We start from the raw sequence: 72089 nt of genomic DNA, 5'->3' as shown, positions 1-72089 counted from the left end.
TCTTAAAGACGATTTTTCTTTGTGGCTTTGAAGAACTGACACTTATTTAGTGATATTCTGTGTCTGTCAGAGAGAGAGAGAGAGTTCATAAACTGATGCACAAAGATGTTATTTCATATTACTGAAACTTGACTCTGGAATGGTTAAGCTTCTAGTTCTTAATCATATGCTGGCAATTCTTCTTCTCCTCCTCTTCTTCTTCTCCCTCCCCTCCACTTCATCCCCTTCCATTCCTCTCTCCTCCCTTTCCTCCTCCTCCTCTTCTTCTTCCTCCTCCTTCTCCTCCTCCTTTGTCTTCTTCATCTTCTTCTTCATTCTAGGATTTGAACTGAGGGCCTTGAGCCTGCATTCTTGACCCACACCTCCAGCCACACTTTTGTTAGTTAATTAGCGATGATGTGTTTTGGAGTTTTCTGTCCTGGATGGCTTTGAACTTCAGTGGTTTAGATCTTGGCTTCTGAATAGCTGGAATTATGGATAAGAGACAGTGGTGCCTGGTTGAGTTTTCTTTAAAAAATTGTTGAGATTGCTCTCTTACTTAAGTGCACTAAATGTACATGGGACATAGAGGCTTACAGTGAGATGGAAAGAGACTGTCGCCTAGAAAAAAGCTTCATGGCTTGTCTCACCATAATGATGTCAGTTCTCAAATGGTTATAACTAAGGCAATTTCTCAAACTTTACAATTTAGGGCAGGGAGAGCGGGGTAGTGGTGGAGGTGGGAGGGAAGGGATGGTAGGGGAAAAACAAAGGAGAAGGTAAATAATGCTTGATAGGAAATGTACTCATTACCTTGCTCATGTAACTGTAACCCCTCTGACAGTATTTTTACAATAAAAAACAGTTTTAAAAAAGAAAGGATTTATCAGTATTTGGTTTTACCATGGGGACACAGGAATAACTTAGGAGAAAAGGGTAAATTTCCCTAGATCTGGCTCTCATGGAACCAAAGTTTAATCAGTCTTTCTTGGGATAATGTCATCTATAAGCTCATTCTCTACATAAAGACTTTAAGTAATGACCTTATTAATTATAAAAATAATTGTAGAACAATACTAAAGACATTTGTTAGACTAAACAGAACGAATATGAGCCAATAAACTGAGGCGAGTTGATAAAGTAAAGGCTTTTAGGCCAAAAATAACAAATAAAAATGAAGCAGTTATTCAGTGCTAGATAGCTAGATAGAGGGCAAAGAAAATAACAGGGATAGAGGGATGAAAATTTGGTTACAAAATGAGCAAAGTATACATAAGACTTAAAATGGCTCCTCTGATACTTCACTAGGCAGCAAGTTTATGCATGCTAAAATCAGGAGAGGTGCCCTACATTCTTCAGTGTAAACTCCGTTGTTCACATCTCCCCAAATATGCAACAAACCTTGAAAATGACAGACTAAAGTTGGTCGAAAGAAATTTCTCAGGAAGTCACTGCTCCATTTTAGTGAGAAACAGGAGCAGTTGGGTGTGTGACCATATATCCTTCTGATACTTCTTTTCCTTTCTTTTTTCCTGATAGTATGGGTGTTTGAACTCAGAGACTCGTACTTATCAGGCAAGTGCTCTACCACTTCAATCACTAGCCCTTTCTGCTTTAGCTATTTGTTAGATAGGGTCTCACACTTTTGCCCTGGGTCAGTCTTGGATTGGGATTCTCTTATCTCTACTTCCCAAGAAGTTGGGATTATGGGTTAGAGTCACTAGGCCTTGCCAACTTTTGTGTATTTATGAGAAGTCATCAACAATTTTTAAAGACACTTGCATTATCTTTAAACAAGTCCTTTGATCTGGTATTAAGAAAACTTGCCACTGAGATTTCTGTGGGAAATTTTATTATTTAGGGGAAAGCATTATTTGTGAAATGGAGAACTTCCTTCTATTCTTTAGTGTTGATCTTAGAACAAACTATGAGAATATATATCAGGCATTTTAAGGAATTAGAGTCATTTGAAGTCAGTATAATGTGAATGTTGTGAACTCAGTATTGTGAACTGCAAATTTTACAGTTCCAGGAAAATTAAAAAGGAAAGTATAGCTACAACTTTTCATCTCATATACCATAAAGAAAAGAACTGTTTTTAATTAACTATTCATTTCCTTTGCAGCATGTGGCTTCAGACAATTAGAGGGATTATTTATAACAATGACTACGGCTTTCCAGTTTATTTCATGAAAGCATCTTGCTAATGAGTCCAAGATCCAGCTCCATCATCAAGTGAACCAGTAAATTGATTCTGGCTTGGAACAAATGATCCCACCCAAATTTAGCCAACCATCTTACAAAGTTGTTTTTGGAGAATCACTGAGCCATAGGCAGAGGGACCAGTGGGAATCCATTCCCATATCCCCTAGTAAAGCCTTGTTACATTCAAGAGTGCTTCCTGGATAAAGTAACAATAACTTCTTGGTACAAATGTTACAGGACCAGTGTGTAAGCACATAAAATCCCCAGATAGTCTGAGTTTATAGCCTGGTTCTAGAGTCTTTAATTTGTAACTCTATGCAAATTATTTTAACACTTCTGTTTCAATTTCTCCATCTTAGAAGCAGATAAAGTAATGGGATGTAATTTATACAGCATTTGTAAGCAGTTGTGAGATGATAGTTTCAAGCTCTTACTTGCAACTGGGACATCAGTTAGTGTTTAGTTAGTAATATTTCATTAGTTCTCTTGATTTAGAATGCAGCACTTCAACCATCATGAAGACTAGAGTACTCACAATCATGCATATTTTTGCTGTGACCCTGTTTGTGTTCAACACAAAGGCTGATTACTATATATTCAACAGGGACAGAGTTTTCTGGTAGTCTGGCTATCAATTCTTTATGGAATGTATAAAGTTGGATGGACTTGCTACCAGAGACATTTTTTTTTCCCTCTTGGCAGTATTGTAGTTGCTAATTTTAATTTAAATGAATGCAAATGGAAGTCCAGACTTCTATCCCACAGCTGAGTGAGTCAGGGATTCCAACACAGCAAACTGCCTGTTTATGGAATAAATCATTGAAAGTACTCTCTGTGTGGTTTTTTCCAATTTCACCTGAAATCTGTTATTGCAACCAGCAGTGCTCTGAGAGAGGGTGTGTGAGTAAGGAATTTAACTGAAAAATCTTATCTTAATCTTTTTCACAAGTATCCTGTGTCCTGACAATCTCAGGAATTTTATTAGAGGGTTGTCATAAGTTTTCTGTTGCACAGATTGGAATGTACTATTGGATGAGACAAACAGATGGTGTGGATCAGAGATTTTCCACTTTCCACTGAAAAATATGAAAAAATGCGGGAAAATAGAATCACCATAAAAGGAGAGTGAATGCTCAGGTTCCTTATCAGTTAATACCATTCCTAAGTTACTCTGTACCTGCAGGATTGTTTTATGTATGAGTTCTAGTACTTCTCCTAAGGATAAAAATGGAAAAAATACAGAATATGAAACAGCTGCAGTTTTATGATAAAAACTATTTTTAGAATACTCATTTTTCATCATCAGGTTTATTTTTAAGTAGTTTATCTCTGTAAGATCTCTGCATGTAAATAGTGTAGAACTGACTGTGATATATGTTATTATATCGGTAAGCATTTCTAATAGCACAAAGTAAAAAGACATCCTCCAGACTTCTTCCGGAACCACTTGAGTCTTGTAATTGCAGGACCTTTCGCCCTCTCATTCAGTATCATGGTACATTTGGTGAAAATTGAAAATGTTGCATCAGCCTTACAGTCATTTACAGCTAAATTTTTGTGAGAAGTCTGGTGTCATTGTTCTTCACAATCCTGTCTTTTACTATTATGAAAGGGCATAGCGCTGAGTGTCATATTGTAAAAAATGATTAAATGATCAAATGAGCACTGATAAAGGGTATGGTAGGCAAAATAATGTCCCCATCATCAATGCAGGAATCTACGTGTTCCTCTCATGGCAAAAAGGACTTTGCAGATGCCATTCGGTTAAGCATCTTGGGATGGGAAAATACCCAATGAATTAGTAGGGTTTTCCAACTGGATGTGTACGCGTATTTATGTGTGAGTGTGCATGCATTTGCACATATAGATGAAGATTTACAGAATTGACACATATGACTGTGTAGGGTTAAGTCCAAAATCTGGGAGTAAAGCAATAAGTTAGAGAATCAGGCACAGCTGTTCTTCAAGTCCAAGTGTGGTCATGAAATAAGGAGTCAGGTCTGGCTGCCGCCATATTGTCCACATGGTGGATGGTAGAGTCTGGCATCTTGTCTCTATGCTGGGGGAAGGAATCTCCCACGCCCATCATCTGCCTCCTAGGTGATGGGCCTGCCCAGATCCCTGGAAGCAAGGGCAGGCACCTGGCTGATAGGTTACTGAACCTGTCAATCTGGTGCCTGGGACTGGGAATTTTCTGTGGATCTGCCCCCTGCTCAGACGCTATTGAGGCCCAAACCAGCATGGGAGCCATTTGCTCCATGCCATGTGTATCTCTGTGATCGTGTCCTGTGTCCTGTCTCCTGGCTTATCTTCAGTCATCATAGAGTCTCAATTCAGCAGAGCTGAATTGATTTGTTGGTATTGTTTTTGGTCTTTCTTTCCTCTTTGGCCTGTTTCCTAACCATGTTAAGTATATTTGGGGGCTGCGGGCCTTTGTAACAACTGGCTGCCTGCAGCCAGTTGTTTGTATAATAAAGACTCCAAGATCCCATCTTCCAAAATGTGGCTTCTGGGATAATTCACCTTCCAACAGTTGCAGGTTCTTGCTGGTCTGAAACCTTATAGAAATATCTAGAATAAAAATACTTGACCAAATATCTGGACACTGTGGTCCAGCCAAATTGATAGGCAAATCTCTAATTATTGAACTCAATAGTTGGAGATTATGAGACAGAGACAGAGAGACAGAGAGGAACCACAACCCTCACCTTGTGCTAAGTAAGCACAAGTTGAGCCACTGGCATCAAGTGGTAGTTCAGGGGTTTTCAATCAAGTTCTTCTGCTTGTTAGAGGGGCACTTGGCTACTCAAGACATTGTCAATCATTTTTGTATGGATGATTTTTGAGATAGGGTCTTTATTCTCAGGGTGGTCTGGACCAGAATCAGACTATTTGTGCTTCCTCATGTAGCTGAGATGGCAGGTACAGTCCACTGTACCCAATCGATTGTTGAGATAGACTCTTCCCCATTTTTTGTGCAGGATAACCTCCAACCACAATCTTCCATAGTTCTGCTAACCAAGTAACTAGGATACAGTCTTAACGCACAGTGCCCAGCCCAAAAGTTTTTGCTTTTGGTTTGTATAGATGAAAGAGTGAGAGGGGTGAGTGAGAAAGAGTCAGGGTCAAGGAAGGAGATATGACTAACAAAAGCAGATGTTTTCAGAACTGATTGCTTGGTGAAGGTGAAGAGGGATACTGGCTAAAGAATAAATTTAGCCTCTGGAAAGTATATTGCTCTGCTGTCTCCTTAATTTTTGTTCTATAAAAATTTGTTTTGGACTTCTGACTTCCAGAACTGCAAGATAATGAATTTGAGTGGGAATTTTTCAATAGTAGCAGTAGACTTGTAGTAACTAATGCACACATTGTAGTATTGATAGCTCAGAGTGGGAAAACTTGCTTAGACTAGTGATTACAGCGGTATCTGGCCTCTATTTTTGCTCAGTGGCTATCACTTTCCTCAAACAAATGAGCCTATTCCCGGTTTCACTTGTGTTCTCTAATCCTTCCTACCTCTAATGAGGACACTTTTATTATCCCCTTTTTGTGAGTGTCCTTTTGTTATTCTGTTAAGATTCTTTATTTTCCTTCTTCTTTTCTCCTTTTTCTTTCTTTTCTTCTTTTAATTGTGATGGTGAATTTATCTATGAATCCAACAAATTTATTCTGAGTGACAGTTATTTGTTGGACATTGTTTAAAGTTCTAGGCACATATTTATGAAAAGAACCAAATCACTAGATTTCATGTATTGTATCTTATATTGTATCAGGAAGAGACAATATTTGAGTACACAAACAAACATAGTACCAGTTATGAAGATATTCGGCATATTTTTTAAAAGTAATATATGTAGTATGCCTTGGATAACAAGGGAGAAGTCGACGAACTATATCATCATCATCGTTTCACAATCCTACTGCTTGTTCTAACCATAAAGTTCCTATATTTCAAGAAAAGGATTCTATCTCTTGGATTTTAAAGAGTTGACAGCCATAGAATTTGGAGTAAAAAGGGAAAGCAGAGAAGGGCCTGGAAGCCGAGGGAAGCAGAGATACTTAGATATCAGGGAAGCAAAGATATCTAGACATCAAGATCCTAAAGCAAAGTGTAGATAACTAAAATGCCTTATTTCTCACATTTATTGCACATTATGACTGGGTTCCATTGTTGGACCAGGACCTTGTTAATGTCACTTGGAACTTTGGTTTAAAGATGGGGAGCATTCTCTCTTCCAGTGAGTTAGCAGATTGCCTCTGTAGCTATTTACCCTTTAGCCCGAAATGTTTGGGCCAATTGCTTGATCCAGGAAACTGGACCACCAAGCAGGCTCTTAGTAGTCAAGCTTTATCTCTATTTCATCTGAAGGTTTTTTTTTTTTTTTTTTTTTTTAAGAAATCTGGCTATTATTTGCAGAAGAATGAATCCCTTCTGGATTGACAGTGATATTTGTCTAGCTTGTTTTGATTATCTTAATTTGCTAGGCTAGAATTTCAAAGATAAATTCAGCTTGAGGAAAGAGAGAAAGGGAGACAAAAGAGAGAGGGAAAAAGATGCAGAGGGGGGCGGGCAAAGTGGGTTGAGGGGTAGGATAAGGAGGGAGGAAGCAAGAGAGGATTGGAGAGGGAAGGAAGGCATTCCTTTGGTTTACCGCAGGATATGTAAACTCTAACAAAAGGCAAAGCAAACAAACAAGCCTGCTGCTTGAATCCAGGGTTCAAAGCCAGGAAGGACTGTTTTAAACCAGGGAGTTCCTAACCACTGACTGGTGTGGCTACCATACATGATTGTCTAAATAAGCCTCACCCTTGATTTTGAGTTCCTTGGAATTTTCATTTTTCTTATTTCTTTTTTGTTGTTTCATTTTCTAGACCACAAAGGGCAGATTTGCCTTATCCCTAACTTTTATCTCTGTGTCATTTTTCTATTATCGGAGCTCTCCTTTTGTAACAGCAAGAAAGACAAAGTCCCCCAGCTTTCTCCCACCAAACTTTTGCCTCTCACTTTCCCTGCGATTCTGCAATTCCTGTTATAATAGGATTAACTTCTATTTCCATCTCTGCCTTCCCACTTTCTCTTTTGCAATCCAGTTCTTCTGGCAGTCTGGCAACCCTCATTAGTCTACTAAAAATGTCTTGTCAAATATCAAAGCATTACGAATTTGACACTTTTTAATTACCTGCTCAGAGATTTTTGTTTTGTCTCTTATTAAACCCCTGCATCATCTGAGTTCAACTTATTATATTCTTTCCATTTTTCTTTTTATCTGGATATGCATCCAATAAAATTATTTTTTTCTTGTCTTTTTCTCTTCTAAATACAGACATTCTTCTTAACTTTTTTTATTCAGTTTTTAAACTATTTTTTCTTCTTTGGCATTTTCCCCATCTTAGTAACTGAACTTTCTAGAGAACTCTAGGTCCAAATCTTTACCTAGAAGACATTTTCATCTGTGTTGTCTCATCAGCCCCTGTGCTTTTAGCACCTCAAAGATGTAGTTCATTGTCTTCTTCAATGACTCCAAGTAGGTTTCATCATTACCATATTGCTCTTAAGCAATATAGATGAAGTGATACGTAAAAATGAAATCTTCAAGGCATTCTTCAATTGCATTCATTGTTGATGTTTTTCCATTTTAATTATTTCTGGGTCTACATTTTAAGGGTGAGTTGAGATTCAATTGAGTCCTCTGTAACTGAATGCACAAGTATTCAAAAACCCATTTTTAGCAAGTCTTTTGCAAGAGCTAATACATTTAAATATATTTAACTGTTCTGTTTCAGAGCCTAGCAATACTACTTTACATACAAATTTTCTATCAAGTTGTCTTAGCCTAAGAGATATTTTTTGTTGTTGTTGTTGTTTGCAAGTTCTCCTGTGAAAAATCACAATTCCTTCTACAACTTAGGTAAGGCGATGGTGATAATAAATATTGTCTAGAGTTCTTCATTAGCTTTCACATCTCAGCATCACCTGATACTTTATTGCACAAACAGCAGGTTCCGAAGTTGTTTTTCTTCTCTGGTCTCCAGCTTCTACTCCACCAGACACTGCTGTGAAGCTTTGGGGGTAGGGTTTCCTGTCAATAGCAGAGAGGAAGCTGTGCTTTTGGATGAACCCTCATTGTCCTGGGATTGGAACAAAGATCAGCAGGCAGTGATAAGAACCTTTTTCAAGCTAGGGAGCTGCACAAATCTGACGGCCATTGTTTGGAAGAAGAGGCAGTAACAGAAGGTTGGGAACATAACTGTGTGGCTTCATATCACTGCAACCAAAAGAATATAAAACACACTGAACGGTCAGCATGCTCATCTTACCAAGGACTTAGACTTTGTTTCTATGCAAATGAATATAAAATTATACTATGCTATCATTTACATACAGAAAATGAAACTGACTCATTTTAATGAAAAATCAGGCATTTGAGTGTGTTCTAGACAGTGTTTACTTTTATTATTTTATTTTGGATTAATTTACCAGCTTAGTATCTTCCACATACACCAGGCTAGGATTAAGCGGTTTGTTGTTGTTGTTTGTTAACCTTTGGATACTTATTATGTATCTCAGTCTTGTTTTCATATAAGGCCTTAAAAGTTGAAATGTGCTTCTTGAATATTCATTGAATAAATGCTTGGAATAATGAAAGACAGGCCATCAGCTTGATTTTTCTTCATCATCATTTAGCAAGATTATGCTTTCTAAGTTATTTCAAAATTTGCTTTCATGAATTGAAACAAAATATTATTTCTTTTGTCAGATAAAAAAGCTAAATGACTCTGTGCAGGAGGGGAGAAGGGGGGGTTAGGTGTGTGATGGTATGTTATTTGGCTTGTATATGCACATCAATAGAAGTAGTCTTTGAATTTTTCTGTTGTTTTCACTAGTCTATGATACCAAACTAGAATGGAAAGGTTTCCCCAGGTAAGACAGCTTCCTTGGTAAGGAACATGAAATTAGTGATAAGGCTGAGAAAATTGAAGAGGCAAATAAAAAAGAGAATCTAGTGTGCCCAAAGTTGACAATAATACAGTTCCAACAATTCAGCCTCTGTTTGCATTGGTAATTTCCTTTTTATTTTTCTCTTCTTTTTTTGTTAATTTTTCTTTTCATTCATGTTCTGAGACTTGAACTCAGGGTCTGTGCTTCTTTTGCTTAAGGCTACCACTCTACCACTTGAGCCACAGCTCCATTTCTGGCTTTTTTTGGTAGTTTATTGGAGATAAGAGTTTCATAAACTTTTCTGCTCAGGCTGACTTCAAACCATGATCCTCAGATCTCACCCTTCTCAGTAACTAAGATTTCAGGCATGAGCCAACAGTGTCCAGCTTGCATTGGTAATTTTCAAGAGTGTGTCTTGATTTATGCCAGGTTAGCCTGGACTATAATCCTCCTATTTGTGTCATTGGGATGAGAAATGTGTCCCACAACATCCAGCCACTAGTACAGATTGAAAACTCTCTCCACTCCTTCCCTGTTCCTTCTGGCCTTGAACTCTGATATCCCTATTTCTGCCTTCTAAGTACCTAAAATGACAGGCCTAAGCCACCTTACCCAGCACACTATACTATCTCATTTTATCAAAACTACAACTCTATGAGACATGTACTTTTGTATAAGGAGAAATTCAAATGCAGTTGAAGAACACCATCGCCCATTATTATACAGCTGATGAGGTTATAAGTCAGATTGTCTGGTTGCAAATTCAATTCTCTATCCTAGACATAGACAAGCCATTTTTCTTTCTGAAACCATTTATCTTTTTGAAGGTCACCATATCTACCTTTCAGGGCTGTTGTAAATACTATGAATGCTAAATGATTGGTATCTAGGATCTTGCTTTAATTATAAATTGCATGTGAAGTTTGGTTGATGGTGTAAAGCTAATCACTCAGTTGTACATTTTTATTTCAGTAGTAGAAAGAGAACTGTCAAGAAAGTGAACAACGGTTGTTTTTTTAAAAATAAGTCTAAGAAGTGACACATACCAAATGCATGCTGTACAAATAACATGCAGTTACCACTAAATTCTCCATAGTAACTACACCACCATCATTTGAAAGACTAGAAAACCAGAACTGCATTAGATATCTTTAGAACTATTCAGAATGAGTGATCATGTGACATGGTAATACCCAATGACCGCCAGAAGAAGGAAATGAACAGGCATGTCTGCAGTGGGCCTTTCATAATGCTGTCTGGGCTGGGTTGATGAGTCAGTCTTGTCTTCATAAAGTGTCTGGTGCATTGCTTCTATGTCTTCTCATGTCCTTGATGTGTGATCACCTGCAGAAGATGTCGAACCCAACCCTAAGAGTGCAGGAGGTACTCAGTAAGTATTATATACTTGAGTGATTGTCAAGGGAAGGCAGCATTTGTGTCTGGGCCTCTCCTACTAGGGGACATCATCTAATAAATTCTTACCTACTACGTTGGTGGTCCAGGTCTTTTGAAAGGTTGCTAAAATTGTGGTATAAATATAGACATATTTAAGTATATAATCTTAATATATACCGTGTGTGTGTGTGTGTGTGTGTGTGTGTGTGTGTGTGTGTGTGTGTGTGTGTGTGTGTGTGTGTGTGTGGCGGGTCTGATACTTGGGAAAATGGTTAATTCACCCATAATTTTACCATTAATCCATCATGTTACAAGGACTGCCCTGCTGTGGGCTTGAGAGTGGTTCATACAAGGTTTGAACAATGGGAACCTAGACAGAGGAGCTGATGTATAGAAGGTTGGACATGACATTGTACATCCTATAGAAACTAGCAATAAAGTGAGACTATGTAGTCTTTTTTCCCCATTATTAGGTTTAGTCACTGAATATGGATTCCTTTCTGGTGGAAAGGAATAGACTTTAGAAAGGAAAAACTTTGAATCACTGGTGCATCATTTCTGTTTAAACCAGAAGAGACTGACAAGGGAGCAGCAGGTATACTGTCAGCAGAAACATTCAGATGCCTCAGAAATGGGATCCATAGAGGAGAATAGGGTTATTTCTAGATTTATAAACCAGTAGTTTGTCTCTGTGAGTCTAAGTATGGTGACTTTATGTTTCTATGAAAAAAATTGACCTAAAATCTTTATTTAGAATGTTATGAGAAGTTGACCCCAAAAGAAAATCTCATGAGAATTAGAATGCTGTTACTCACATTCTATTTTTAAAAAGCCTTGTTAAGATGGGAATATAGAAGAATGAATGTTTGCAACGGGGTACAGGCCAATGCTACTTCTTTTAGTGATGGTGCTAAAGTCTCAGAGATTTAATTCTAATTCATGTGGCTGAGGAGGGAGGCTGTCACAAAGGAAGCTTTTGGGAGTGTCTTTCTTTACTTCTCATCTAGTAAATATCATAAGATGAACTTTTTTTGGAGAAGACACTATGAAACGAGTTAGATTTTCAGTTTATATTTAGGGCTGCAATTGATTTTAGAAATTGTACCAGTAAATGAACAATTCTAACTTGCCAGAAAGTTGAAATCATTTTTTTAAAAAGTATTATTTGATTTGACATTGTAAAGTATAAAAATTTCATCCACAGAACTACATATTAAAGAAGAAATAAAAAGTAAAACAGTAATGTCGATTGAACCAAAGTACATGTTGCATACAATATGACAATATTAAAGTTCTTTCATTGGTTTTCATCTATTGTCATCTATTTTATTCATGGAAGACCTCATTTTGGAGCTCCAAAAGAAATCAAAGTAGTTGCCTTTTGATCTTTTGAATGACTTGAAAGTAAGATTACAGAGATTCATTTCAAGTTAGTTCAAATTAATCTGATAGTAAAAGATACATTGCCACATGCCAGTGGCTCATATCTGTAATCCTACATTCTCAAAAAGCCAAGATGTGAGAGTTGTGGTTCAAAGCCAGCCCAGGCAGGAGAGGCCTTGAGACCCTTGTCTCCAATTAGCCACCAAATAAGTCAGAAGGGGAGCTGTGGCTCAAGTGGTAGAGGACTAACCTTGAGGTAATAGCTCAAGGACAGTGCCCAGGGTTTGAGTTTAAGTTCCAGGACTAACACACACACACACACACACACACACACACACACACACACACACACACACACTCACACACACACACAGAGTAAATATTTAGGGGATAGGGATTTTTGTTTTCCTTGTAACTTCTAAAATATTTATTGTACACCTGCATTGTGCCAAACACTGGTCTGAGTACTTTATAAATATAAACCAATAGATGGTGTAACAACCTCATGAAGTGGACATCACATCCCCATATTACAGATAAGAAACAGAGGAAGTGTGAGGTTAGGTAGCTTACCTCTGGTCACACTGCATTGGAGTAGAAAAGCTGAAAGCCAATCCAATCTGACTCCAGAGATTATAAGATTAACCAGTGAGCAACACTGGGTAATTGAGTCCTATGTCATTACACATGTATTTCATTGAAAATACTAGTACTACTAAGATCAAAATTGCTTTTGAATTTTAGGTGGATGGAGTCACTTAAAAAGTCTTAAATAATGAAACACACCAAATGTGTATCTGGTAATACTGGAAGACATTTGGGAAACAAGAAAGAGCAGAGAGCTCAATTAAGACATTTACTTTATTGTAAGTAAATACATGATCTAGATGGATGATGAAACAAATAAATAAAAAATATATAACAATTGTTACATTTTAATAAGTGTCATATAGAAGTTATAGACCAAGAACTAAATGAAATACAAATCATTCATAGCATCATCAAATGCTGTTTTAACAGTAGAAAGACAATTTACTTGATTTTAAATAATACCTTTTGTAAAATGGAAAAACCACCATGTCACTTTATGAAGGAAAGGTTGACTCCACAGTCCTGCCTGGAGAGGTTAGTTCACTGTGCTTAAGTTGCAACACAATGTGTTCATGCTAAACCTCTGCTTTCCTCCTATGACTGAATTTTGATACACAGTATGTAGGGTGTGCCTGCATAATAAGTCCTAGCCCACAGTATCACCAAAGAACATCTTGGGATTGAGTGACTATTGGGCTTTTCTGGATAGACAGACTGCTGATGTGACTGTGCCTTTTGTTTCCTGTGAAGAGTTTGCTTAATGTGGTTTGTCCTAGGAGGAGATCACATAAGGAATCCAAATGCATTAATTCTTGAGGGCTCTGTCTTGTGACTTTTTCCACTGTAAACCACTGTATGTCTTGACCATGCTGAATCCCATGAGTCTTTAAATGAACCTCAAAATGTGGTGATCTGGAGGACCCTGACACATTTTTGCAGTATTTTAGAATTTTTACGAGAAATAACAAATGATCTGAAAATGAAAGGGTGGAATGTGCCATTACTGTGGACTTACAGGACTTTTTTTCATGACAAAAGATTAAGATTGGTTGTATTTTTATCTCTCGGTCTAATAAGCAGACAGATTGATCTCAAATTCTTTCTTCAGGGATACAATGGCAGCATTTCACGGTCAGAAAAAAAAAAGCAGGAATCAGGGGTATTTGGTTTCCATATCACTGTGGAATTAGGAAAATGGACACATCAAAATGTAAGAGAGGTCCTGTTTTGTGAATAGTATAAATGTTAATCCAAATAAGGTTAAGATCAGCCCTTTATAACTATTGGGCCCAGAGGGAGGAAAATGTAGCTGGGCTGGTAAATGTACAACAGCTGGCAAACTTCTGTTGCCAGTTCTTATTTTGGTTTACTACAGTCCTCGCTCTGTGAAATGCATCTTAGAGACTCAAAAGAACTGTCAGAAGGGCCTTTGGAGACTTCATTTATTTTTTTCATTTTCTTGGATTCATTTGATTAGTAAATGTGAAGGGAAGTGTGACTTACAAGAACCTGTAGTATGGATGATGGTGAACAAATTGGAAACTCAGACAGCCATGACTCCTCTCGGGGTAATGAGTTTTAAGTGAATGCCTTCACATTGTCAGTTAATCTATTGTGAAACTTTGCTTTTGACTAGTTGAATGTTGGCTTATTTAGAAGGAAAGCCAATTAAATAATCCAAAGTGGTTATAGTCCTGGAGCTCTTTCAAAGTACCTATTTATAAGTATCCTGGAGCTTGGGATACATATTTTTAATGTTAGTAACAGATTTCAAAATTCTAGGATTTTGTTATTATTTTGTCAAAAGAAATAAGATGCATTATAGAAATACAGATGGAAAATAGAAATAAACAATAGAAACTGAGTTTGTGTGATGGAAAAGGCCATCTCTGGTCACAATATGCCTTCTCAGATTTCATGTGGCCTGTCTCCATTATGAACTGTGTGGATATGTACTTATTACAGTATCAAAGAACTTTAGTCACAGAGCTTAACTAATGAAACCTGACATGAGTATAAGCAAGAATATTATGGTCATGTGATAACACACACATTATCCCCCTTAGTGTTGTGAAGTTATTTTATTTAAGAACCTATCTATCACTCTTTTGCATAATTAATTCTATAAGCTACAATGCATGCAGTAATTATTATAGGAAAAGGCAACATGGCTCTGTTATGGTACCCCAGAGAAGAAATTTTTACTCCTCTGACTTTTGAAGCTGTTTAATGAATAGAACATTAGTGTTTTTCTCACTCTCTCTCTAAAGACATTCTATAACACAATCACTAGAAGATCCAATCTGCACACACAATTTTTGCCTATAGGATTTGAGCTCACATTCCCAATTAAAATTTTGTATAGGATGGTACAAGTGTCAATGAGAAAATATACACGTAAAAATATGACAATAATGGATAAAAAAACCCTTCAGGATAAGCAGAACTTACTCATGCCAAATTGTAATAGCATAATATATAAAATAAAAATGATTTCACTGAAAAATGCTTTTTACAATTTATACTTTTATTTTTCCTTTAAACTTTATATTCCCTCATTATTCAGATAAAGCATTTGTGTTATCCAGTGTTTAACCCTGAAATGACATGACTGGTTTCTAGACAGGGATGAGAAAATTAGGCTTCAACAGAAGATGGAAATCACTGGGTATAATCATTCTTCCTCTCCTTCTCTCTATTCTTTCCAGAAGCCTTAGAAGAAATTTGCCTAATCATTTATGGCCAATAATTTCCCCACCAATGCAAATAATTTCACACATTCTATTTCTGACTCATGAAAAAAAATCTCACTTTATTTTCATTCTGCATTGGTGAATTTTATGGGTCAACTTAGCTGGGTTTCCCTAATAATTGGTAAAACACTATTTCTGGGTGTGTCTGTGAGGGCATCTCCACATGAGATCAGCATTCAAATTAGCAGCCTGTGTTAAGTGTCTCTAAAATATTTTATTATATTTCAATAGTTGTATGAAGGGCTTTCAATTCAACCTGCCAGCATATGAGTACAAAGCAGCCTGATCGGTGTCATCTCTTACATCATCCCCCATCTTTCCCCACTCCATTTATCCCCTCAAGTCACCTAATTCTATTTCCACCCATCTACATTGAGTATTACAATTCTATTTGCCCACTGTTCTTTCTGCATCCATTCACTCTACCTTTCCTTAAATCTTAGCCACTTCAGACAAGATATGCTTCAGCTTCCTGCTATTCATTTTGTTAAATTATCTGTTAATTGTTCAAAGGAGTTACACAATGGGGATCTGCCTCTATGTAAATGACACTTCAGCCAAATTGATTGTATATAGGACAGGGTTATCTGTTTCAACCAGGCTTAGAGTACAGCATTATTGCCAAAATGAAAACAGAACCAAATAAATCAGACTGTCCTTGTTCTGAGCCCTTAAAAATCATCTGGCCTTGTCTTTCAAATGAACAGCACATATAAGTTCTTTTGTAAGAAACTGAGGCTGGGCATCAGTGGCTCACATCTGTAATCCTAGCTACTCAGAGGTTGAAATCTGAGGATTGTGGTTTGAAGTCAGCCCAAACAGGAAAATTCATGAGACTCTGAGCATCAATTAACCAGAAAACCAGAAATGACACTGTAGCTCAAAGTGGTAGTGCACTAGCTTTGAGCCCAAAAGCTGAGAGACAGCATCTAGACCCTGAGTTCAAGCCCCATGACTAACAAAAAGAAAAAGAAAAAAGAAACTAAAAGACACTACTATTAGAAAATGGATCTAAGCTCATAGAGATTGTTCCCACCATCTCAAACTATTCAGGTAATCAGGGAGATATATCTTTATTAGAAATTTTGTTGTACCCGGAAGAAATATGGTAAAATATCTCAGAGAAAGCCTAATATTACAAAAAGGGAAATTCTATTTTTAAAATTTTACTATTGCAGAATTACAATCATGAACATAATACTGAAGAACAAAATAGAATGGATATTAGAAACTGAGTTCTTCAGAAAGAAAATTTGTTATTTGCCAAAGATGAAGATAGATTGATTAAAAAACAATCAACATAGTCGAGATTGTCTTTCAAAGAAACATTTATTTGGTAAGTACATTAAAAATGTTCTGTTTCAAGATTTATTATGCCATTATTATTAACTAAATTTACCCTACTGTGCCATAGAATACCAGAAAATTTTCCTTCTATACAGCATTGTACATAGAATTCATGAATATATAGATAATAGGTTTCAATTTAAAACTTAAGAGTCAATATTTGGAAAATATGAAGGCAAGTCTATGGACCTCCCATGATAAATGGATAGAGAAATAGCACTATTGTTGTTTTTGTGAAAATCTTATCCAACAAATTTCCTTTTCTTTGTTGCATAGAGCTGTTTATAATTTTATTAATCATTTATAAATAAATAGATAAGATATCCTCTTAAGCTCTTTGCTGGACATAGGGATTTATGATATCTATAAAAATAATTTTTTTACTATTCTATAACAAAGTTAACAAAGATCTAGCATATTATGCTAAAGAAAGAAGAATGGCAAAGAAGAAGGAGGAATGATGGAGGGAAGAAGGTGCTGGAGGTGATGCTGCTGACGGCTCCTATCCTGGATCCTGTGTTGTCACCACAGAGAATGCAAGGCTGAAGTCAAGGACAAGGGAACTCCTCCCTTGTCAGCAGTGCAAAGCTGAAGACAACTATAACCTTTGCAAGCACAGAATCTATCAGTTTTGCTTGAAGGGTGGTTCTTGTCAACCCTGCAATATTAATAGCCAAAGATGACACTGTTTGTCTCAGAGCTTTAAAATATCTCACTAAGTATTGAAGTTTAAACGTATCAAATGCTAAGAAGTAGTTTAGTCTATTTAAATACTAATTAATCTCTTGTTGAATTAAGGTTTGGAACAGAACAAATGACCCTAGAAAACACACAATTGGTAGACCACTATGTTTTATATTACCTGAAGTTGCCAAGTAGCTTTGTACAATAAATATTTAGTCAATAACAGTCTTACAGGTATAATAAAAACTAACAATGCAGACAATTACTTGTATCTTGGGCAATGTTTTTTTATGTACTTTGTTGTTAATCATGTGACATGTTCTTGTCAGCAATCACACTCTTCTCACTAGTATTGTTTTGTAAAAGACACAGTTAACTCTTTAGCACAAATAGAGGCTCCCAAGAAAAAAACAGGCTACCTTTTGATAAGTCACTGCACTGAAGCTGAGTATAATGTTATTTACAAATTTAATTAAATGCCAACTCCCTTTGGATTATCACCAAGGAGAAATCTTTGATCAAGCATCACATGCCCTTGTCCCAGAAGACGAGTTATTGGACAGAATGACTGGGAGACATTGGATGACTTTTACTCATCTGTAAAATCATTGTAGCAAGATAAATATAAGAAGCATGTTCCTGCTCATAAATGTGTACCATATGCTTGCAGTGATGTGGTATTTAAAGCTCAGGTTAGGACTGACAGTCCTGAAGTTCAACTTGGTATTTTCAAAGACTCATCCCCAAGAAGTGACAACAGCAAAGATATGATCCGTTGAGACTCTTTCAAGGAAAGAAGGTGACAATGTGGTTTTAAACACTGATGAAAAAGGAAAAGGTTAGAAACACACACACACACACACACATACACACACACACACACACACACACACACACGAAAGAAAGGGGAAAAAAGAAAAAAAGGACATCTATTATTCTATTAAGCCATTATGGGGGAAATTTTAATATTTCTAATGGTTTTCTCTAATTTGTAGTTGAGCCCTTTTTCACTTTGCATTCTGGCTGACACAAACTACTCTGAGTTGCTATGCAATAAATCATTTGAAAAATACATAAAGGCAATGAGCGAAAAAAGATACTTAGCATTTTATGAGACATGACCTAATATACTGTTTTTCACTTACCTTGTATAAAATGAAAAACATCATTCAATTTAATCACCAGGCAATGTTAATTCAGTGGGGGAAATGTTGAACTTTTAAACATAGAGGTTATTTGGAATACTTTAAAAGAAAAACTACTGGGCAGTGAGTCTGAGAACTGATTTCTTGTTGAAAATCTCTCATTTCCCCTTAGATAATTTAGGCTTACTACTGGGAATCCCATAATACTAAGCTGTAAAATCATGGGGTTAGACTAAATGGAACCTAACATCTCTTTTGTATTTAAAATTTCATAATAATACTTTCATTATAGGCAATATAATGTTACTTAGCTTTTTAACTGGATTGTTTTGTCTCTTAACTACATTTTATGTAATTGTTAATAAAGTTTTGCCAGCTAATATTTCATTAATATCCATTCCATTTAATGAAAATAATCATAAATGATTATCCTAACTGTAGTTTCTTCAGAATGAGTACCTAGTTTTCTTCCAGAGTCAATAATCAAAAGATAACTAGAGACTACTTTGTATATAGAAAGAAGCCATTGTATCTGAAAAAAATTTAAACCCATACATTTTATGCCTTATTTGAGAAATTACAATAGTTTAAAACAGTCAAGAAACAGTCTATTTGCCTTTTATCCTACATCATTTAGCAAACTCTATGATTGATCTTGGGGAAATGAATATACATAAATATCAGTGTCAGAGATTAATTCAAGATGTTATTATACACAGACAAGATAAAGACTGAAACTGTCAGTACCATACCCTAAGATATACTGTTTCCAGTTTAACAAATTAGAACCTGTGGCCAAATTATTCATTGATGTTTCTAAGGAAAACTACCTATTCATTGAACCCTTTGACAGCATTTTTTTTTGTTGTTGTTGGTTGTGGAGCTTGAACTCAGGGCCTGGGTGCTGTCCCTGAGCCACTTTGTGCTCAAGTCTAGTGTTCATCCACTGAAGCCAGAGCAATTCTTAAATGATCCCTACATTTTTGAAGCTGTGTTAACTGTGCATTTACTTAATTTTCACATCATCTTCAGAGATAGCTACATTTATTATTGAATAACTGGTTTACAGAAACATAGCTAGAAAGTTGATTCAAGCCCCCAATTGCAGTGTGCATGAAGGAAAACTTTACCAACTTGTATTCTATACTAAACTGTTGCAGTGAAGGGAATTGTTCAGGTATAATATCTTTGAATGTTAGTATACCTCGGGCACACTGTCAAACAATAGATATGACTAAACATATAGACATCCTAATGCAGACTTTCAGATTTGTATAAATGTTGACAAAATATATAAAAATACTTTCATAGTTTAAAAAAATGTTAATCTAAATAGAAGCAATGAGTCGGCAGAGGGTAGCTTCAATGAGATATTGGCTAGTGGAAATTAGACTGCCCAGCCTAATAGCTGATTTTCAAGCTGAGTTTGCTAACAAATACCTTGTTATGTATTTAGTGGGAAACACTTATAAGTGTATTATCACACAAGGAAGTGGAAATTTGTAGACATACAATTTTCACATGGCTTTTTGATACATTTAAAAAATACTGGAAGCAGTGCCTGGTGTCTCATGCCTGTAATCCTAATTACTCAAGAGACTGAGATCTGGGGATCACGGTTCAAAGCCAGCCCAGGCAGGAAAGTCTGTGATACTCTTATCTCCAAAAAACCACTCAGAAAACTGGAAGTGGTGCTGTGGCTCAAATGATAGAGTGCTAGCCTTGAGCTGAAGAGTTGAGGGACAGTACCCAGGCCCAGAGTTCAAGCCCCACAACCAACAAAATAAATAAAGAGATAAATAAATAAATAAATAATACTGGATGCTAATAAAAACACAAAATTAATCTAAATGTTTATTTTGTAGCCCAGATTTCACAGTGAATTGTGAAGGGTATCTTCTGAGATATTATGATGTCAGTTTATGGAAATGGCATGGTAAGGTAATTGTTAGTTACTTTTTCCAAGTGAATCTCTCTGTTTCTCTGCTTATAAAATATTTCCAGTATCATGGGGCTGGGAAGGTGGCTCAGTGGTAGAGCGCTTGCCTTGCAAGCCTGAGGCCCTGGGTTCGATTCCTCAGCACCATATAAGCAAAAAGAAAAAAGCCGGAAGTGGCGCTGTGGCTCAAGTGGTAGAGCACTAGCCTTGAGCTGAAGAGCTGAGGGACAGCGCCCAGGCCCAGAGTTCAGGCCCCACAACCGGACCCAAAAAAAAAAAAAATTTCCAGTATCATCAACTAAGTATAGACCACATTGACTCAGAATAGAAAGAATGATTGATTTCTTGTTTGTGAAAAAGTAAAATATTAGAAACATACACATAGAAAAATAAAGATTTAGATTTCGTGATATAATGTCTCAAACCACAATTGGACAATCTAAAAGAAAACCAACCATCCAATAAATACAAAACCCCACAAAACTACAGTCATTACAAGTATTTTCAAATAATTCCATCCTGAAGAATAGACTTAAAAATCTTCAATGCTTCAGGAGTATTTTCTTAACTGTTTTCTCTCTTCTTTTTTTTCCAGACAAAGTCTCATTGTATAGCCCAGGGTGATCTCACACTGGAGATCCTCCTGCCTGTCTCTTGAGTGTTGGGCTTAAAGGTATACACAAGCATGCCTGACTTCTTTACTATACTTAGTATATTTTGCAGTCAGAGTTTAGGCTATGGTACTGAGCTATACGAAATATAAAATTGATCTTGGGTAAAAGTCAATAGTATTCACATTATTTTCTTAGCCTATAGCCAGCTGAAAGGTTTGAGTTATAAGAAATAAAACCCCTGTATTTTGATATGAAAATAGCTGGCTCATACGTTATGGATAATCTTATGTGGTGCTGACTATTAGAGCGAATTGTATTTTAAGACAGTTATCCTAAGAATGCTACTATTATTACTGCTAGTAACCCTACTGAGGTAAATCACAACTGCTAATAGTATGTCTCAAATGTGTGCAACTGGTTTAAACATTATTTAGAATGTAAATATTTGATATTTAACATTAAGATGGCCAAGGCTTAAGAGCACTTGACTTTTTAAGCCTATCTGTAAGAGCTGTTAAAAATATTTTTATTTGTATGACTCTACAAAGGAACAAAGCTCTTAAGGTTATATAACCAAGCTCAGAAACAAAAAAAAAATTATACTGAAAGATGGCAAATATTTGTAAGGAATCCTACCATTTTCCTTCCCTAGTTCACACAGCCATTACTCATTGATTATAGCCCAAGACAGACTTAGATCTTTCCTTTAAACAGTGTTCTAGGATGGCACAGAGATTCAAAGGGAGAAAAGCAATTCATGAGTAGATTGTGATGGACAGAACAAGATATCTGATTAGTCAAAAGAATGACATTACATTGTGTCTATAGTCCACCCAGATGACCCACTTGTCACAAATTTAGTGAAGTGAACCCTTCATTTGCGCCAAAAATAATAGAGATGTGAGCTCACCCAAAAACTTACTGCTTAGTTTTTCTAAATTCTTTTAGATCTACAGAATCAGAGAATGTGGGTTCCTATATGATGTAATCAGTTTGGGGAAGGGAGATCAGCAAGAAATCTTGCTCAGGAATTCCCTCCTGCCTTGAACTCAAAGGACAATCCACTCAGGAAATCTGCTGTGGTGTCTCTGTAGGCCAAGGAAGCACACTCTGTCCCAGAGGGTGTTCCTGTGCAGGAGGTCCTGGCTGGTTAAGAATAAAAATGAGTTCTGCAGCAGTGAAGTTGAAATATGGCCTCGTGATCAGATTCATTCACTGTTAAGAATCCCCCTTCACTTTGTAATTTATATATTCTTGATTTTAAATTTCACAGGTGGCACAAAAGCAATGGATCATTAGCTAATGAATTTAAGAATTCTAATTTTTGAGGGCAAGTGGAAGGAGTAAGATAAGCTTATGAAAAAGAATACTTGACTTGAATCAAAAGATTCGATATAAGCAACCATATGTAAAACTGTTGAGCCTGTGATTTCCCCAGACAGAAGTCACAGGCTTTTAAATTGATTTAAAATTTTAAATTGATTGGAGTGCTAGTCATCATCCAAATATGCCTAGAATAATGCAAGATCTGAAAGGATGACTATTGATTAATTCAACCTTTAAAATGTCAGAATTGAAATGTTACTCTAATAATCAAGTAATCTGAGAAAATTTTTTCCATCAATAAAAAATAAGTATTAGAACTTAAAAGGATGCATTCATAACATTACTAGTTGAACAGATATAAATATTATACAAAACATAATAGTTTTGTGTATGTGGATGTGCATGTGTGCTTGTGCATGTGTGTGTGTGTGTGTGTGTGTGTGTGTGTGTGTGTGTGTGTGTGTGTGTGATGTCAGTATTGGGGTTTGAACTCAGGGCCTTAAAAATCTCGCTTAGGCTTTATACTCAGTGCTTTACCACTTGAATCACATCTCAAGTTTTAAGTGTTTGCTAGTTAATTGGAGATAAGAATCTCACAGATTTGTCTCACTGTGTTCATAAGCTATAAACCTCAATCCCAAGATCCCAACCTCCTAAATAGCTTGAATTACTGGTGTGAGACACTGGTATTCAGCTAACAGTCTTCTTATCATTAGAAACAATCAATTTAAACATAATGATAATAGTGATGGCATTTCCAAAAGCAACAAAATATTGCATATTGGGAATACATAGGAAATGTACAGGAGTTTTGTATTTAAAAACATATATAAATTAACTTTTATTCCATGCTTTTAATAAGAAAGCTATTGACAAATTGGTTCTCAAATAATTGTGGAAGAATGACATCATAAAAATTAAGTGTTTATAACCCATGTCTCAATGTATTTTTTCTGAAGACAGCCATAAAAATAAACTTAACTGATAGACAACAGAGAAAGAGACATTTATAGTATATATAAAAGATTCACACAATATAAAGAATACCTATATAAAATTAAAACAAAGAGTCAAATTAAAAGTGAAAAAATGGACAAAAGACCGTTTTACAGAAGAAATACACATGATCAAATAGGTTTATTTCCCAAAATGTAAAGTAAGCCTAATCTTTGATCTTGCAATCTATTTATATAATTCATTTTACTAAAATATTTATCGGTAATGAGACATAAGATATAATGGTACTCTTTACTGGTAATCATAATTAAGGAGAAACTTAATAAATACTACAAATAAAGGAAAAAGTAAGAAAATTATAGAATATTAAATTATTATAACTATACAACAATTAGAAAGTTCTTTAAGAAATACGTGATAAGTTATAACATGATAGAACTATATGAAAATATATTAATATTTTTATTTATAAATACTTGGCTTCTATTTTTTACATGATTTAATTTTTTGTGGTTTTTTTTTTGTTTGTTTTGTTTTGTTTTGGTCGGTTGTAGGCCCTGGTTCCATCTAGGCCTGGGTGCTGTCCCTGCACTCTTCAGCTTAAGTCCCGCACTCTACCACTTGAACCACAGTGCCACTTCCAGTTTTCTAGTGGTTTATTGGAGATAAGAGTCTCACGGACTTTCCTGCCTAGCTGGTTTTGTACTGTGATCCTCAGATCTCAGCCTCCTGAGTAGCTAGGATTACAGGCAGCCTGGTTCCATGATTTTTTTTTTATGGACTGGCCCTTCCTAAAAACAAAAACCATAATAATTAAGTTATATAACATTTTAACAAATATCTGCATAGTGAAATAATTAAAAACAGTCAAGTAATTTCATGAACCCATCCCCTTCCCTTTGTACTACTACTTAAAGAAAGAAAATCACCATCAAATATGAACAAGTAGAACAAATGATTGACCACATATTGATCTTCTTACATAGGTACCATCTTGCGTGTGTGTGTGTGTGTGTGTGTGTGTGTGTGTGTGTGTGTGAGTTTGTGTGTATGTATGTGTAATGATGGGTGGATTGATTCTCTTATTGTGAGAAATATTCATGTTTTCATATTCAATTTAAAACAAAAATCAGAGAGGAGCATGAGGGAAAGCCAGACATGATAGAAAAAAAAGCTACCTTGCATGGTAGAAATTGTTCCAAGGGGTTTATAAGAATCATATGACTATTGCTAACTTGGTTTGAACATCTTTGTACTTACATTTTCTATTCATGCGGGCTTTGCTGCCAATTTTCTTTTTCTAGGAAGTTCAAAATGAACATCCAAGGACATTCTTTAGGACTAGTCATATTTTTGTTATGTAAAGGTTGCATTATTGAAATGATCTAATGTGACTTTCATACTTCAGATGGAATCCTGATTTTTGAGATGAACAAGAAATTGTAAGCGGAGCTTCCTACTTCTCATGGTTGAGTCATTTCCCTTTACACAGAAACCTGGAAAAGGTTACCACTGAAAACCCAAATAGGGTGGTACTACTTCCTGACTTTTTAAGCCAACAATATAAAAAGAAAAAAAAGGCAATTTCATTCAAACGTTGAAAATGAATACATATTTTATACTTTGTAGCAAATGCTATGTTACCATCTGATGACTCACACCAAAAAAAGAGTCATTATCACTTCGTTTCTCCATGCCAGTACTTTCTAATCCACAGCTTGTGTTTATTCCCCTCCACCAACACTCTCCGCTCCTGGTTTCTCACACTGATCACTGGGGTAGTGTTGGTAGTGTCAATGTACTTAAGGCATAGAATATTCTGTTAGTCAAATTCTATGTGAGCCCTTCGAGAAACTCACTGATCTTAGGTATTGGCAAGCAATCTGGTGAGATTATTTCTCATACAATACACTGCATTGGCAATAATGTGCTAAATAAGCACTATTCAGAACCTATCTGATTTGTGTTCAGTCAGCACAGATACCTTTAGTTGTAGAGAACACCTTTGCACATTTATTTTTCTAATATATATATATATTATTGTAAAGATACTGTATAGAGAGGTTACAGTTACATGAACAAGGTAATGAGTACATTTCCTATTGAGCATTGTTACCCCTCCTTTGTTTTTCCCCTACCATCCCTTCTCACCCACCTCCTCAACTCCTCCCTGCCCCTGCAAAGTTGTAAAGTTCATTTTCAGCATAGTGTCTTGTACATCTCATTGTTACAATAGGTCAAACTGTATCCTCATTTAAGCATTTTTCTATTTCCCTTCCCCTCCCCAAATTAGAAAAATGTATATACAAGATGTGGGGCACCAGAATCAACTATAGCAAAAACAGGGTTATACCATGGGGGAAGAACATACAAAAGAAACAAAAAAAATCACATAGTACATTATAAGTACATTAAAAACAAGAGCAACAAAGATAAAACCTTTTGTGTCGCTATCTTGGGGTTCATTTTGCTTACCATCAACTTAAAACACCACTGTCCTTTAACCCATAGGAGTCCATAGCACTGTACGAGTATAGTCTGTAAGTTCAAATAGGCTTCATTGAACCCTTCTCCCTCATGCTATTCTTAACAACTGTGTTCTTGAATGGCTCTCAGAATTTGTCAAAGTCACTGCTAAGCTAAGACTCTTCTCTCTATGGCTTGCCATAGGCTGGGAGCTTTATTACACTGATCGAACTGGGTTTAGAAAACTCTAAATCTCCATTTCAAGCCTGAGCCCACTAAAATACAAGGAGGTAAAAACAATGGCTTTTCCAAGGTCTCCCAGGGTTCAGATATTTGTAGAAGTCACACAAGAAAAGAACCATTGTCTCTTGAACTCAAGGCCAGTGTAAAAACATAACTTTTTTTTTTCAGTTTCGAAATTTTCATATGGAAGTAGAAGTCACCATGATGGAAATGGTTGCTACCTCTCTAAGTTCTTTAATTCTACCTCATCTTCATATGCATGTGATAGAAATAGGTCCACTGGTGACATGGAAGAGCTAAAGTCAGAGTTAATATTCAGCACTCTCATCTATTGTCTTGTTTGGTGGCTGTTGGGCCTATGGGAAAACACCTCTTTAGTTTATGCTTCCAAATGTTTCTTTTATCTCTAGATAAAAGTTTTCATGGGAAGTTGCCAAAATTAGACCACTTTTTGAGCCTTGGCCATGATTAAACTTAGATGTAAAAGAGATCAAAGAGTTTCCATTCTGATTCAAATAGCTTCAGCCCAGCAGTGCAGCTGGTAGCAAGAATGAAATTGCCAAAGACTTTCTATCTTGGAAAACCTAATGGGTACTTGCTAGGCTTCAAGGCACAAAAAGCAGCAGCATGCATGTCTGTTTTTTGAAGTGACTGCCTGTCCTGCAGGATTTGACAAAGAAATGCTTGTTTAGATGTCAGTATACAATCTAGTGGGAAATTCCCAGGTACAACTAAAGGCAGACTCAAGGATGCATGTGCACTGCCAACTTCCCTGTCTCCTGAACCAGCAGAGCTGATGCTGTTCATGGTCATGTTGTTTTCTGTGCTTCCTTCAACTAAGTCAAACTGTTGAAGATTCTTCTTCACAGGGTGGTAGCAATTCCTACTCTTCTTTTCATTTTTCTGAAAATGCTTGTTAGTTTACTATTTCTTTTTGGTGATGCTAGGGAACCCCTCAAGGTCTAGCTTGCTAACTTGAGCCATACCCCAGTCCTTCTGATTTTAGGTTCTGGGATTTGCAGAACCTCAGACTGGTATCCCTTAGGGAAGAAGTAGTAATATACAGAAGATCCTTGGGCTGTGTGAATAGAGTCACCAAATCATTTAGTATCCAAAGTAGGATAGTATTGCTAGGGAAATAACATGGACAGCTAGACAACCCGAGCCTATCCTGACAAATGGGGCTTGTCACCACCTTCTACCTGGGAGATAAGGTGATTGCTAGCACCTAGAGACTTAGCCTTTTACTTTTTTTCCTGCATGTGATTAAGCATGTCATAGCTATGTCCTTAGATTATTATAGGCGATCACTTTTGTTCATGGTAGCAAATCTAGCAACAAGGGAAAAAATTGGATATTAAATTTCCATAGGATTTAGAACACAATCTCCTTGTTAAATAATATAGCCCCAGGATAGTTTTTTTTTTTAAAAGCAGTTCTGTACAACTTCTTTAAAAGAAGACTTTCAAATGATTTTTGTTTTATGGTTTTTCTTAGCATGTCACCACCCATTGTTTACAAAGAAAGTCTTGAAGTGGGAGACAACAGCCCCACTAAGTCTTTTCTACCAACAGTGTACATTCAGTACCCATGACACAAAAACACTGTGGTAACTGCATCTCGCTATATTTCTGTCTAACATATTTTTGCCTTCAAAACGCAGTCATAGTGCAGTGTTTCCTTTCTGTTTGTTTTAGCACTTCCCTTCTAAATATTCTGCATCATCCTGGAGCCTTTCCCAGGTTGTGGTCTACTCTCCGGAGGGCCACATTCCTCTGATTTGTGGCAGTAAGTGGTTGCCATGGTAGCAGTTGTTTACCACGGGAGGGGGTGCGGGGAGAACACTTCATAGGTTGGACAATTCCAACCTCTTTTCCTCTTTTCCTCTACACACTCGGATGTTCTGAGACAGCCGGCCAGATACGGCTTTTGCGAGTCACAAACTACATTCCTGGAATGTGAACTTAACTTTGTTAATGTTTCAAGATAGGGAAATATTTGGCACTGTTTACTTTTTTCAAACTGGGCAGTGCCCTCTTGACTGTGATGACTAATCCACTGGTCAGAGATGGAATCTCCTAACAGTTCTTTCCTGCAGGTAAACCACAGCCTCAAACGTGCCACAGAGGTCAAAGGCTCATCACCGTGTGTGGTGGGCAAAGCCCATCTGCCTGACAGATGCCTCTGCTAACCAGGAGGACCTTTTACATGAGAAGAAAATCTCAGTCAGAACCTGGCAGGTCGGGTTCCCCCATATTCCTGCAGCGGAACTGGCATGGGGAGAGATAAGAACTATGGCTCAAGACCCTGATTATGCCTACCTTTTAATTTGTTAAATGTGGAAACTGACTTCATCCAATTAAGAAGCAGCAGGAAATAGTTTTTGTGTTCTTCTTGTAGGGAAACATGAAGTAACGGTTTTATCTTACTCTGTCAGGCTTTGCCCAAGAGACTACAGCCATGTGGGCTGGTGGCCAAAAAAATCGCTCTAAGGCCCAAGTTTTAACACCCAGATATAAAAAAGAATGCTAATTGGTTTTCCAGCTGAAAAATAATAAGGAATGTGGTGCCAAAAATGCTGCATGCCATGGAAACCCCAAGTTTACACAATAGGTCCTGATTGCAATCTGGGGGCTCCATTTGTACTCCAACGGAGAGCTAACAAAGGGAGCCGTTTCATTGTCTGCCTTTGTAGCAAGCCCTGCTCCAGATCTCAGGCTGGTGCTGCACCAGGCTTCCCACAGTCTTCCTGCCAAATCTCCAAGTTTTTTCCTGGCTGCTATTCAGGAAAGTACAGCTCCGTCCGAAGCATGGAAAGTTAAAAAGGCTCTGCTTGGATACGCTGAAATATATACAAACACTGCTTGACGTATGGGGAGGACTGGATCTTCCCAGGTTGGCATAGCTGCATTCTAAGGAAAAGGGACGCGAGGCTTTTAAAAGTCATTGTGGTTAATGGATTGAAATATTATTAGCTGGAAGAACACAACACTCCTGGGACAAAATGACAAATTTGACATCTGCCCTTCATCTCAATAAATATCCATTTTCGTTTTAAGTAACCTCCAAAATATAAATCAGGTAGATACTAAACGGGGTCATCTTGGGCAATCTCCAACTTACAGGCTGGATTTAGCATCTCTGGGAGATCCTGCATAGCCACTGAATATCATCTTGAAGTCAGTGATCTGAGCTGGGGTGAGTCAGATGCTAGAGCCACACTCTTGTATGTACTACAGCATACCACAGGCTGGGGCTCGAACATATAATTGCTAGTTGGCAGTCTTGTGTGTGACTTCATCATGTGAAAAGGGCTACCTCACTAATGAGACTGTGTCTGATTTGAAAGGAATTTCATAATCATTAGAATGCTGCTCTCATTATTTATAATTAACATCTTTTTAGAAACCACAGTAAATTTACTCATAATGATTTTCTTTTCTTTTGCTGGTTCTGGAATTTGAACATAGGACCTGATGCTTGCTAGGTTGGCACAATACTACTTAGTCTTGCCTCTAGCCCTGTTTTTTACTGTTTGTTTTTTTCACTCACTATTTATTAGCATCATTCAGTTGCATGTTTTATTTTCTTATTTTCAGTTGTTTTGTTTTTACATATGCTTGTACATATAATTTACTTTGATCCAACTTAGTCTCTTTCTATCCTTTCATTCCCCTACTCTTACTTTCAAACCAATTTCATCAAGCTTCATTATTCCATTTTTATACATGTACATAAATATTATGCTAAGCAAGCCAAGTTCCCATGGGCCATGTTTACATGTTTCTTTTCATATGTGAATATTAGAACTAAAAGATAGACATGTACTTACACACAGGACTCTATCAATCAATCTATCATCTATCTATCTATCTATCTATCTATCTATCTATCTATCTATCTATCTATCTATCTATCTCCTATGTAAAACACGGTTAATTGAGAGACTGAATGTTTGAGGGTAAAAAGTACTGAAATACATGCCATCTGTGAAAGAAGATGGCAGAGTGAAACTCATGGAAAATTGTTGAAGGTAGCAGGGAGAGGAAAAAATGAGAGTAATAGTGGTGGTGGTAGTGGGGTTAATCTGATTAAGACACTGGATATACAAGGTGAAAGCTCTTTAGGCAAATAGCATACACTAACAAAATGAATGACAGAAATAATAAATTGGTCTTGTCTGGTGTATGGGTATGTGTGTGTGGGTTGTGGGAACAAGATGAAGAGGATGAAGGGGACCACTATGGTCAAAACCCTTCATCTACATGTGTGAACATTGAACAGTGAAGGTTGTTCCCACTGATGGTTTTTAGGATAATCTCTCAATTCCTGTCTGGTGAGCCCTTGAGCTCTTAAGCTTCCTGTTGTCTCTTGGATTACAGGGGTGTGCCACTGTACCCAGCTTATCTGTGTGGAGATGGAATCTCATAGATCTTTCTGCTAGGGCTCATCTGGAACCTAGATCCCCTTATTTTCATCCTCTCAAGTATGCACCATTATAGGCACCCAGCTTGTAATGCTTCTTATAATTGTGGCTAATATTAAAATACACTGTCCTGACACCAGTTAAGGTTCATAGATGATGGCCATTATTCTAGTTGTGTACATCAAAATGAGACTAAAAAAAACTACTGTGATTAAAGAAATAAACCATTTTCTCAAAGAAACCGACTTATGCTAGAGAGCACAATAGACTCTAAGCTTTGAAGGTGTGTACAAATAAAATGATTTTTGACAGAAATAAGAAAGCAACCATCTGTTGTTGCTAATTGTTTTATTACTTTTTATTTGTTGCTATAACTGCATTTCCCCCTAAAATAATGAGGCAATGTGGGATACGTTTAAGAATTTAGAAAGCATTTATTCAAGAATGTCGGGTAGCAGGATCTTTTACTACATGAAAAAAGAAATAGCAAAAGAACAATGAGTCAGTATTGCTGATCTTTTATTTGGTTCATCCCAACCAATTTAGAATAGTTCCCCTCCTCCCAATTCGACATCTCTCAGTTTCCTTAGGTACATTACTGCCTCTGTGATTTTTGTGCTTGTGTTCTCTCATCTGGAGTGAGCTTTCTTCTACTCTCTTTTTTTTTTCTACTTTCTATTTTCTAGGACCCAGTTCAATCACCATCAGCTTGTTGAGTCCTTTGAGATTTTGAGTAAGTTCTCTCTCTCTCTCTCTCTCTCTCTCTCTCTCTCTCTCTCTCTCTCTCTCTCTCTCTCTCTCTCTCTCTCTCTCTCTCTCTCTCTCTCTTTCTCTCCCCTCCCTTTCCTTACTACCCCTATTTCTTTAGGAAATGCAATGATTAGAAAGACCCATAGTAAAGCTGGGATCCCAGATAGAGGCCTTGAGTGATTTGAGCTGGAAATCAATCAGAAGCCTAGGCAGCTGGCTTCAACTTTTAGGACCACATATATCCTCCCTCTGCCTCCTTTCCAGGAACATCAGCTTTCACTCTTCCTCTTTCCTTCTGCAATATCTGCAATACCCCTCCATTATCATTTCAGCTCTTGCTTTCAGATCAACTATCCCCAAGTAGCTGAATTATACTTAGGCTCTTAATTCTAAAGTTTGAGGACTTTTCTCATCTGGTCTTATTCTGGATACAGGGCAGGGTCAGTGTGGCATAAAGCGCTCCCTATGTCCACTCCCACAACAACCTGTGGGTAGAGAAGGGGAGAGGAGTAGGCAGGCATTGTAAAAGACATCTGATACCTGAAGAGTTGTGTTACTCACCCAATGAAAATTCCTGAAGGTTCCAGAATGTGTTTTATCTTCTAATTATTTTACTTCTAATTGTTATCCCACTATCATGCGGTTCTTAATACCAGTGACACAACAGAAACCTTCTAATAGGTTTTAATAGCATTTCAGTACCTAGTTCTTCCCTTGTCACTACCACGGTGATTCTGACTTCATTGGCTGGGGATTGGCCAAACACCAAATGTGAAAGAGCTGCTTGGCTTTCCTGGCTACCAAGACTATTTGATTCTCCTCATAACTGCAATCTTGATGGAAACTAAAGAAACTGAAATATTTATAAGATTATTTCTTTGTTGCTTTTTATGTCCCTCTCCCACAGTATAACCCCTGCTTTCACTGTATTTGATATCGGTATAATTTGTGGAGGGGAAGGGGGAAAACAAGTCGTTTAAATAAGGATACAGGTGGACCCATTGCAACAATGAGAAGTACAAGTTGTCATGTCGAAAACGAACTTTACAACTTTGGTGGGGGGGAGGATTGGGGGGGTGGGGGGAGGCTGGGAAGGAATGGGAAGGGGAAATAAAGGAGGAGGCTATAATGCTTGATAAGAAATGTACTCATTATCTTGCCCATCTAATTGTAACCCCTCTGTACAATATTTTCACAATAAAAAATAAATAAAAATTTAAAAAAACTTCCTTTGAAAAATGCATTTAAAGGTAAAAAATTAAAAGTTTTAAAAAAAGAAAGAAACTGAAATAGTTTGACAGTCTTATATGTAGCCTTTTAGGTAAGGTAACTCTCAGGTACTTTTATGTTGTTTTAGCAAGAAGTTAGTTCTAGATATATTAGCAACTTCAGAGAGATTAAAATATTAGGCTATTATTATTATTATCTGTTTTTCCATTCCTATAAGTAGTTTCATTAGACGTGGTTGCCAATAATTATTCATGCAAGAGTTTTCTTCTATCCCATAATCAATCAAAATATTGCCCTATTCCTAGATTCTCTCAAAGCAGGGTCTTGTTTGACTAGGAACATTTAAGAATTAGCAATGAATTCAGAGGATCAGAGTTCGAGGTCAACCCAGGCAGAATCCCAGAATCCACCTCAAAATCACCAGCCAAAAGCAGGGATGAAGTTGGTTTAAGTGGTAGAATGCCAGCCAAGAAAGCAAACTGAACAAGTGCAAGGCGCTGATTTCAAATCCCAATTCCAGCAAAATACTACTATTATTACTACAATAATTACTGCTGCTGCTGCTGCTACTACTACTACTACTACAACAAATAATAACAGCTTGGTAAGTTAAGTCCACCAGAAGAGATAAAGCTTCATTTGAATACTCATGTATATCAAAGTATACCCTTCCAATACTATCAGATATTTTATCATCCTACTTATGTAGTATATATTTTTTCTACAAACATATTAAATTTTAGGTAAAAATAAATATGTGAATTTACTCATAAATCATAATTCTGTAGAAACAATCATCAAAGATATTTATAGTAGTTATTAGTTATTTTCAATTGACACCTCTCAATGGCTTCTGAAAGCTTCATATAACCCTCATCTAGAGTTTCTCAACCACAGTACTATTCATATGGTGGGAGGAAAACCCTTGTAATTGGAGAGGGCAATATGACTGACTCAGATATTTAGCAATAACCTTATCTTTTAACCCCAGATGCTAGCACCACCTTCTAATGTTGATAATCAAAAACAGATGTGTTCTTATGTGTGTGAAGGATGTAATAGAGAGATAGGTAGAGAGCAAATTAACCCCAGTTGAGACTCCCCACGCTAACCCCAGTTAATTAAACTAAGATGATATTAGAGCTTGTGAAATATAATATCCTAAAAATGTTTCTACTGTTACTGAGATGAAAGAAACAGCCAAGTGTTATTTTGTGAGCCATTCTACTTGATTATAACTCCATTACCTATTTTGGATTTATATATATACCAATTGTGTATTTTATGTCTTTTAATAGGATATGCACTTCTCTCATCGTATTTTTTTCTTCATTAGGTCTTTATGTGATGGATCTATGGCTAGTTACCTGTGTGGTATGTTCATACATCTTGTTTCGTCAAGATGAATTTTGGAGTAAGACTGTTAATCTGGTATAAATATTAATTGAACCTATTATTAATCTTAAAAATCTCCAGGTCTGGATAATAAGCCATGGTCATCCTTTTATGCTTGCCAGGAGCAAGAAATTTATTCCTTTAACTTTGGTGAAAAGAGCAAAGAATAAAATTCAATTGACAATGCTTGATAGGAAATGTACTCATTTCCTTGTTCATGTAACTGTAACACCTCTGTACAGTATTTTTATAATAAAAAGTATTTAAAACATTCAATTGAAAATATAATACATGAGAATGTCTCTCCTTTCCTTTTCCTATTTCCCTGTTTCGTGAAGAAAAAGTTGCATAGAATGGATGAGTACTTGAGAACAGATCTAAGTTTGAACATGTTCCTAGAAGGAAGAAGCAGCTGAGGAGTTGTCAGTAGATGAGCCAGAATGGAGCTGGCAGAAACCCACAACTTGAGAAGGTTGTCTGTGGAAGGTAGTTCTTCTTTCTGATGTATCTCTGTAAGTTTCCATATCCTCTTGGCAGCTGGTCTGTTAAACAGAATTGAGAATAAATTAAATAACTGGAGGATAACTACGAAACAGTTAATTGAATTGCAGTCTTGCCAAATAAAAAATTAATGGGAGCTTTGAACTCAACCCCTCCAGGCCTTGTCTAAATCAGAACATTGATCTCTCAAGAATTTGAATAATCTTCCTCAAAAGTATTATAACTTCTAATATGGACTCTGACACTACAAAAGAAAAATGCAAGCAGATAGACAAGCCATGTTCATCACTTTCTCTGCCAGTCCTTCCTTAAGTGAAGTCTATCAAAGATAATGGAGAAGCAGAATTTAGAAGAAATTCACTTCAGGTACAAATAAGGATCAAACTAGTCCTTTAATAACCTGTAGGAACTACCAACCAAGGGCTACCACCTAAGAAAAATTAGTAGTGTGTCAAGCATGAGCACTGTCAGAATAAGTATCTCCAAAGAAAACAGGAAAGATGCATGAAAAATCAAATGTGTATTATTTTCATTTATGCTTATTTTTAAATTAAAATATTGTGTATTCAGAATGATAGGCTTAGAGGTTTCATCCATAAAACAATACCAGACTACTATAGCAAATAAGCATTAGAGAATGAGACAAGAATTTCTGGAAATTAAAGAAAAAGTTGACCAAGTTTAAAAAGAAAATTATGGGAGCTAAAGTCAATTAACTGCCAGGTGCCGGTGGCTCACACCTATAATCCTAGCTACTCAAGAGGCTGAGATCTGAGGGTCTTGGTTCAAAACCAGCCCTGGCAGGAAAGTCTGTGAGACTCTTATTTCCAATAAACCACTAGAAAACTGGAACTGGTGCTGTGGCTCAAGCGGTAGAACACTCGCCTTGAGCTGAAGAGCGCAGGGACAGCACCCAAGCCCAGAGTTCAAACCCCACAACCAACCCCCCCCCAAAAAAAGTCAATTAACTATCTCAGAACATAGAGATAAAATATATAAAAGTTAAATACAAAGAATCAAATTCAGAAAGTGATCATCCAGCCATTCAAAATCCTGTGGCACACATGCACGCAGGCCCTGGAGCTTGAACTGAGAGCCTGAGCAATATCTCTGAGCTTTTTTACTTAAGGCTAGTACTGTAACCACTTGAGCCACAGCTCCTCTTCTGGCTTTCTTGGTAGTTAATTGAATATAAAAGTCTCATGGGCTTTTCTGCTGGGAGTAGCTTTGACTCACAGTCCCCAGATCTCCATCTACTAAGTAGCCAGGATTACAAGCCTGAGCCATTGCCCCCCAACTAGAAACCTATTTCCAAAAGATTCTAGGAAAAGATAGAGCAGAAAGCACAAAAAAATCTTTCTCCATATCTAAACAACAATTGAAATGACCTATTAAAAGCTGACACCTTTTAGAAGATTTAATTTCATGTTATCTGCCTCTACCTCACATCTCCAACCTCACAAGAGATAGCTATGTATATGTTCCTGGAGCAAACTACACATGGCTTGGGGGAGTCAGAGTTAGCAAAAAGAAACATATCCTACAAATGCTGGAGATCTTTGTTTTTCTTGAAACTTGTAATTACAAAGGTACAAGATTATCAGAGAAAGGCAGCCATTTTGTTGTTCCTCTACATTATTTGCAAGGCATTCCTTTAAGTCTGAGTTGACTTCAAGGGCATTTATTGGTCTAAAATTTTGTTGTTGTTTTTTTCTTTCTTTGGTTTTTCTTTTTTCTCTCTTAGGAATCTCTTAGGAAAAGCAACTGGGAAAATTAGAAAATGAGTGCATGATCAGGGAAAGGCATGGATGTAGTGAAGTCTTGAGAAAACTCTCAAGTTTATGCACCAAGATCATTAATGACACAGATGCAGCCTACAGCAACAAAAATATAAACAAAAAACAAACAAAAGCATCAACCTCAAAGAAGCAGGAGATCTGATCTCCAAAGTTATCATATCATTTGATTCAAATATTCTGTTTTCCAGCAAAACAACAACAGCAAACCAGAAAACCAAAACAAAACAAAACCTTTCAAGGCATGTAAAGAAACAGGAAAGATGGTCAGTTAAAATTTTAAAAAGTCAAAGGAACTTGTCCCTGAGAAAGACTTGATATTAGCCTACAGAAAAAGACTTTAAGACAACTATTTTTTATTTTAAAAACACTGAAGAAATATATGTCAAAAAACATAATATATGAACAAAGAAAATATTGCCAAAGAATTCTTAAAAATAGAAACTAATTAGAAATTCTGGAAGAGTACTAGAACTGAAATGAAAAAAAAAATCATTGGAGGTATTTTAAAAATGAGCACTTGGGCACCATTGGTTCACACCTATACTTTTAGCTATGCAAGAGGCTGATACCTGAGAATTGAGATTGCAAGCTACTACAAGCAGACATATCCTCAACTCCCTTACTTCTAACTAGCCAGAACAAAATTATTGAACTGGAAGTGTGGCTCAAGTAGTAGAGCATCAGCCATCAAATGAAAAGCTGAGTGAGATCATGAGCTGAGGCCTTGAATTTAGTCCTTAGTACAAGCACACATACAAAAAAGTGAGGAGGGGAAGGAGGGAGGAAAAAGATTTGAACAAGCATAGACTTAAAGCAGATCAGTATATTTAAAGGTTGTCAGAAAACAGAAAGAGAAAAGACGGAAGAAAAGTGATCGAGAGAAAGCCTGGGAGATTAGTGGCATATCATTTAGCACACCAGCTATGCATTCTGTATATCCCTGAAGAAACAGAGAGATACAGAGAGACAATGGTAAATCCTAGAGTATATTATTTCAACTAATATGATGCAGTCACAAAGACAAATACTCTATGATTCCATTTATGTGAAGTACTTAGAACGTTCAAAATCATGGAATCAGAAAGTAGTTTCCAGGTGTTTGGGGAGGGAAAATAGACAGGTATATTTACTAAAAATAGGATAAAAATCAAAATTTAAAAAAAGACACAAATCTACTATTTATAAGAGCCTACAACATATTGAAAGTATGATGAAAGAAAGGCCCACTTACCAGACTACTGCTAGTCAAACTTGAGAAATTCAAAGTCTATAAAATTGGATGGAGAGAAAGATATAAAGAACAATGCTAAAACATTGACATTGTAAATGTTTATTTCTTAGAGTCATTAAACCATCAAAAAGCTTAAAAGATTATACACAGACAATACAATGTAAATGGAATGAATGGAAACCCTGCATTAATTATGGGGTTCTGTCTTGTTCAACTCTCACAGATGTAGTTTTTTTGTTTTGTTCTGTTTTGTTTTTGTCAAGCCCAGGCTTGAGCTCTGGGCCTGGGCTCAGTCCCTCAGCTCTTCAGCTCAAGGCCAGTGCTCTACCATTTGAGCCACAGCACCACTACAGATGTAGTTCTTAAAGGAGGCAGCAAGGCGTTTGTTCTGTTGAAAGCCAATATAATCAATTGAAAAACAATCAATACAAGTGTGGAGTGGGGGGCAGGCAGGGCACATTGAGACAAACACATAGAATCAAACTTTGAAACAAGGTGGCAAAGGTTTAGGAAGTTATTGAACAGTTAGATATAGTATCTTATAGAACACCTACAAGATGCATACACATGAAGCAAAACTTAAAGGAGGGTCTAGGGGGCCATGGCTCAAGTACTAGAAGTATTTTGTTAGTCAGGGAAAGGTCCTGTGTTAAAAAAAAAACAACTCAGTGTCATCACCAAAAAAAGAGACAAATATTTGGGGTTGGATGTGATGGTACAGGTCTATAATCCAATACCCAGGAGATGGAGAAGAGTCAAACACTAGTTTGAGGTAATTAAGGGAAAAAAGCAAGACCTAATCTCAACAAACAAGCCAAGTGTGATTGTGTCTGTGCTTCTACTTATTCAGGAGACCTAGGTAGGAGGATAGCTGTCTGAGGCTGGCCCTCAGAAAGGGCATGAGGTGTGGCTCAAGTGATAGAACACCTGCCTAACAAGTATGAGGCTCTGAATTTAAATCAGTACACCACACAAAACTGGGAAAAGTGAAAGATTTGAACAGTGCTGTGTTTACGGACGACAGATGGTACTTAAACTTTTTGATGTGTACAATCTGTTTACTTTTATTTTTTTTTTACTTTTATTTTTTAATTCATTATCTTTACGTAGTTGTACAAAGGAGTTGCCATTTAACAAAACAACTTATGAATATAATATATATTGATCAATATTAGCCATTTCGGCATTTTTACCCATCCCTCCCCCTCCCCACCCTTCTCTCATTGTTTTTAATTTTGTAGAACATACCTTGGATTCTTATCTGCAATCCTCCCTACCCCTTCTCCTCCACCCCCCTTTCCCCTTGACTCCACCACACCCCTTTTGAGTACCCACTTCCTGGAGTTTTATTTTGCTGAACTTTGATTTGGGCTTTCTTAGGAATTACTATTTGAGATCTCCCTTGAATCTACCACGTTTTAGTTAACACATTTGTGTACACTTGTATGCCATGCAAGGTACTTACAAGTTTGTAAGCTAAATCTAGCTTCTATATATAAGAGAAAACATGCATCCTTTGTCTTTCTGGCCCTGACTTACTTCACTTAATGTAATTTTCCCCAAGCTTTCCATTTCTTTACAAATGGGGTAGAGTATCATTCTTTCTAATAGATGAGTAATATATACCACATTGTCTTGATAATTTGTCCATTAAGGGGCATCTGGGCTGATCCCATGCATTGACTGTGGTGACTATGATGCTGCAATAAAAATGGTTATGCTGGTGGCTTTACTGTATCCTAATTTGTAATCTTTTGGGCAAATACCCAGAAGTGGAATTGCTGGATCATCAGGTAGTTTTATATCTAATTCCTTTGAGGAACTCCACACTGTTTTCCAGAACTGTTAAACTTGATGAATAAGAAAATAGAAAGTCGAAATGTCTCACAATAATGGAAAAAGAGGCAACCAATAACTAAAACTAAGAAAAGGAGTAGATGGGGAGTGGCGAATTTGTTCATCTTGGAAATAACTGTTAGCCCTTCAAGATCTTCATTATATTTTAATTTCTCAAATATAAACCATATCTATTTTATTTGAGTCTCATAAGAACTCTATGACGATTTGGGGCAGGTATTACTATACTCTCTCCATTTAATAGGTAACTCGTGTGAAGTCACTGAGAAAGAGCAAGAGCCAGCTATTAAATCTTCCTTCCTCTACCTCCTACTGTTTAGTAAGGTGTGGGGGTATTAATAACATGAAAAAGCATGCAGACAGCTTTTGAAAACATGGGAATCACATTAACAAGGAGAAAAAAGGACCCATAAACAGGAAATCCTGGTGAATGATTCAGCTGCAACCTTCCTCATCCCCTAACTTTTGTTCAAATGGAGCAGTATAGTCATTAGAATGTGAAACTCAGTCTAAGTCCAAGTTGTGTGTGGGAAAGGGAAGACTATGATAGGGAACTTATCTTTGCATATGTGTTATGGTATCAGGATTTGAACTTAGAGCCTCAAGCTTGCTAGGCAGGCACTTTACCTCTTGAACCTCTCCCCACACGTGCCACAGCTTTATCTTTTACGCTCATCCAAATTGGGTTAGTATATGGACAGAGAGGAGAGATTGGTGTACGTATAGGTCAGAAAGACCAGACTATTGGGCCTGACATTTTCATAATGCTCTCTTTAAAGTTGAAATTTATTAAAGAATCACAAATCTAATCAGCTATTTCAGACCATAATTTGTTTTTCCACCAGAGATATGAAGTTCTCCCTCCACACTTCAGAGCTCTTGACTTGAACTGGATTTTTTTAAAGCAAGTTCAGTTACAGGGCACTGCATCGCTGGCTTACCTGACATCGGGGTAGGTGTTTGATGAAACATGTCTAAATTTTGGCTCTCCCACGCTGACTCAGTTTCTACCTTCTGGTACAATGTGGTCTGCCAGGCTGGAATGGATGCCATGTGGTGACTCAGAAATTATTTTTTGCACCTATTTCTAAACAAGTTAAGTGAAAAAAAAACCATTGATAAGAATGATATTAGCAACTTTGTTATCAGTTTATAGTGAGGTAGTTCCCTTTCCTTCCGCCCCTCTCTCCACCCTCCTCTCCAATCATAACAACCTTCACCCAAGAGAAACAATCTACAAAAAAAAAATTAAAGATATATTTTCTGTTTTCATGTTGGCATTTTATCTTGGAATTGCTTAGGAGTTTAGGGCCCTTAGCCAAATCGTTACTGACATTCTTTTTCTTGACAATTAACCATTGCAAACAATGCTAAATGTTTCTTTCATTGGCACCTAGCCACAGACAATCAGATGTATCTTGATTTAGAGTCTTTACTGATTGTTTTAATCTCCATGACATGAAGAAATGTGTTAGAATCATGAATCAACTGGTATCAGTGGTTATTTGGCTTGATAATGCGCTCTCTCGCTCTCTCTCTTTCACACACACACACACACACACACACACACACACACACACACACACACACACACACACACACACACACACACACACACACACCTTTTCTCCAGTCACTTTTCTCAACAAACATGGTGATTGGACCCATTGCAAATGCATTCCTGCTCATTTTAAACTTCAGTTTTCTTGCTTCTACAAGATATACTAGACAAAGAGTTCTACAAACATATAGATACTTTTCCTCAAGATTTTCTTCTCTCTGAGCATATGGTTCAAGATAGTTGAGGACATGAGGCATATTGGCATTTGTATTTCTTGTACTCTCTCATTAAAATTGAAATCTAAAACCCTTTCATTTTCCCTTTCCTCTATAGCAGGAATAGGAGAACACAAAGAGTTGCCACCAACACTTAGGATCTCAGAGTGGAAACAGTAGGCCGTGGGGGGAGGAATCATCCTCACATTATCAATGGCAGCCTATGATTGTACCATAACTCACTTAACTAATCCCTAATGTTGCCTGTGCTTTCTTTCTCACTTCTCCCTAGTTATAATTAAATTGTGGCCTTGAAAACCCTTGAGCTAACTCATATTTTCCCGCTTAAGATCAGCTCCTAGAAGCAGAATTGCTAACGCAAAACATGACTAATTTTAGAACTTCTGATATAATTGAAGTTCTCTTCCAGGAAGTTTGTGCCAATTTATACCCTCTCCAGCTACTTCAAAATACTAATTTTTATATACCCCCCATCTGGGCCCATTAATTGGGTATATAAAAAAAATAGTTCATTACTTTAATTTACATGTCTTCAATTCCAAATAAAGTTCAGCTCTCTTCAATAACATGCTAGCACTTGTGTTTCTTCATCACCCTTTTATGAATTCTTTTACTCTTTGCCATTAATTTTTAAAAACTCTTTAAAAACTCTTCCATTATAAAAAGCTGACAATCTTTTTTTTTTTTTTTTTTTTTTGTCAGTCGTGGGGCTTGAACTCAGCCTGGGCACTGTCCCTCAGCTCTTCAGCTCAAGGCAAGCACTCTACCACTTCAGCCACAGAGTCACTTCTGGTTTTCTGAGTGGGTTTTGGAGATAAGAGTCTCACGGACTTTTCCTGCCCGGGCTGGCTTTAGCTGTGACCCTTAGATCTCAGCCTCCTGAGTAGCTAGGATTACAGGTGTGATCCACTGGTGCCCAGCTAAAGCCGATAATCTCTTACCATTTATGTTCCAAATATTTCTCCAATACATTGTTTGCCTTTGAGATTTGATGTCTGAATTTTAAAAACACATGAAGAAGTGTTTTTCAAAAAAAATTACATAATGTAACTAAGTCAAAATCGTGGCTTATTTCCTACATGAAATATAATAAACTATTCTTCTACCTTTTAATAATAGGAATAGGAATAATTGTTGTTCAAAAGCACCATGTATGAAATATAGACAGAGTAAGGCTGCAATGGTGCACAGATAATGTTATGGATTCGTCAGTAGCTTGGTTACATAAACTATTGTTGATCTATGCTCATTTAGTTTTGCCAGGTAGGGACAGGATAACAAGGAAAAAATGATCAGTAATGCAGAAGCAATCATCAGCATGTTATCTCTGGGCTGCTGGTTCTGGATCTTCCTTCACATTTCCAAACACTATGCAAAGGTCACAATGTTGTTGAGAGCTGACCAGAATTAACTTCTGTGTGTGAGATGGAAATTGGCTGGGAAGCATTGTGTAGGAGGAGGTATTTCTTCTTCCAGCAGATAGCTGGCTCTTGGACTGATAATTTACATGCTTTAAAGCTTTTCAGAGAAGTTAATTAAGCCATTTTTTTTTTTTTTGCTCTAAGACACAAACATCCATCTCCAAGCTTTCTAGCCTTGTGTGAGGGAGTTATCCTCCATATCTTTCTAACCTTTGCTTTTATTGCCACCTAACACTTCATTTTTGCCGTCATGTTAAAGGTTTGTTTCTCTTGACTTTATAGACTTTACCTAGCACAGGCCAGATGAAGAAATACTAAGAAAATGTACCCGTTGTTGAATCAATTGCTGTTAAAAGTTCATTAAGGAGCATATATTCTAGATGTATGCTTTCTGGTTTGTAACTGCAGATGACTCCTCCTCCAGAGGCTTCCTCCAACACTTCAAACAGAACACATTGAAACTGTGGCAACCCTTCACCCCTCCACCCCACCTACACAAGCTAGTTCCCAACGAGCCTCTACATTTGTTTAGTGCTTCCTCCTAGAATGTGAGTAAAACCTGCAGCTTGATCCTAACCTATAAAATATGGCAAAAATGGATGGACTTTCACTTTTTTGAGTAAGTTGTGTGGCAAGAAGGAAGTGGAAGTTTGCTGTCTTTTGTATACAAGAATCTGTCTTAGCAAGTAGCAATTAGAGCGTGTCATTGGCCCTGAAGGAGCAAGGCACTGTGTTATGTGTAAACTGCTTATGGGGCAGAATAACTCGCAAGCAATTACCCTCCAAGACCCAGGTGACCTCCATATCCAACAACCAGCAGAAAGCTAAGACCATTAGTAATATATTTACAAAGAAATTGATTCTTACACCTTGTTTAAATATTTGTGAGTTGTTCAGTAGAGATCCAGGTAAGTTATTCCTAGCTGTTGACCCATAGCAATAATGAGGTAATAAAGGTATATTGTATTATACTACACTGTTTCTGGTAATGTGTGAAACAGCATATAGAACTAATATAATGAAACTTACCATCATTGTATCTTTCTCAGGACCATTGCATTTTCTGTATATCGGTACAAATATCTTTCCAGTGAAATTTACTGTTGTTCTCCAAAGTCAAAATCCCCAAAGGCTGTAAATTTTTGGTTAAACCTGTCTATTTTTTATTTAGACTGTCTCTCGTACTACAGTTTCTGTGTCTTTATTCATTTCTCTTGTTCATTCCCTCATGTCTTCTCACAAAGATTTGCAAATCTTTTCCTTCCTTATTCTTTCACTGTGCCTTTGTTCTGAGCAATGTTGGCACCTTTCTCCAACCAAAATCCCCCTTTGCCAATACCAGCCGAGTGAAATGTCCAATACAATGCAAGCTCTGTGTAGGAGGACAGGTGGTTCTTTAAGTCTACCTGTTGCACTGTATGTCCGATGAGCAGCAAGTATGCGTGTTGGATAGTAACAAGTGCACAGATCAGAATATTGAAGCTGGAAATGGCGCTGGGGCTCAAGTGGTAGAGCGCTAGCCTTGAGCTGAAGAGCTGAGGGACAGCACCCAGGCCCAGAGTTCAGGCTCCAAGACTGAACCCCCAAAAATAAATAAATAAACTTAAAAAAAATGAAGATTAGGAGTAAGAAAAGTCCTGATAACTTTTGCTTTTGGTTCTAGGAGAAATGTAATAAATGGTTGTGTACTAAGAATTTTCAGAGCCCACCAGTCTCAGAACAGATAATGAGTAGAATGACGTTACATCTCACTTGAGCTTTCCCTTTAAACTCAAAATTATCCTAGCCAGACTACGAATTTACCTACCGTGGTGGCTGGTAGGTAAAGTTGCTATTATTATAGTTGAGTAGGAACACCAGATCAGTTAGCCGGGCATGTTTCCTCATTCTAGCTCCTACACATTACCTCCATTTTAAATATATTGAATTGGAAGGAAATGTAGAGACAGCAAAGCTGTATGCTCTTGTTATTTTTTCTCTCTGTTGTTAAACCATTGCAGTTTGCCAGATCCTTTAACCCCAATTGTAAATCTCAAAGGGAATTCAGTCCCATGTGTTTCCAGTTAGTTTGCACTTGAATTATCCAAAAGTTTTGTAAGAACTATTTGAAGTCCAAAAACCTTTGTGAAGCTTTTTTAACCCCCTTTATTTTACTTTTTTTTGTTGGTGATGTGTTTTGCAAGGAAGTAAGTAGAAAGCAAAGAGTGAGAAGAGAATGTTGAGTTAGAATCAAGATTATAAATATCTCTAAAATGGCGGAAGTAACAGAATAAAAAAATTTAAGATATGAAACCTGTTCTGTTCAAATGAATTTGAGTGTAGCAAAGTAAAATGGTTTCATTGTTGAAAATAATCTCTGCCTATAATAAACGTCCATATGTTTCCTGATTTATGTAATAATATATTTAAATCTTATTTAAATATTTTAAATAATTTCTACCCTAAACTGGGGGGTAGAAATTATTTAAAATGCTCGGCCATATATCTTTGACTATTAGTAGAATCCCATCTCTATTAAATGAGAATTAAAAATTAGAGAATTTCCAAACTCAGAGAACAAAGGAGCTATCAACAATAGACTGCCCAAAGGACTGGATGATTTTACATTGAATTCTGATATGTGTGCAATAATATAACCAGCTAGCACATTTGAAAGTTGGTGAGTGTTTGCAAAAATAAAAGTTTGTTACATTGTAAGCAATTTAAAAAACAGTGTAATAGAATTGTTCTCTCTATAAATACAAACATACTAATGTTGTATTTACAAACTCTTTTTGTTCAACTTATTTTGTTTCAGCCTCACACATCCCTAGCAGAGAATGGCAATGTGCCTAGACCTCAGGGAGAGGCATCCCTGCCTCACTGTTTCTGCCTATTACAAGTTGTATTTGGTCCAAACACGGTACATTCATGGCCTATCATGTCTAAGCATAATAACAGATTTCATGTATTTTGTATGCAATGACTTACATTATGAAATGAAACTCTTATGACACATTATTTCTTCTTATTATCACTTCTTGAAATTGGATAGATGGATACATATGTCACTTCATAGGTTTTTTTCCCCTTCCATTGAGGCATTATCCACTGTATTCAGTGCCTCTTAGTGTTGAACAAAAGACTTTGCCACCATCATAGTAGAATTAACTCACAATGAAATCCCTGCTTACCACATGCAATAATGGTAGCATTTGGGAAGCATGTTTATTTTTGGGTTTCTGAGCAGATGCATTTCTACAGTTGAAAAGAAGCTTGCCAAGAATGTAGTTCTGAAATCCAGCCATTTTAATAAGTAAATCCAAAATAGTGGTATAAGTTCTTGACCATCTGCTATTATTTTTATAGAGCATTATGGCCCAGAGTGGAAAGGAAGAAAATAATGAATTTTCAGGTGCTAATTCTAAAATTCTGTTACTTAAACAACTCATGTTCACTTATTATTTAATAAAATGTATTGTAATTTATTTTGGGACTAGCTGTGCATAGGATTTGTGTTGATTTGCATAATTAGGCCTGTGAAGTTTAGTTCTCTAACTTCATTAGTATTTTTTCTACTCAATCCTTGGTGTCCAAAATGTACTTAAAGTCTGGGGAGGAGAATAGAAATAGTATTTCCCGTGCTATGTTAAAGAAAGATTAAAATTTAAATCTTTAGGAAGTGCGTCTGTGGCTCAGAGTGGTAGAGCACTAGCCTCGAGTAGAAATACTAAAGAACAGAGCCCTGACCCTGAATTCAAGCTCCATGACCAACAGAAAAATTAAACCTTTGGGGAGAGGGGGGAGAGATGTGGTTCTAGTAAGAGCATTTGCCTAATAAGCATGAGGCCATGGCTCAATTCTTGATATCATGGGGAAAAATAATCTTTAGGAAGAGAACACATAGCAGCTTTAACTTTCTACAAGGTAAATATAATGGATTTAATTTATTTACTGAGCAGATTGTGAAAACAGACACTCTGACTCCTAAAGATATGAAAAGGGACTTTCTCAGGGAAACAGGAATCACAGAAATGTGAAAAGTGAGAAAATTACCATTTGTTTTCAAGGTAGCCTTTCTTGTGTCATCCCACTGCGAATGGAAAGCTGTTATGTTCACCAGACTTGAAGGTTACATACCCCAAGGCATAGCAGAGTGACCCTAAGCCATTTGACTGCTACCTTATTTCTTTCTACAAAGCTTAGAAATATTTTCACTAGGAAAAAGGGACAAAAGGTATTTAAGTTTGGCATTTAATCATGGGTTCCAGGGAATATAAAGAAATACAAAAGTTAATAGCCAGTTTTAAGAAATACAGAAGGAAAAGAAAAAAAAACCTAATTTTAGAAATAAATTGCCATCCTAATGAATTTAGATTATATATGTAATTCTTGTTAAGATTCTTTACTTTTTACAATATTTATATTTATTGAGGCAAGGTACTTTATTGTTTAACCATAACACAATAATAACAAATGCTAATTTCTCATGTGCCATAACAATATCAGAGGCATAGGGACAAATTGGCTTCTGTCCTTTTCAACAGGGTATGACCCTATTAGGAGATGTTTTAAAGACGTTTCTTAGCATTTTGAACAAAATATTTTTACTCCCTACTGAAAATAGTTTAACAAGAAGTCCCAGAGGAATCTTGTCTTTCTCATAAAGTTGCTTTTAAAATTTTTAACTTTGGACTTTCCTTTCCAAATGCACAGTTGATATATGCTCTATCTCCAAATACAAATTTGGGAGAAACAACAAATTGTTCTTCTTAGTTAATAGACCTTTGCCTAATTCTTCTAATAGAGGACATTTTGCTACATTGAAACACTCAGTCTATAAGTCTACAATTTAAAATGATGGCTCATAAATCAATCATATATCTTATGATTCCTAGTATATTCAACCCAGCATCTCTTTTTCAACATACAAACAAACATGCACACTTTTCAGCTTCCATACAGATCCTAGACTATTAATAAGTTGTGCACTATAACTCTTGGAAGTGTGAGTCAAAATATCACATACCTGCTGTGTAGCCTTCCTTAAATAACACCACTTACTTAATGATTCCATTTCCTGGCTTGAAAAATAGGATCATTGCGGCAACACCAATTAAGATCAGTGAATACACTTAACAGTGTACATACAGTTTGCAGCCCAGCAACCAGTATGAGGAATGCGGTTACTGTAGTCAGTTTTAGCTTATCATTAATTAACTCTTTCCTGATTTTTTGTTAACTAAATCATATTTTCCTAAAATGGAAATCCTCTTTTTAAATCAATAAGATGTAACACATATTGTGTAAATAATAACTATCAACCACTGGTCAGTTTCTGAGCAAGTGCAGGGCATACTAAGCCCATTATCTGGTATGTGTAGATAGCAATGTTTGTAATACAGGATCTAAAGTGGGCATTAAGATTGTTTTGACCTCCAAAAACATCAAATACAAATGTGCTTATGGCTCATTGTTAACTCAACCACTCATTTTAATATACTAACACTTTATGGAGTTGAGTAAGTATAATAAGAATGAACACTATAAGAAAATAGATTTGTATTTACCATAGCTGAGATATGGAACCAACCCAGATGCCTCTCAGTAGATGAATGGATCAAGAAAATGTGGTATATATACACAATGGAATTCTATGCCTCCATCAGAAAGAATGACATTGCCCCATTTGTTAGGAAATGGAAAGACTTGGAAAAAATTATATTAAGTGACGTAAGCCAGGCCCAAAGAAACATAGGTCCCATGGTTTCCCTTATTTGCAATAACTAGTGTAGGACAAGTAGAAAAGGTAAAAAACTATATACAGATGACCATATAAAATGATTTGAAGTGAAATGAACCCCAAGATAGGGACACAAATTTTTTTTCTTGCTTGCTGTTGTTTCTGATGTGTTTCTAATCATGTGATTATTTTTGTTTCTTTGTATGTTCCTCCCCCATGGTATAACCCGTTTTCACTGTATTTGATGTAGGTGCCCTGCATCTTGTATATACACTTCTCTAATTTGGGGAGAGGAAGGGACAAAACAAAATGCTTAAATAGGGATACAGGTTGACCCATTTTAACAATGAGATGTACCAGACACTATGCTGAAAAGGAACTTTACAATTTAGCTGTGTGGGGGATGGGAGGTAGTTGTGTAGGTGGAAGGAAAGGGATGGTAGCGGAAAAACAAAGGAGGAGGCAACAATGCTTGATAGGAAATGTATTAATTACCTTGCTCATGCAACTGTAACTCCTCTGTACAGTATTTTTACAAAAAAAGAAATGGAAAGACTTGAAAAAATAGATTTGATATATTTTTGAAAACCCTCAGCCTAACTAATTCAAACATGTCATTCATTGTTTATCAAATCCTTAATGACCAAACCAGGAAGATATATGGAAGAAATAGGTATTGAAGCTTTTTGGTCCTCTCCTAAGAATATCCTCCTTTAGTATCACTGTGTGAGTGTCTAGAGATCTGTATAGTTTATCATAATAGTTATCAAAATGAACTTCAAGAAATGGAAATGAGAAGGCTTTTTTTTCTTTTGTTGCTGGGTTTTTTTCCCTGTATCTTTTGTCTTGTTTATAAGTTTATCTGTTTCGGCCAGGGTAAGAGGTGGGGATGGGACTAAGGGTGAACAAATGCAGTAGTGATACTCACTAGACACTGTGGAAAATGAACTGTACAACTGTGGGTGGGGATGAGAGGGAAAACTGAGAGAGAACAAGGGAAGGGGTGACACTGTTCAAAAAGAAATGTACTCGTTACATTAGAGTGACTTATGTCACTCTAACCCCTCTGTACATCACCTTTACAATAACAATAAAAATATGTACTTTAAAAATATAGGGATCATCAGGTTCTCAGTTTATACTGGGCTATTTCCATCATCATCTAACATGTAGAATTATCTCCTGCCTTGAACATATGAACAAATAAATAAACCCTAGTAGACTCTATGCATTCCTCAAAGACCACCCTGTTTCTCTGTGCTGAGTCCTCCTTGGGACTGTATTGGTCTAACAATTCCATTGGAAGTTCTCTTGTCAAGGTCACAGATAGTGCCTACCTGGCCAAATTCAATGACATTCTTCCTTTTTCCTCTTTGACTCCATTTATTGTTAGATGGCTTCTAGTCCACTATCATCCTAACTTATTTCTCTGATCTCTAAGTTTTGAAATGCAGCTGCAAGGCCAGGTTTTTTTCTCTCTCTCTTTCCTTCCCTGTCCCCAACCCCCCCCCCCCCCGCCCGCAAGTCATTTTTCATCATCACCTTTACTTCCTATGCATCTGCCACCAGGCCCTTACTTCTAAATATCTCAGCATACAGATTTATCCTAAATCTCTCAACACTGACCTGTTCCTTATGTTAGTGATTTGTTTATTCAGTGGCTGATTATTCACTACTAAATAAAATACAGGCACTTCAAGCTTAATTTTTCCACAGCAAATTCCCTTCAGACTTGTGTATCCTAAAGATTTAAACCATGGAATATATTTTTCTGGTTCTTTTGCAGCAAGAAAAATCCAATCAAATGAAATTAACAACTGTTTAATTTATTCTTGTATTTCATCTTTCACGTTCCACATTCTATTCATCAGTAAATCCTTCAGCTCCAGAAACTTCCCATCACCTTCCCCATTACGCTTTGCGAGTATACTATCATCACCTTTCACCTTTTTGCAAACAGCTTATGGAAATGGACTTCTCTGTGTCCTCTCTGAGTGCTGTCCCTCAGTGCTATCCTTCAGCTCAAGTTTAGCGCTCTACCACTTGAGCTACAACGCCACTTCCTGTTTATATGTTTATATAAACACATTTTTATATTTTGTTAGTTTTTTTTCTTTCGTCAGTAGTGGTATTTGAACTCAGGGCCTCACACTTGCTAGGCTGGCACCTGAGTCATGTCTCCATTCCTGCTTTTTATTAGTTATTTTGGAGATGAAATCTTGTGAACTTTTCTGTCTGGGCTCACCTCAAGCTGCATTCCTCCAGATCTCAGCATCCTGAATAGCTAGCTTCATTAACTAGCTTCCTTGTTTTACCTTACATTTTTACATTTTTATATATTCTGAGGCTAAAATGTGATACTTAAGTTCTAATTTTTTTATTAAGGTACTTGAATATAAAATTAAAACCAATGTTAATACATGTACTTGTATCCCTTAAGTTTATTAAACTCATTTATCAGTTCTCATGACTTTTATTACATTCATTGAAATTGTTTATTCAATCTAGGACTCAATGTTCAATAGGAAGCAAGACAACAGGTATTCTAATTTAATTTCTGATCTTAGGAAAAAGTATTTAGTCTTTTACAAATAAGGATAATACAGCTATTAATTCATTCATTAGCATGTTTGTGGCAAATAGATGATCTTTCTAGGCTAAGGAAATTCCCTTCTGTTCCTGGGAGGTGTTCTGTTCCTGGTGGTGGCTCATTCCTATAATTCTGGCTACTCAGAGGGTTGAGATTTGATTACCACGACTCAAAGGTCTCAGCAGAAAAATCCATTCAGCTTTTATCTCCCATAAACTACCAAAAAGCAGGAAGTGGAGTTGTGGCTCAAATGGTATAGCATTATCATTGAGCAAAAAAAGTTCAGGGTCAACACCCAGGCTCTGAATTAAAGCTCAATGAATGACATGTGTGTGCGTGTGCACACGCGCATGCACGCGTGCACACACACATGCACACACACACACATACAAAACAAATAAAAAACAACCTTGCTCCCATAGTCTCCTATGCATGACTATTATTGATTTCATTATATTAGAATTTTTTCTTTGTGTATTGTCTTCCCAAACACATTAGAACATTGATAAGAACTATGTCTTTCTTTCCAGGCATTATGGGACCCAACTGTAATCCCAGCACTTGGGAAGCTGAGGCAGTAAGATCTCCAGTTCTATGTGAGCCTGGGCTACCTGTAAGACTCTGTCTCCTAAAACAAAATGAAATGAAACAACCTCCCTGACCAAACACCTCTTTCTTATTGTAACCTTGATATTGAGAGAACAAAGGAGACATCGATCTTTAAATTCATATTTATATATGTGTATTTGTATATATATATATATATTATACATGTATGTATTCACATATGCACATATATGAATATTTCACATAAATATATAAAAGCAAGTCCTTTGAAAAAAAATCCTTTCCTTAAAGTGAAAATTGTTAGCACCATTACTGAAATCACTGTTGAGGTTAAACTTATTCGATTTAGAAAACATTTGGGGAATTATTTAGAGTCTGTGAGAGTAATTCTTGTGAGGAAAGTCAGGTAAAGGACAATGATAATTCCTTACTTTCTAGAACTTAATTGAATTCATTGAGATTTATCACAACTATTGTGATTATTAGGACATCGATCAATTGCTACGCAAGTTTTTGTTGGTCTTCTTTAGCATTTTTCTTTCCCCCAAAACAAGCTATATTAGTGGGCACATTTTAACACCACAATTAGTCATGGATGTGGTGATTCATCTGGTTGGCTTATAAAATGAAAGCAGCCTTGCCCTTCCTGAGCATTGACTGTTGGCAGCTCGTCTTCCCCCCGCTCCCCGCCCCGCACCCCAGCTCTGAATCAGATGTGTATTTGTTTGAGTAATCAAGAAAGAACTGTCTGTCTTGTGACCTTAGAGGCTGGTGAAAGGGAGCAACTGAGTGTTTTTGGCGTTGGAAAGTTAGCAGAACAATGCAAATCTGTAGACCAGAGAGCTTCTCTGCTTGGCTGCTTCTTCTGGGCAGACTTGAATGTCACACAATACTCTGATTGCCAGCAGGATTTTTCATCCTCGGCAGAAAACCATTTTAATATAAGCAAAATGGACCTCTGGTCTTATAAAAACCATGCTTAAACTCTCAGTGTGTTCATTTTGTTAAATTCCCTGCCTTCTATTAAGACCTGCAGTCGTTCCTACTGTGATAAGAGCCAGCAAGAAACAGCTTTACAAAATGGATCCCATTAGGAAAAAAGCACAGCAAATAACCCAGCTAGGGAATGAATGAATCAGCCTAATGTAAATTAGGTGAGACAATTAGACCATACAGAGATGAAATGGAAGCGATTTCAAAGATGGGTTAGTGGGGTGATAGATAGCCAGGGAGCCCAAGAACTTTGAAGAAAATGACAGATCTGATGACAATGAACCAAAAGGATCTGCCAGAGCAAAGGATTCATATCCTATAATGAATCCACTCATCTTATTTGCCTGCTAATCAATGGATGCTTTAAAGATATCATTTAAAGGAAGTTCAAGTATTTTCTTTTAAGGATGCCTATTAGATTATTTATAAAATTCTCTCTCTCTCTCTCTCTCTCTCTCTCTCTCTCTCTCTCTCTCTCTCTCTCTCTCTCTCCCTCCATATATATATATATATATGGTATCTCATATAATATATATATATATATATTACCATTAGAAAGCTAGATGCAGTAGTGCAATTCACAATTCAGTAAAACATCTAAGTCTCCTCTAATGTTTGCCATCCTGTCATCCTGCAAATCTATGGTTTTTGTTTTTAGATACTTAGGATAGTCTCCAACATTCTTTTGCCTGAATAAGGAAAAGACCTCCATTAGCAGAGCTGAGCTTGTTACATACTTTTGACTCATGTTCTCAAATGATCTTATTCTATATACAATCTGTGGGGATATGTGTATTGTTCTGATATCTTCCAAAAAGGAAATTATTTTGAAAACAATGTCTGATAAAATTAACTCAGGAAAATACACTTTGTAAATCTGAAGATATGAGTATTTTTGAAGTCACGCTATAAAAATACTGATGATTATTCTTTTTTTTTCTGTCAGTCATGGTGCCTGAACTTGGCCTGGACTCTGTCCGTCAACTCTTCAGCTCAAGGCGAGCGCTCTACCATTTGAGCCACAATGCCCCTTCCGGCTTTTTCTGCTGATGTGGTGTTGAGGAATTGAACCTAGGGCCTCTTGCATGTAAGGCAAGCACTCTACCACTGAGCCACCTTCCCAGCCTCCCTGATGATTATTCTTATCAGAAAGCAGTATTAAATAAAATTAGGGGAGCAATAGTGTTTCGGATTAAGGTTCTTCACATGGCCCTCAACATGTCAGACAGAACTAGAAGGTTAATCCTGAGTAGGTGCTATGTAATCTGTACTAAAGGTGAAAGAAGACAAGTATGAAACAAACAAACAAATAACCCAAGTAGATTCATGAAAGTCATAAGGGTCCCACGCAGCAACAAATATTAGAAGTTCGTTCAGTTTAATACTATATGGAAAGCACTGCCTCCTTGTTTATGCTTTCTTCAGCGTTTTCTGCTTAGAAAGACTACTCCTCCGCTCAGCTCCTTGGAGCAACTTTCTATTTCATTGGTAAGATGATTCTTAATTCATGAATTATTAATAAAAGATCACTTAACAACTTCATGAAGGTTGACTTTTTGCTAGTAGTTATAATATATATTTATATTAAAGGGAAAGTAGAAAAAAGTCAATTTGAGAAATGTGATACAAAAATTTTAAATAATTACATTCAATAAATGACTAAAGTATCTCATAAAAGCCAATTCTCTCTATATATAGTAAAACATAAATGGCAGGCTAGGAATATTGTTTTGTGGTAGAGTGCTTGCCTAGCATACATGTAGCCCTGGGTTTGATTCCTCAATATCACATGTGCAGAAAAAGCCAGATGTGGCACTGTGGCTCAAGTGGTGCCAGCTTTGAGCAAAAGAAGCTCAGGGATAGTACCCAGACACTGAGTTCAAGCCCCAGGACTGGCCCAAACACACACAGACATATAGACACACACACACACACACACACACACACACACACACATACACACAGACGCATGTGCACACACACAAATAGCTAACATGAAGGAAGCAGAAGTCGATGTTATTTAAAGAGACAAAATCAGATTTCCACACCCCAACAGTGAAGAATTTCTTTTTGATTGGCCTCCTGTTTTTCTGAGGAGAAACTTGTTTAAACATGCCAGATCCTGCTCTGGCCCTTTTGACTCAATTCTCCCCAGAGATTGAACAAACCAAGCCAGTCTTTATTCCCATGGGGACCTGGACAAAGCTTGTGATGCTCTGACTCTGACTCTGACCCCAAATACCTCATTCAGAAGTTAAGTGTTAGAGGTCAATTGTGTGTAGCCACAGCTCAAATGCCATATTCTTCAAACCACCTTTTGGGAGCAATCTGGTTGAACCCCCTCCCTCTATCTTCAATAGGTTTGGGGTCATTTGTGGATTCTACTGAAGCTTGAATATTAGTTAAACAACAAAATTGTGTTACCATCCCCAAAAATTAAACCAGATGCATTTTTGTAGAGGATAAAGAAAACCAGCAAAGGAAAACAATACTTGTTTTACACTAATGGATGACATCAGAAAGGTAAGAGACCCAGCACATAAAGAGCAAAGGCTCTAGTTAGATAATTATTAACTTGCCAGAGAAGAACTAGAACTCAGAAAAAAAAAAAGAACTGAAAGAAGAAAAGAGTGATGAATTTTTCCCCTCCATTCTTCTTCCAAAAGAAAGCAACCATGTATATGTTTGAAAGGGAGGCAGGAAGACTGTCAGGCTATAGAGACAAATCAGATTCCAGATGACTGATGATAGATTTAAATAAGAACCAATCATAGCACAGCATGAGAGATTCCATAAGGCTATGTTGGAAGAACTTTCTAACAAGCTTCTCCACAGGAAGGAGAACAGGAAGAAGCAAGACAGTAATTACTAGGTGCTTCAAGGAAAACAGAACTGTACTAACTTTTGTTTTATCATGAATACTACTAGGGTAAACAGGCTTGTTTGGAGCGCTAGTAAAATAATGCACTCAGAACACTTGACACAGTACCTGGCACACAGAACAGGATGACTAAGAGAATGGAAATGGTTTGCCAAAGTCAGACAGAGCAATGTGATGCAGAGCAACGTGATGATAATGAAGTATTATTTTTATTTAGACTAGAAAAGAAAATGATTAACTCGCCCTTCATAAGTTGAGCATTCCTCATGGAAAACTCTGCTTTTTATGCAAAAGAACTCAGCAAAGACTTTAAAAAATGATAGACTGTAACTAAATGACAAGCAAAGACTGATTGAGACTCATTTACAGAAGCGCTCTGCAACCATGCCTCCACCTCCACCATTTGGTGGAGTCTGCCAGCCCGTAAAACCCCATCTAAAGGCTTCCCTCACCCTTCCTCTTCCTTCCTCAGTAGCCATTGTATTGTCTCCTCTCAAATTTGGACTTTGAGCTCCACAGCTTAAGAAATCTGTGACTGGAAATCATCTCTGTAATTTACTATTTGCATGACCTTGACCAAGTTAGGACATCTCTCTTGACCTTTGTTTCTTCATAGATACTATTTACTGGGTAAAGGATAGCCTACATTTATTTCAGTTCTCAGTTATAATAACGCATGCATATTGAATCCTTGACACGGTGCCTACCACACAATAATATCTCAGTAATAAGACAAAAGGTAGTCTGCCTCATTCTCTAGCATGCCACCTTGCTTCTCATGATCTTGCATGTCTGTGTATGTACACTGCAACCTGGAAGTTGAATGTTGGAATGAATTCAGAATACACTCTGCTCTCCTCTATAAATGATGCTGACTTTCGTGGTCATATTTTGAAGAAGACATACTAGAGAACCATTTGCCCAGTTCACAATATCTCATTGCCTATTCTCTAAAAATACTTGAAAATATCTACTGGTTTAATATTCTCATAAATTTAATATTTTCCAATCACCAACTTCTCTAAGTTAAACCTACTGTTCTATTTTCAAGTGAAAAGCTACCCCTTACTTTTTATATCAGTAGAAAAAGAAGGCAGCTGCCTTTGTACCTGTAAACATTCACACTGGCTGTCTTCTACATTTCTCTTAACAAACTAAACCTAATTCCTTAAGCTTTTAATTTCTCTTCAAGCCATTTAATAATTATAGTTCAGAAAAATAGTAGTAAGAAAGATATATTGAAGTCTCAGAACTGGTTCATTTAACACTCAAAGAAAGGACAGCTGTCTTAAAATAGACTAGTATTTTGAAGATGTGCATTTATTCAGAAAGAGTGGTCTTTAAAACATTATAATGCAGGCAAGTAAAATCTTAGCATTTTCAAGTAGTTTTCTAGTCAGTACTTCATATTTTCATTAAAAGTAAAATTACAAGTGGTCAAAATATCATTAACTATATAATTAGAGAGGTGTAAATGTTCTATTGTTTGAAACATGAGCTATACTTCAGAAAACCTGGTCCATGAAGAATTATTAAGTTCTCCTCATAACATGATTTAAAATAGTGAAAAGTCAGGGACAAACTAGACTCTAACAGTAAGAAAATGGCTACACAGGAGGAGAAATAATTTCTTTCAGAAAAAATTATTGTATGACACAGACTCTCTTAAGAGAAACATTATCTTCATACGTTTTATGTCTATATTTAAAATATTTTAGAGTTACTTTAGCATTTGAAATGTTATGTTAGATACAATAGAGGATCTGAAAAATGCCTTAGCAAAATGAATTTTAAAAATGAAAAGGTTTGAAATAAGATTTAAAATGCCATTGAGATAAATGGACAAGGGTAGATATGTATGATATGTATTTTCTATTGTGCAAGGATTAAAGCTCATAAAAATCACTAATGTCTGGAAGGGACTTTCTGGGAGTTCACCTTCCTGTTCTGCAGCTACCAATGAGGTTGTAATGCTTTAGCAACAGCCAACCCCCATTATCCTAGATACTCAGCTCAATTCTTGCTCATCCCTGTATAGTGAGCTTCAGTTTTCTGACAGGATTACTCAACGTGATTACAGCCTCTTTTGAGAGCCATGTTCACCCTGCTCTGGTTATACTATGAAGTCTGCCTTCTAAAGGTCCTTTTTTTACTCCCTTTGTTCCCAAATGAAATCCTTCTGTGACATTAGACATTGTTCCAGCCTGGATGGCCTTTCACATTGTGGATCTCTAAATCACAAAGATCCTGTGAGCCCCAGTGTATTTTTCTACATTCCTTCACTTCATAATATGAGTTGATTCAATGATCTCCAACATATTACTCTAACAAAAATAATACTATCAGCCAGGTACCAGTGACTCACACCTGTAATCCTAGCTACTTAGGAGGCTGAGATCTGAGGATCACGGTTCAAAACCAGCCTGGGCAGGAAAGTCTGTGAGACTCTTATCTCCAGTAAACCACCAGAAAACTGGAAGTGGCTCTGTGGCTCAAGTAGTAGAGCGTTTGCCTTTAGCTGAAGAGCTGAGGGACAGCGTCCAGGCCCAGAGTTCAAGCCTTATGACAGACAAAAAAAAAAAAATATATATATATATATATGTATGTTTATACACATATATGTGCATATGTATATATATACATATACATATGTACATATACATATATACATTTCCATATAAGTACGTATACTTATATATATAATACTATCACATTAAGTTTTAGGCATCCGCAGCTTTAAGGAAATGGAAATCTGAGCTGATTTGACTGCTATATCTGATGGCAGACAAGGGACTTGCCATAGCAAGCAGTAGCAAAGCAATAAATTAAGTTTCCACAAATGTTAACTTGGGATGACAATATTTAAGAACTAAATAAATGTCCAGAACTCTAGAGCAGTAGGAAATGTGTGAAAATTGTAGGGATTATAGAGAATGCTGCTTGTTTCTATGTGCATTGAGAACTTCTAGAAAGGTCACATATTCAGCAACCCAAATCTTTGGCTCCATACACACAGAAGTAAGTGGTTTACTTGATCATAAGAAATCGTCTTTCAAAGTTTACAGGAAGGGAATTGTAATCTTGAGGATTACTATATTCTTATTTTAAAATGTCCCCTCTAGCATATACTCTTTATCAATGTCACATCTATGGAGGAATTAGCAGCATTGGGCTAGAATTTCAATCTAGCCCATAATACTGTGGTGCAGAGAAGAAATATAGGGAAAAAGAAATCAATCTGCTCTGAAACTGGGAAATGTTTTGAGTCTGACATCACAACTAACATGAAGGGAAAATGAATTTTTTCCCAAAGTGTGAATTCCAAATTCCACAGGCTTTTTCCAGGCAAGGGCAGACTTTGGTTCAGCTGCAGTAGTTATACCAGTGCCAAACTTTGTTAGCAGAGATAAGAGTAACACACAAGACCCAAATGTACAATGTGGGAAAGGCAGAGGCTGTTTAAAGAAATAGGGTGCAGTGCCTAAGAAGTCACATTTACAATCAGAGTGAAATTAGGTACTCTGATAAACAGACTCCATGTAATGGAAGATCTAACTATTTCAAAGCCTTCGTGTGAGATGCTAATCAAAGTCACCAAAGGGATATTCACATAGATGGGCTTTTTTGCTTAAAAATAAATATTCAAGTATATGAGTTAAAATATGTATTCAATTTCCACACTTTTGTGAAGGACAATGTTTTCTCCTCGGTGTAGCAATGTGAAGATATATACAGTGGTTCTTAAAATACTGTTAAGAAGATTAATAGGTCAGTTGTGGTAGATCATGCTGTTATCCCAGCTATTTGGGAAGTGGAAATCTGGAGGATAGTGTTTCGCCCAAAACGGAGCCATGTGCAGATTCCCTACCTGACTCTCAGAGATGGCTCAGTTCTGCTCTCTACTAACTATTGTCCTTGTCCATAGTGTTAGGAAAACATTGCTTTTGGCACTAGTAGAACTGACCTTGTGCTGTTTTCTCTCCCCTTCAAGCACCTTCTCACTACCCATAGTATCTTGTCTTTTTGGCTTATTCTGATTGCTTGTCTCCTACTTTCAGATCTCTAATTTCCTTTCAATACAATTTGACTTTTCCACCTACTGTTTCAAGGATATGATTCTAAAATCACAAATTATTTCTCCCCAAGTCATCTTCTCTTTTAAGGAAAGAAAAATTCAATCCAGACCAGATTGTCTCCAACACAAACACCAAGATAAACCTTCTTTTTTTATAGGTAACATGATAATGGATTCTACCAAATGAGACCCATCTACACCAAATGAGTGTACAGTCTTGGGAATTTAACACTGAAACACACCTATTTCAGGTGATAGAATAGACCTCACAGCTCTGCCTTATAGTGTCCAGACTTGAATCAAATCCATAGTCAGCCCGAACACATTATATTTGTCAGCTATACAACACTGTGATGAAGTGCAAGACACAAGCTAGTTATGAAGAATTTAAGAATTATTTCCTTTACAGTTTGGGAGGCTCAAAGTCCAAAGGCTCTATGGTAAAAGCCACTTCTTATGTGCATTACCTCACAGTGTGGTGGGAGCATGTCTAAGAGCAAACAAATGGTTACTTCTTGAATCATGGGCAAAGAAGACAGGAAGGACAGGCTTGTCCCATAAGCACTCAAGAAGTCCTATGAGAACTCCTATCCAAGAGCATGGTCTTAGTGATTTGAGGAACTTCCACATAGGCCCAGTCTGTAAAGGTTCCACATCACCCTCCATGCCAACATCCTGGAGACCAAGCCTCTAATCATGATGGAACTTGGGGTACCCTCAATCCACATGCAAAGCACAGTACACAGGAAAACAGAAATAGGGAAGGATTTGTGGGAGCTTTGGGGGACAGAGGAGTTTCATCACAGAGAATTTTAATCTTCAGATAGAAGGAAAACAATAGGGAAATAGGAAGGAAAGACAAGGAGCTGGAATGAGAGAAAAAGGGAGATTTCATATGGAATGGGAAGGCATTTGAAAAGCAATCATAAGGTTTCAATCTTCAGATTATTTTGACAGATCATTTGTTTATTTGTGCCCTGGGCTTTTTTAGGAGGGACTTGGGAGAAAATAAAATTCATGCTATGAAAATCTAATTTATGTTTATATTTATATTTCTAAACAGTACAGTAAATTGTATTTCAAGAATTAACTGGGTAAATTTTCCTATTATATGCAAAATGTGGTTTTGGAAATACTGCAGCTAACGCTAGGTGGGTGTTCAGTTACTAGTGTAGATAGAAACTGAGTTAGTTTTCCAACTTCTCCTATTTCTACATCTATAAAATGGAAATAGGGTATTATCTTTATTGTAGCTTTTTCTAATTGGACTAAATGCAATAATATGTGCAACCTGGTGCTCATCAGTACTCAGCATTGTGCACATGCCAATCACTATTGGTAGTAGCATTCTTGACATCAGTTTTAAAAGAGCCCACTCCCACTGCCATTTCTCTATAACTTTTATATTTCTTAACACTTCCCCAGCCTCTTCCAAGGAATGACCAACACTGGGTCAAGCAGTCTTTCAAGTTGTGTATGCTTTAAAATGACCTTTCTTGTAGATTCATCATCCCTCATTCATCTACCTCTAACAGCTTTTACTAAGATTTTACTGAGACAGTAGGATGGAAGCAATTCAATTAAACTAATCAGGCTAAAGCCTGCATATCTATGGTATTCAAGAATAGTAGTCTTATTCATGTAAACTAGACCTCAAGTAAGATATAAAGACATAAAAGTATAAAAGAAACAATAAGAGTATAAACTCGGGAAGTATAAAGAAAGACTGTGTCTGGTAGATTTTTTCCAAAAATAGAAGATTGGAAAAGAATAAAACAAAATTGATTTTTCAAATAAAGTGACATATGAATAAAATCATTTGACAGTGACATTGGACATGTACTATCTATGAGTATTGCAGTGTTTTGAACGAGCACAAAACAGTTTTGAAAGAATATAATTTCTACTATAAAACTTACAAAATAAATTGTAGGTGCCGCAGCCTCATCCTTTGATCCATACATGATCTTTTGAGTCTAATATAATCCTGGAAATAAGGTCTATAAGAAAAATCCTTACTAATTTATGAATAGTGACCCAATGACTTCTTCACTTGCCGGTAGCATCTATTATCTAGATCCTTTGTGACTAAGGACATCATATTATTATTTTTAAAGTCATTTAACAAAGCAGTTTACAAATACAGTATCTTGATCAATGTCACCCCTTTCAACATTCTTGTCTATTCCTCCTCTACCTACCCATTCCTTCACCCTTAATTTTGTAGAATATACACTGGATTCTTGGCTGCATTTTAACACCCTTCTCTGTATTTGTCTACTCCTTTCTCTTCACCCCACCCCACCACACCCATTTTAAATACCCATTTCTTGGAGTTTTATTTTGCTGAATTTTGATTTTTGTCTTTCTAAGGAATTATACTATTTGACTTCTCCCTTGAATATACCATACTTCAGTTAATACATTTGTATGCACCTGCAAGCCACCAAATGTATTTACTTATGAGTTTATAAGCTAAATTTGGTTTCTACATATAAGGGAAAACATGCATCCTTGTCTCTCTGGGTTTGATTTACTTCACTTGAAATAATTTTTTTATCATTCTTTCTAATGGATGAGTAAAATTCCATTATGCATATCTACCACATTTTCTTGATCCATTCATCCACTGAGCGACAACAGGTCTGATTCCATACCTGGGTTATGGTGAATCATTCTGCCATAAACATGGTTGTGCTGGTGGCTTTACTTTACTCTGATTTATAGTCTTTTGGATAAATGTCTATGAGTAGAATTTCTGTATCATAAAGTAGTTCTGTTTGATGGGGGGGGGAACCTCCACACTATTTTCCAGGGTTGTTGAACAAGTTTTCATTCCTATCAAGTGTACTAAGGCTGGGCACTGGTAGCTCATGCCTGTAATCTTAACTACTCAGGAGGCTGAGATCTGAGGATGGCAGTTAAAAGCCAGCCCAGGCAGAAAAGTCTATGAGACTCTTATTTCCAATTAATCACCAGAAAACCAGAAATGGCTCTGTGGCTCAAAGCGGTACAATGCTAGCCTGAGCAAGAGCTCATTGACAGTGCCCAAGCCCTTAATTCAAGTCCCACAACTAACCACAAGTGCATTAGGGTTCCCTTTGGCCACATTTTTGCCAGCATCTGTTATCATTTGGCTTTTTGATCATGGCCATTCTAACTAGGGTAAGTTGGAGCCTCAATGTTGTTTTGATTTACATTTCCTTTATGGCCTAAGATATTGAGCATTTTTTTCATGTGTGTTGGCCATTTTTACTTCTTCTTCTCATTAGACTCTCTTTAGCTCATTAGCCCAAGATTTTAGAGGAAATGAGTGAAAGTAAAAATACCTATATATTATTTGATAATAGGGAAGTGTAAATTTTTAAAGCTTTATGATCCATATTGTTTTTATTTTCTTCCAAATTGCACAAAGGAGAATTTTCATATTTTTACAACCCTGTACAACTTTTCTTGGGGTTTAGTTGATAAAATCTGTTGACTTTACAGATATGAAAAAAGATTAGACATAAAGTGATTTACCAGAAGTATAAACTAGTCTAGGAGTTTAAGCTCCATATTTGGTCACCTTATACGATTCCATGCTCTGTAAGCTCCTCGCATTGCTTACATATAAGCAAGTCCTTCATTTGCCCTGGTATCTAGCCTTTCTTTTCTTAAATTGTTTTCTTTGCCTGCTGGTTCTGTAGGTATTGAAACCTTAGTTCCATATAGTACAGAGAAAGTAACATTGAATAAAAATACATCCAAGAACTGGTGTGCCAACCTTGCCTTTCTCTGAGCACCCAACCTGCATGACCTTCTTTATTGTGCTTCACTCACACTCTTTTCTAGGGGTCGACATCCCCTCAGCTATTTTAAAGCCAAGCCAAGCCAGAGAATGACTGCTTCTTCTGATGTTTTTGTGTGCACTGCTTGCTCTTTCAATAATCTCTCCATGAGTTTCTGGAATGTGAAGATTACTTTCCTCTGAAGAAATCACTGGCCTACATACTTCTATTACAAAAAAGAATGTTACAAGCGGTACTTGTATAACAAACAATCTAAAATCTTGGACTGTTTTCCTAGATAATTTTCTGTCTATACTTTATTCACATGCCTGAGGATAGTGGTATGGTTTGGGGAGCCAATTTCTGGTCACACTAAAATAAATAAATTGAATTAAAAAATAAGTAGACTAAAGTAGACTAAGCCACATGCTTCTATAATAGGTTCTTTCTAGTTGTTTGACTTCCTTTGAAAAGAGCATTTAGTCCTACTTATTCATATATTCTCATTTCTAATTGTTTTTTTCTGCAATGCATTTTTTTCTTTTTTGTTGTTATTGTTGCTGTTGTTGTTGTTTTCTTTTTGGCCAGCTATAGGGTTTGAACTCAGGGCCTGGGTGCTGCCCCTGAGCTTTTGTCTTAATTCTAGTGAGCACAAATGAGGCTATAACTTGAACCACAGCTCCACTTCTGGGTTTTTTGGTGGCTGATTGTAGATAGGAGCCTGACAGACTTTTTTACCTAGGTTGGTTATGAACTTCAATCTTCAGATCTGAGCCTCCTGAGTTGCTAGGATTACAGGTGCAAGCCACCAGAGTCCAGCCCTAATTCACTTTTCTTTCCTTTTGCTTTTCCTACTTTATATTCCTCACATCTTCCTCTTTAGCCTTTCAAGTTAAAGAGCAGTTAGGATTGTTGAATTATATTTTTAGTGTGTTATTTAAAAATATATTTTTATTGTAAAGATACTGTATAGAGGGGCTGCAGTTACATGAGTAAGGTAATGAGTCCATTTCCTATCGAGCATTGTTACCCCCTTCTTTGTTTTTCCCCTACCATCCCTTCCTTCCCCACCTTCCCAACTCCTCCCTCCACCCACAAAGTTATAAAGTTCGCTTTCAACATAGTGTCTTGTACATCTTATTTACAATGGGTTAACCTGTATTCTTGTTTCAGCATATCATTATTTCCCTTCTCCTCACCAAATTAGAAAAATGTATATACAAGATGTAAGGTACAGGAATCAACCACAGTGAAAACAGGGGTTATACAATGGGAGAAGAATATACAAAAGAAACAAAAAAAATCACATAGTACATTAAAAACAATACCAAGAAAGATAAAACCTCTTGTGTCCTTATCTTGGGGTTCATTTCTCTTAGCATCATCTTATATGGTCATATATGCATAGATTTTGACCTTTTCTGCTTGTCTAGTAAGATTATCCTATTGATGTTGGGTTGTTGTCATGAACAACCTATTGATATATTGAATTGAAATTCATTTTGGTTTAGGTTTTAATTTGTTGCTCAAATTTCTTGATGTTGGATGAATATTTTTATCAGATTAGAAATGAATATAGGAGACAGAAAAAATATATATATAGGGTGCTGATTTCCATTTGAATAGAGTGTAGAGAGGCAGGAGTAGTCCTCCCTGAACTTCCCAGCTGCCCTAGAGGCTGTGGAGTTCAGGATATCGTATTCAGTCTCTCTGTTCTAGACATTGTTCTTATCCAAGCCTGGGAGCAGCACTTGTGATTTCATCTTGCTAGATTATGGTGAATTGGGAAGGCAAAATATTTCCTATTAAAAACATCTGTAGTTTCGGTAGGAAAATAATCAAGATTCGTAGCAAATATTTATATATTTCTAGTACATATTTCCAATGTGCTTAGAATACACATACTATTTTCTAATAAATAACTTCCATTTGGATTTTCACTGAAAGAATTTCTTGAATGTAACAAAAGAAGGTAGTCTCTGTGGACATGCAGTTATCTGAAGATGCTTTAAATGGTTACTTTTCTTCTTACAGCTACATGTTCAGTGATTTCCATTAGACAAACTGAGCAGACAGTTCTCAGAAAAAGTACAAATATCTAATAAATACACAAGAAAATGTTTAACATCCTTAGTCATCAGGGAAATGCATATCAGAAATGCATATCATCTCAGACAGAATAGCTACCATCAAGAAAACAAGGCTGGCAAGGAGGCAGGGGAAAGAGACCTTTATCCCATCTTATTTTGAGGGAATATTAATTAGTCTAGTCACTATGAAATAAGAATGGAGGGCTGGGAAGGTGGCTCAGTGGTAGAGCGTTTGCCTTGCATGCATAAGGCCGTGGGTTCGATTCCTCAGCACCACATAAGCAAAAAGAAAAAAAGCCGGAAGTGGCGCTGTGGCTCAAGTGGTAGAGCGCTAGCCTTGCGCTGAAGAGCTGAGGGATAGTGCCCAGGCCCCATTACCGGAACCTTCCCCCCCCAAAAAAAGAAATAAGAATGGAGATTCCTCAAAAAATTAAAAATAGAACTACCATGTGATCCTGCTACACCACTCATGGTAAATTTTCAAGGAATAAGCCCTGCTTATTTTAGCATTATTCATTATAGCATCTATGGAATCAGCCTTTTAGCTCAGCAAGTGATGGATTGTAAAAACATACACGCACACACACACGCACAACACACACACAACACACAACAAAGTATTAGCCATAAAGAAGAATTATTTTGTCTGCGAAATTATTTTGTTTGCACACTGATGTATTAGACATATTTATCTCACCAATGGAGATGAAATACGCATGCTATGCCATTTTCACACACGGTGGTTACTCCCATCATCCCATTATAATCTCAAGAAATGGGACAAATGTTTTTCCCTGTTGACTTATAGTAGAATTTATTGAAAAGTTTGTGTGTGTGTGTGTGTGTGTGTGTGTGTGTGTGTGTGTGTGTGTGTGTGTGTGTGTTTTCAGGTAAGGGGTAGGTTTATTCAGTAGACCTGCTGGGACCAGGCCAGGTTGGCACTCCACACAGCTGGGAAAGGCCTGGGAAAGACCTGAGAAAGAGAGAGAGCTGGAAAAAGAGGTGGGAAAGAGCAGGGAAAGAGGTGGGAGAGAGAGAGAGTTGGGAAAGAGAGCTAAGAGAGCTGGGAAAGAGCTGAAAAGGAAAGCGCTGAGAAAGAAAGCTGGGAAAGAGCTGGGAAAGAAGGCTCGGAAAGAGAGCTGGGAAAGAGATCCGGGAAAGAGCTGGGAAAGAAAGGGAGCCGAGAGAGAGGGCCTGGGCTAGGCCTTATCTAGGGTATGGGCAGAAAAAGGCATGGCCACATCAAATTCAAATGTGACCTCATCGGATGCGGATGTGACTTCTTCCAGGTGTGCCAGTTACCTAGGTAATGCAGGTACTGCGTGGAGACTTTGCTGTGAGGAGGGTGGAGTCTGCTGGCCATCCAGGAGTGGACCTTACATTCCAACCTTTTAATAATCATGAAATGGGGCACGGATTCTCTCTGGCTACTTCCTGCTGACCAGGGGTGTTGACATTAGGGATAGAAGGCTGGAATTTGGTCCCCTCCCAGAGAAGGCAGTGAGCAGCAGCTGTCCCTAGGTGGCATGAGTCCTTAGATGAAGTCTGGAAAAGTTTCATGAGGCATTGAGAGGCTGGAAAAAAAAATACTAAAGAGCAAATAAATGGCACGAGTAAAGACTTGGGGCTAAAAATGTTGGTAGAAATGTCCCTAGCTACTTCTGACATCTGGCAACTAGGTAGAGAAGTCAGGTGACAAAGGCAAGAATATAAATTCCTGTTCAGTTAATAGATAGACAGGTATAGACATTGGATGGGCAGGCTTCTTACTTCTATTGACCTCTCAGCCCTGGTTAATTTTGAAAGGGCAGGCACAAAGTAGCTGATGTGACATCATCTCCTCTTACTCCTCTCCATGTTCCCTTGTTCCCCAGACTGACTGAGTCTAGGTGCTCATTGCTGGGATGGCTTGTCCCTGTTGGTATTCAAGAAGGTTTGAACTCAAGGCCTGGGAACTGTCCCTGAGCACTTCTGCTCAAGGCTAGTGCTCTACCATGTTGAGTTACAGTACCACTTCCAGTGTTTAGCTGGTTAGAGATAAGAGTCTTGAGCCATGCTTCCAGCCTGGCTCTTTGCAGGTTAGTTGGGAGATGGAGTCTTAGGGATTTTTTGGCCCAGGCTGGCTTTGAACTGCAATCTTTGCCACAAAAGTCTTTTATTATTTCCAATAAGCAACAAGGAGATCAAGTAGAATAAGAGAGTTTACCTGGTTCTTATCAAGAATTGACTGACAAATACTCTGGAATGACAAAACTTCTTAGATGAGAGAATCTTAACACAGATATGCCCAATATTTTAGAGTCACGTAGTCAGTACCAGAATATACAACACAAAACAAAAAAGGCAAAACTCGAAACCTAAAATTTTGACAACAATGTTTAGACATCTTTGCTAACAAAGCATATCAGATGGTTGGGCCTCAGTTACCAGTGCCTGTGAAAAGAGCAACTTGTTAGCAAGGCACCTTAGAATAGATGGAGTAGTAAGCTTGGTGGAAGGTTAAAGGTCAGATGGGGCCAAACCCTTAACCCACCATGTGGCCAAGAAGGCAAACTCAAGATGGCGAATTTCTGAAAAAATGCAAAGATACCCTGAACAAATAGATCAAGCCTACATTGGCTAGCCTTTGAGAGGGAACCTAGAGGGGGGTCCCTGGGACCCAGCCTGCGTCGCACTCTTCAGGGCACAAGCCAAAATGTAGAAAAGAGAAAGGAAGAGATCGGGAAAGTTGAACATGAATGGCAGAGAGAGAGCAAAGAGAGCCTGAAAGCAAACAGACTTCTGACCATTTACCATTGCAGTGGCAAAAACTGTCTACATCTGAGAATGGCATAAAAATGAGGCACTCTGGCTTTCCAGGGAGTGCAGGAGGCATTTCAAAGGGGTTTCACCGCTCGGGTGTGACTCACAGCACCCCATTAAATGAGTAGGAGAGTCAGTCTGGTGAGTGAAGGAGAGCTGACCAGGCAGAAGTGGCGTCCCGACTTCCCCCAGAACTCTCTAGAGAGAAATGGCCAAGCCCCCAAAGCCAAGCATCCTCGGCTTCAGAGGTGACCAGCCTTTCAGCTAAAGGCCCTAGGAGCTCTCTGGCGTGGCACCATGTCTGGACAGAGACTGAGTGACAGAGAACCATAGAGAGTAGTTTCACTCACCAGAGTAGAGAAGTGGTGTGGATGTGGATGTGAAGGCCAGCGATGGTATTGATGCGCTGTGTCAGCAGCAGACAGACGGGTTTGCAAAAGGCCGTCAGAACTGTGGGTATTCCTCAGAGAAAAAAAGGGGGGAAAAACAAAAACAAAAAAAGGAAAAAAAAAAAACGGAGAGGAATCCCACCTATCCTGACTTTAAGCCCTTCCCGGATTTCGGCACCATTTATGTTAGGTTTTTAAAAAGAAAAAGAGCAGGGAAAGAGAGAGAGCTCGGAAAAAGAGCTAAGAGAGCTGGGAAAGAGCTGAGAAGGAAAAAGCTGGGAAAGAGAGAGAGCTGGGAGGGTATTGAAAAGTTTTACAAAGAAAATAGTAAAAATAGTTTGGTAACGTACAGTTCATTGTTAAATCCTTTCAGAGCTTTTGAAAATAGTCTTGTGACAGAGAGAAAGATAGGAAAGGCTTGTTCTAGCTAGAGCCAGGGAAGGCAGAACAGCAATCTGGCTGAGCATGAGCAGTGGCCACACGCACTTCTGGAAGTTTCTGGGGTGATATCAAAAGTGACATTAGGTACAGCAGTAGCACCAAACAGTTGCTTCTGAACTATACGAGCAGTGTTGTTGAGTACTCTCCTCCAAGAAATACTGTCTGGATTGTGGGTGGGATATATTAGGCAAGCCCTTTCAACAGTGTCTTATGGTCCTGGAAATGGGTTCCTACAGGAAAATAGCACTCTTGTTTATGTTAGCAGGTGATATTTCTTTTCCTTTGCTTAAAGTATGTGGAACATAATGTTACTAAAGCTCTAAATATCATTAGTTTTATTTTATAGGTGAATAAACAAGGAATAAAAAGGAACAGTACCTTGTCCAAGATCCCTACATGGAAGTCACACTCAAACCCAGGTAGTCTGGTTAGACACTGAACTTGATGTAATCTGATTTTAATTTTAAAGCTAGTAAAGACAGTGGAGGAATCACTGTGCTTTTATTCCAATAATTGTTCCAAGAAGTGGAAATAAATTCTGTGTGAGGTGTTTACATGTAAGCATGAGTTAATATCACAGGGTGACAGGAGGGTATCTATGGCATTTTACTGCAAACAAGAGGCAGACAAAAATATCTAACATTTGGCCTTGGAAAAGTTGAGACTGCCTCTGTACGCAAGATTGAGATAATATTTAGCTCTGCAAAACATTCTGAGTCTGTTCATTTTTATACCCGAAGGCTTGGCAACCCCAAATTTGCTTAACCTTGTTAGTATAATCTGTTTTGGCATTAATCTTCTCCATTTTATAATGAAATCCAAGTTTTAGGTAAAAGGAAAGACTTTATTAAAACAAGTGTTGTTTTCACTACAATGTTGTTTATCTTAACCAAACTAGTCTCCAACTTGGCCCCTGAAACACAGGTCTTGTAGATCATGAAGTTTAACAAGGTTTAAAACATGTGATTTTTAAATCAAGAAGAACTGCTTTTCTTGAGGAATTTAAAGCCTCAACTAATATGTTACTATTAACCAATTAACTTTTGAGAACATACACAAACTTTTCTTCATGTCTATTAATGCCTAGGACATAATATTATGGCTACCTTTGGAGCCATTGAGAATTGATTATTTAATATGCCTGATTTTTAAATAATTATAATTAATGTCAGTTTCCTTTTTAGAGAGACTTGCTCATAAAAAAGATGAAAGAACTTCATATATTTTATAAAACCTAAGCTTACATTGCCGTGATAAACTTGAAAATTGTAACTCCTTTGTATAATTACTTAAAAACAATAAAAAGAAAAAAGTGGGGGGAAAGCCCAAGCATACGCAATAAATTTGGCCTGGATAGTAATTTAAATAAAGAGAGAAGCTGTCAGTTAATTAAAAACAGCACCATATGGGGTAGAACATCTAATGTAAAGATGTCTTCAAAGTCTTAAACATCAGCTAGGAGCTGGTATCTTCTATCTATAATGCTAAATACTCAGAACTCTGAGATCTGCAGATTTTGATTTGAAGCTAGTCAAGCCAGAAATGTCCATGAGACTCCACCATCAAAATAAGCAGCAAAAATCTTGGCTGGGATGTAGCTCAAGTAGTAGAGTACAACACCAAGTACAAGGCCCTGAAATCTTAATCTCCAATGTTGCTTGTTTCAGAAACTCTAGGCACATATCATCAGGTTTGTGCCCTTATATGACATTGGCATTTTGAAGAAATATCTTCTAAACAAAACTCACCATTTTCCTCCCTCAAATCTGTTTTTCCTGGACACATATATCCTGTATATTCACCCAGCACTGCAACTAGCAGTGGTACTGACTTTGTTTCTTAGGTTTTTCACTTTTTTATTTTTCACTGTGTTGAAGCTCATAGAAAAGTTGCAAAAAAATGTACTGCTGGTCCAGATTAATTCCCAATTTTTAACATTTCTTATTTTTGTTATTCTATCTATATATGCATACTTGTATGATATACATAATCTACAGGTATCATAGAAAATACTCCTAAGTACTTATATAATTTTTATATTCTTTTCCCTTTGAAGGTTTTGATGTAACTCTTGGAGATTCTTTGAGGTTTCTTGGCTTTTATTATATTGATTTAGCTCACTGATCTTGTAGAATTGTTTTCAGATTAACTTCAGCATCAGAATTGTTGGTCATGACACATAAGTACATCAGTTCGTTATATCAGAAACTCCATGGGGTCAGTTATATGATTTTTGATGGTGGTAAATTTGATCACTTGATTTACTTATTTTTGTCAACTACTTTTTGTTGCTGTTAATCCTGGAAATGTCCTAAATGAAGCCTTTCTTCATGCCTTATGGACTTTTACCATTAAAAGACCAAACCTACAGATGCTGCACATAGCATGAGAATAGAGTTTTTTGTTTTTGTTTTTGGCCAATTCTGGTTACTGTCCCTGAGCTTCTTTTGCTCAAGGCTAGCACTCTACCACTTGAGTCACAGTGCCACTTTTGGCTTTTTCTGTGTATGTGGTACTGAGGAATCAAACCTAGGGTTTCATGCATGTGAAGGAGAATAGATTTGAGCTAAAGTCATAGACAGCAAATTTTAATAAAATAATAGCAAAACACTGCTCATGTCTTGAGAAAGAGATGGACTTCCAGGTACAGAAGTTTTTTTAGGTTACCAAAAGATAAGGTTACCAATAAGATACAACTAGATAAAGAATCTTAGCAAACTCTTAGTCAAACTAACTAAAACAAAGAGATTAAAAGACACAAATTAATAGTTATTAATACAATAACAAATACCAATGATACCACAAATAATATAAAAATCCAACAAATGCCAATAATATATGGAGGGCTAACAGTGAATAAGTACTTTGAAAACTCATATGCTAATAAATTGGAATGTCTGTAAGAACTGGACAAAGGGAAGGGATGGTAAGGGGAAACAAAGGAGGAGGCTACAATGCTTGATAAGAAATGTACTCATTATCTTGCCCATGTAATTGTAACCCCTCTGTATGGTATTTTCACAATTAAAAAAGGAAAAAAAAGGAACTGGAGAAAGTCTAGAAATCTATGGTCTATCTAAATTGAACCGAGAAGAAAAACCCACTTAAATTACATAACGGGCGATGAGATGGAAGCAGCAATAGTCTCCTAACAGAGAAAAGCCCAAAACCAAATAGATTCACTTCCCAAGCCTTTAAGGAAGAACAATGTTCCTTAAGTTACTTCATAAAGTAAGAGAGAAAGAATGCTGCCAAACTCACTCTGTAAAGTTATCAATACCTTGATAATAACACGGAAACAACAAGAAGACATAGAAGCAAATATGCTGAGGGTTGGAAGTGTGTCTGCCTACCAAGGACATGTCCCTGAGTTCAAATTCCAGTACCACCAAACA

The 72089-nt window shown here is 37.0% G+C and overlaps 1 long non-coding RNA gene across 2 annotated transcripts; it reads right to left on the bottom strand.

Annotated features, from left to right (window-relative positions):
- Window positions 1-30865: 30865 nt before the first annotated feature.
- Window positions 30866-68361, bottom strand: LOC138810112 (uncharacterized). 2 transcript variants are annotated; one of them, XR_011367030.1, is made up of 4 exons: window positions 68215-68361; window positions 40098-40243; window positions 37300-37335; window positions 30866-34310 (listed from the first exon to the last, which is right to left on the bottom strand). It is a non-coding gene; the product is annotated as an uncharacterized lncRNA (long non-coding RNA). The 2 variants fall into 2 exon arrangements; XR_011367029.1 differs by lacking the exon at window positions 68215-68361 and adding an exon at window positions 47383-47461.
- Between the last annotated feature and the right edge of the window lie 3728 nt (window positions 68362-72089).

The sequence above is a fragment of the Dipodomys merriami genome, unplaced genomic scaffold, assembly GCF_024711535.1.
Source record: "Dipodomys merriami isolate MVZ:Mamm:240054 unplaced genomic scaffold, mDipMer1.0.p SCAF_5, whole genome shotgun sequence".
In the NCBI taxonomy this organism is placed as follows: Eukaryota; Metazoa; Chordata; class Mammalia; order Rodentia; family Heteromyidae; genus Dipodomys; species Dipodomys merriami.
This window is presented reverse-complemented; position numbering and strand designations above follow the sequence as displayed.